The sequence below is a fragment of the Grampus griseus genome (assembly GCF_964374135.1).
Source record: "Grampus griseus genome assembly, chromosome: 7".
Taxonomy (NCBI): domain Eukaryota; kingdom Metazoa; phylum Chordata; class Mammalia; order Artiodactyla; family Delphinidae; genus Grampus; species Grampus griseus.
In genome coordinates this window covers 60,654,686-60,726,774 of record NC_139001.1, presented here as the reverse complement: position 1 = coordinate 60,726,774, position 72,089 = coordinate 60,654,686, and the positions used below count along the sequence as shown (strand labels likewise).

The 72,089-nt window shown below is 40.3% G+C and overlaps 1 protein-coding gene and 1 pseudogene across 3 annotated transcripts in view; one reads left to right on the top strand and one right to left on the bottom strand.

The window, feature by feature from the left end:
* The window catches only part of LOC309824877 (structural maintenance of chromosomes protein 6-like), a 3,742-nt pseudogene extending 1,177 nt beyond the window's left edge, over positions 1-2,565 (bottom strand). Inside the window, exons 1-2 of the transcript in view lie at positions 1,435-2,565; positions 1-799 (exon numbers count right to left, since the gene is read on the bottom strand). The exon at positions 1-799 is cut by the window's left edge and continues 1,177 nt beyond it. The product of the transcript in view is annotated as a structural maintenance of chromosomes protein 6-like (transcript). The remainder of the gene's footprint in view (positions 800-1,434) is intronic.
* A 16,814-nt stretch (positions 2,566-19,379) lies between these two features.
* CYBRD1 (cytochrome b reductase 1) lies at positions 19,380-54,555 on the top strand. 2 transcript variants are annotated; one of them, XM_082657701.1, is made up of 4 exons: positions 19,380-19,837; positions 34,387-34,595; positions 49,972-50,126; positions 50,830-54,555. In XM_082657701.1, exons 1-4 carry the CDS (start codon positions 19,645-19,647, stop codon positions 51,128-51,130), a joined length of 858 nt encoding a protein of 285 aa, XP_082513827.1. In that variant the 5' UTR covers positions 19,380-19,644; the 3' UTR covers positions 51,131-54,555. The 2 variants fall into 2 exon arrangements, with proteins under 2 accessions (XP_082513827.1, XP_082513828.1); XM_082657702.1 differs by lacking the exon at positions 34,387-34,595 and having other exon boundaries at positions 50,830-51,106.
* The last annotated feature ends 17,534 nt before the right edge of the window (positions 54,556-72,089 follow it).

The following is a 72,089-nucleotide window of genomic DNA, read 5'->3' as shown; positions in this document are numbered from 1 at the left end:
ATAGACAAATGTTGCTGAAGATTTAATATCTGGGCTTACTTATTTTCATCCTCCTTCTCCAAGTCAGTTTGAAATAATCCATATCTCTGCTTAGAAACTTAGGTCTTATATTTTCAGATAAATAATAATGTCCCACAAAAACCTGATCACCATCAGCAGTAAAAGCTACAGTTCTTGGCTAGCTTTGGGACTGCACTACTGCACAAGCTACACAATTATTTTTGACTAGTAGCACTGTCTCTATGCCTCTCATGTCAGTTAGGCTGTTTGCAACAACTGCATTTTCTATTTCTAAATCTGTCAGAACTGTTGGAAACTGGATGATAAGCAGCTCTGTGTCTAACATCATACATCTTATTCCAAAACTCAGAAAATATTATCTGTGGCTTGGTGAATAAAACCTTTTCATCAGTGCCTGAAGCATTCTTTCATCAGCATGATTATGGCAACAATAGCTTTGCAGAAGTCCTTTTAAGCAAGGTTCAGTAGCCAGAGCAAGCTCAGGGTCCCAAAGATGAATGCAAGCTCCTGAAGAGCCTATGGGTTTATAGGTAAAATGTCCACATCTATAAGCATCATCTCTGGCTTTGAGAAGAGTTGGACCATGAGGGTCAAATCCTTTTAGTCGATCAGTATTACTTTCAGTTCTTTCAGTTGTTGCTGATTATAGTTCAGCATATACTTCACATCTAATTCTTCTCTCAATTCTGGTATGTTCCTCTTTGTTCTTTTCTATGGCTAAAACTGTTCAATCTCTTGATTGAACTTTCTTGATCCTGTAAGGCCTTTACACTCTCTCCTTTTTAATATATATAATTTTTATTTGATTATAGTTGATTTAAAATGTTGTGTTTCTGCTGTACAGCAAAGTGAATCAGTTATACATATATCCACTCTTTTTTAGATTCTTTTCCCATATAGATCATTACAGAGTACTGAGAAGTGTTCTCTGTGCTATATAGTAGGTCCTTATTAGTTATCTATTTTATGTATCAATCCCAATCTCCCAATTTATCCCTCCTCCCTTCCCCCCAGTAAGCATAAGTTTGTTTTCTACACCTGTGACTATTTCTGTTTCGCAAATAAGTTCACTTGTACCATTTTTTAGATTTCACATATAAGTGATAGCATATGATATTTGTCTTTGTCTGACTTACTACACTCAGTATGACAATCTCTAGGTTACACTAGGTTACACTCTCTTTTTTTTTTTTTTTTTTTTTTTTGCGGTACGCGAGCCTCTTACTGTTGTGGCCTCTCCTGTTGCGGAGCACAGGCTCCGGACGCGCAGGCCCAGAGGCCATGGCTCACTGGCCCAGCCGCTCCGCGGCATGTGGGATCTTCCCGGACTGCGGCACGAACCGGCGTCCCCTGCGTCGGCAGGCGGACTCTCAACCACTGTGCCACCAGGGAAGCCCTACACTCTCTTTTAACTAAGATAATTTTTTTGCCTTTTCAGCTGCTCCAGTTCCAAAGGTTGATTAGTACTTTTTTTTTTTAGTTCTTCAATTCTTTTGCAAAGCTACTCATCATCTTTCTTTAATGTTCAATATGCATTTAGGGAATGGTTATATAAAACTTCAGCTTCATTATAGGCCCTTTTCTTAGGAGTAACATCTCCTTTCAATACCATACGTTTTGGTGTTCAGGCAGTTGTCTCTTGACTAATCTTTTCTATTTTATCTTGAATATCCTTGTATTTTTTCTGCTTCATTAACTCTGACCTGCTGTTTTTCCATTTTCCTGTCAAGTCTAGCAGCACGATCTTCTCCAATTTTTATATTATCTCTGATAGCACTCACTTGTTTTTCAGTTTCATTGACCACTGCCCAAGGCATTTCACAGTTCAAGTACGTTAAATTAGCCTTCATTGTACTTACACTAGCAATACTTTGTAAACGTCTTCTTTCTCTAAACACTGGCACTTTAGTTCAGTAAATTACTCTTCCTTGATTTATCTACTCCTTTGTTCTTTGTTTCCATAATGTATAAATAATCTTCCTTCATCTGTTCAAGTGGGGTTGCTTTCATGAAGAATTTGTATTTGTCTCCCTCAATTTTAGACAGCTATAACTGGTTGCTCATCTCTTGTGTTAAAACAGAAACTGGATTAACAATCCTAGTCACTAGGATGTAAGCTAGGATTAACTGCAATTAGCTCTTCTTTCCTAGTAGAAACCACGTTTCCATTTCACTTTTTAGTTTATAAGATCAACTTCCGTCCATGCTGATGAGACGTCGCACAGCTGTAGAGTCACCATACGCATTTGTTTTATAGGCATCATCTCCACTGTTCCTTAATGTTATTGAGACAGCTGCTGAGTTCCACTGTTGCCAGCAACAAAGTTGATATTAGAACCAAATTTAAAGGGTGTAAGCATGGAATGACACATGAAGTTTCTTAGCTGAATACTCTCAATTATCCCAACTTCTCCTGCAAAGTAGAAGTATCATTAGTGAAAGAAACTGTACATTCATCTTCCTCACTTTATCAGAATCCTCCAGCTCTTGTCTCAGTCTTTTGGCATTTTTAGGAGAGAAGTTTTCTTCCTCTCTTTTGGCCATCAGGTCTCAAACAAGACGAAGTCTCCTCAAGGAACCAATCAGTGGGACTGTCGCGGTGCAACCCTATGCTAAGGCTACTCTGGGAGCGTCCTGGCCTCGCCTGGCCGCCATTGGCCCCCTGGAACCGCGTGCCTGCTGCCCGGTGCTCTGCACCTGCCTCTGCTGTTTTTCTAATTTCATGAGACATATTTTTAGATCATAAGTTTTTCCGTCTTCCTTCTTTCCTAATATGTGCATTTATATGCTGTAAATTTCCCTCTCAGCATGGCTTTTACTGCATCTCCCAACTTGTGACAGGTTGTACTTTCAAGTGTTAATCCGCTTAAAATATTTTCTAATATCCTTAATGATTTCAATGTTTGAACAATGCACTATGTAGAAATGTATTTCTTAATTTACAAATGTGTGAATTTTCTACTTAAAATTTTATTTATTTCTAGCTTAATTCCACTGTGGTCAGAGAATATGCTCAGTATCATTTCAGTTCTTTGAAACTTGTTGAGACTTGCTGTGTGGTTCAGCATTTGGTCAGTTTTGCTTAATTTTCCATTTACACTTGAAAAGTTCTACTTTCCCCTAGAATTTGCCTGTTCATTCCTGGCACTCTCTTGTGGCTTGTTTATCTTAGTAGCGATTTCCTTTACTTCCTTTTTTGAAAGAGTAAACTGTGAAGTATAACATGCATCGTGGAAAAAAACATAATTCAAAAAATAACCACAAAACAACAAAACCCATCCTCCAGGTCAAGATATAGAATATTATTAGCACTCGAGAAACCACATGTGTGTGCCTTTCTGATCACAATTGTATCTCTCCCCAGGATGTAACCATTATCCTGATTAATTTCCTTGCTTTTCTTTATAAATGTACTACCTCTGTGTGCATTTCGAAACAAAAGGGCTTACTTTTGCCTCTTGTTGAACTTTAAGTATATAATCACATTGTATATACTCTTCTGTGTTCTGCTTTTTTACTCAACACTAGGTATATAAGATTCATTTATGTATCTCCAGCTTGTTCCTTTTGTTGCATTTCAGTTGATTTTTATTACTGTATAACGTTCAGGTGTGTCAAAATTTACTTACCCATTCTACTGTTGATGGGCTTTGGGGTGATTTCCAGTTTAGGCCAATTAATAACAATACTACTGCGAACATTCTTGTACATACATCCAGATGCACATCTGCATGTATTTCTCTAAGGTATAGATCTTGGATTTAAATTGTTGGGTCGGGGCTACATATATGTTCAGCTTTATTGGATGCCACATGATATTTTCAGGAAGAGTATACCAGTTAACAATCTCACCAGCATTGTTTGGATGTTCCTGTTGTTCCATTTTTCTCTCCAACACTTAATGTTGTCAGACTTTTAACTTTTTTCCCAATCTGATAGGTGTGTATCCCATTTTAGTTTTAATGTGTACTTCCCTAATTACTAAGGAGGATGTCTGTTTATTGATCATTTGGATATCACCTTTTGTATAGTACCTGTTAAAGTCTTACCCATTTTTCTGTTTGATTTGTGCTATCAGTTTGTAATAGTAATGCTTACTAGGCTTTGCTGCTTATATGTATTGCAAATACCTTCTCTTATTTTTTCTTTTTCCTCTAATACCTAATAATAATGGAGTCTTTTGAGGAACAGAAGTTCTTAATTTTAATGTGGTTAAATTTATCAATCTTTATTTTATAGTTGTTACTGTTTGCATCTTCTTTTATAAATTCTTTACTGTCCTGGGGCTATGAAGATACTCTCCTCGATTCTTTTCTAAGAGCATTATAGTTTTGCCTTTCTTATCTAGGCTTTAATCTATCTGTAACTGATTTTTGTGTAGCCAAAGAAGCCATCATTCTGGGATCACTTCAGGGTCTTGGCTCAGTTCATCCTTCCCAACCTTGTGTTGGTCAAAGCCTCAGTATCCTGATAGCAGTGTTACCACTATCCTCATTTACCTCAGAACAACTCTGGTTTTATTTTGATTTTTGGAGTGAGAGGGCCTTCAGAGACCTCCCCTATCTCTTGAGAGACCAACAATGCCTCAAAGAGACAGGTCCTATCCAAGGTCTAGTTGTTCCTTAGCAGAAGGGCGCCTCTGTGAACCTAATCAGTCACCACACCATTTGGAAATCCTTCACAATATATTTTGCATATTGGTCCAGGTCAGTACATATAGAGCATTTTCATTCTTTTAAAAGGCTGCATAATGATCTATTGTATGAAATTTATTTAACCAGTCCCCAATGGTGGACCTTTATATTCTATCCAATTATTTATTTTTACAATACTGCAGTGTCATTTCACACCTGAGTATATCTGTATTATAAATTCCTAGAGATAGACCTACTAGATCCTGTACCCTCCCTCAACCCCCAGCATAGAGTTTGTATCAATTTAAACTCCAGAAATGTAGGAGCATGCCTATATTTCCACATTCTCATCAAATGCATTGTAAACCTTTTATACTTATCCATCTGATAGTTGAAAATAATATCTCAATTTCAATTTGTATCTTTTACTGTTGGTGAGATTGAGTGCCTTTTTATACATCTAAGAGAAATTTGTGTTTCCTTTTCTTGGAACTATAATGTCCTAGTCTTTGCCTTTTTTTTTTCTGTTGCGTTTTCCAGGTAGTTTTTAAGAATCCAAAAGTTTGCAAGGTCTTGTACTGAAATGTACATAGAATATCTGCTTTATGCAACTTTAAGGAAATATACTACAATGTTCTTTGACAAAGTATATAGATGCAGTGTTGCAATTTAGATATTTTACTGAACTCATTAAAAAGAAAATTTTATGGGGTTTGGAGAAAAAGTAGAACTTTGTAAGTACGCGGGGAATATTAAGCAAAACTGTTCAGTGCTGTACCATAAAGCAAGTCTGAACTGCCCCAAGCGTTATTCTTTACATATGAAAGATTATCTTGTTTTTCTTTCTCTATGGAGAACCAAGCTTTACAAAGATTTATTACTGCTGAAATTTTAATCTACTTAATTAATTTGTGAATTTGTAAATTAATTTAAATAAGTATGCAAATCTGAAGTCCTTTAATAGATTAGACGTCATGGAATTGAAGGTCCACAGCTAAAATGGGCAACAGATTCCGTTATCTTATTTCCTCTGCACTTAAAGCTAATTGCACTTTCAATGACATTTTTATGATATAGTATTAGCCCAGCTTCTTCGGCATTCACAAACTTTAATATAGCTGAAACTTAAAAATATAAACACTAATCATTAACTTAGTACTGTTAATTGAAACTGAACTCTGTTCTTACTTTCGAAGAACTCTGTTCTTCCAAAGTAGTAAATTCCTTTGGAAGCAAACAAGGGAAAAGGATTTTCATGTCATCCAGTTTTTCTGATTTAGGACGCTAGCATATCTAATGCAGAGTATCTTCAAAGTAAAGCAAGTTCACACTCTCACATTACTTCAAAGACTTTTGGTGTCTCTGGCGACTTGATAATTTATGTGTATTTGACCAGTAGAATATATTTTTATACTTCCTATTTTTGAGCCACTGATTAAATTATATTTAATTAAACTGCACAAGCATTTAACAATTCTCCTGTAGAGTATATCCAAACTAAGCATATAGCCTTAACACTATGGTTAAAAAATCTGACAGTTAATCTAAAATTATTGACTTTGCAATATATGTACTCCTTAGCACTTGCCCTTGGAAAACACTAACAGACATTTTAAACATTTGGGCCATGGGTAAATACCATTTTTTAAAGATGAAGTTATTTTAAGATTGGAGGAATTGCAAAGAATACCTGGTTTATTCCCCTACTTCATCCTAGATAAAAAGTGAGGCACAGAAAAACTGTGGCTTGCCCAACAGATAAAAGCAGCTCAAATGTACAAAACTTTCTGATTAAGTCTGCTTCCCGGATATTAGTAGAATTATCATTCTGTTCTAAGTTTCACTTTTGATGTATGAAAGATGCAAGTGATGGAGACCATCCAAAGAAAATAGCCCCTCATTCTTTGGAGCTAGATTTTAGTAATAAAGAGGACATTCTGAATAACTATAATAGTCATTCTACTGCTTACAGAGAAGCATCACTTAAAAGGTTCCCACCAAAAATTTAAGTTTGATGGCAAATATCCTTGCCCTCCAAACCATACCACTCTAGAATCAATGGATAGTGTTCTAAGTTTAATCTTGGAAAACTACTGAGGGACAGAGTAAATGGAGTTATTCTTCTCAGTTTTAATGTCTATGTCAAACTAGAGAGCTAAGGCTGGACTTCCAGATCCTTATATATTTCCATAAAACACCTTCCCATGAGTTTAGCCTGGGTGAATCATGCAAATTAAAAGAAAATTATTAGTACATAATTGCCCCCCCCAATAAAGACTGTTCCCACACAGACAGATATGGGCAAAATTTGAGTCAGAGCAAACATGAGAAACATGAAAAAGAAATACCATACTCATTTCATCGTTGGCAGGTACTGTCTTTGCCAGAAATTGCTGTTATAGTGGAGATTGCCCAAATCAAAGTCCTCAAACCCAGTGGCTTTTATGACTCTGTACATAAGCAAGGAAAGCCTTTATGATGTCACAGGAGGGGAGCCAGGAAATTACTAGAATCTTGTTTTAGCACTTTAGACTTAAGTAATCGTCTTGATGTACCTCAAATGCAAATTTATTACCTAAGAGATGGGTTTGGAGGAGCTTCTAGGAGCTAAGTTTGTTGCAGCTTGGAACACAGCTGGACCTGGAGTGGCCTGGTCCACGATGGTCTGGGATGCACTGATTTTTATAGTTGCTGATTCCTAGAGTTAAATCTGCCTTTCTAGCTGGGGAAACACTGAGGGAACTGACCTGATGACGGCTATGGGTGGATGTCCAGCCAGCAGACAGAACATGTTATCCAAAAGCTATGGCCACAAACTACAGAAAGATCAAGTCAGCAACAGGCAGATGCAACCTGGGATAACGTAAAACTCATGAATATAGCTGTTCAGATCATGCACTGCATAAACCTAGATGATACCATTTGCATCGATAGTATGTCCCAGCAGGTGGACCAAACATAGATATTGGTAATGCAGGAAAAATAAATAAATGGTTGTCCAAATAGGTATATGGAGACAGTTGGAACAGGCAAAGTCTACCAATGGTTAAGGATTCAGAGACAGGACTCCAGCCTAAGAAGATAAACCATAAAGGAAATTGTCATGTCTTCAACGAAAAAGAGAATCTTAAAGGTTTTGTCACCTTGGGGTGTCATCAGGAGGTGATTCAGCAAGTGGGTCTGGCCACCTTCTTCTGAATTTCACCTCCTCTGGATTCTTGCTACTGCCATGGGCACTGTAGCCCACTGGTCCAGTGCTCTGCCATTAAAGTTCTGGTGCAAGTGTGGACAAAAATACCTTATTTTGAGTCTTCCCAATAAAGTAGAAACAAGCTAGAATTTTTCCAAAAAGATTTCACTAAATAAAAAACATGAACCAAAAAAATATTTAAGGAACATAAAAAGAACTATCTCCACCCAGCTTTTGCACTTCTAGGAATTTATCCAAAAGAAATAGTTATGAATGAGTGTCAATTAGGGTTCGATCAGAGAAGCAGAACCACTTATGAGTGACATAGTGAGATCTGTATAGAGATTAGACCTTATACAGTTGTGGAAGCTGGTTGTGCAGTCTGTGCAAGACTGCGGCTCTTCACCTGGTGCCAAGCCTGAAGTCGGCAGGGCAGCAATTAGGACAAGAAGATGCATGTAAAGTAGGAGAGAGTGGGGACAAACTGGAACCCACAGGATGAGCTAAAATCAAAAAGATGGAACCAGAACTTGCACCTGCCTCTCACTGCTTCCAAACATCCAACTTCAGTGATGTGGAAGACTTCTAGAAGATCGAGTGCACTTCACCACAGGGCTGCACATGTGCCTGGGCCAAGATTTGGAGAGGTTGAAAGAGGAGATCTGGTGGGAACTGGATCTGTGAGGCCCAGGTACTATCCCATGAAGAACTAGCTGGAGTTGCCACAGGCCTGGCTGCTGGCCCCTCTAACAAGATGATCCACGATGATGTACATGAGCTCTGACAGTGCCTGACCCTACACCAGTCTTCCAGGTATAAGTATGACTGCTGCTTCATTTCCACCATCTAAATCTCATGCAAAAAAAATTTATGGCTCTCATTAACTCAGAACCATGAAGGGCAGGGGGTTCTGGGAAATGTAAGTCCAGATTACTTGACACAGTATAAAGTCATCATAGAATATGTGCCAAAAATTAACTACATAGATTTTCACTGCAGTGTTATTTATAACGATAAAGAATAGACTATGACCTGTCTAACAGTACAGAAATGGTTAAAATTTTATGGTATATCTACACATTAGAATATATTACAAAGGATGTAAAAGAATATTTATGTCCATAAACCTATGTTCACAACACAATTATCATTGTACCCGGTTGTATAAATACAAAGTTTTGATTAAAACACTATGGTGGGGGTTTCCGTGGTGGCGCAGTGGTTAAGAGTCTACCTGCCGATGCAGGGGATGTGGGTTCGTGCCCCAGTCCGGGAAGATCCCACGTGCCACGGAGCAACGAAGCCTGTGTGCCACAACTACTGAGCCTGCGTGCCACAACTAGTGAGCCCGAGTGCCACAACTACTGAAGCCTGTGCACCTAGAGCCCATGCTCCGCAACAAGAGAAGCCACCGCAATGAGAAGCCCGCACACCACAACAAAGAGTAGCCCCCACTCGCCGCAACTAGAGAAAGCCCGTGCACAGCAATGAAGACCCAATGCAGCCAACAAATAAATAAATTAAATTAAAACTGTGGAAAGAAAGCAAGAAAAAAAAAATCACCTGAGTTTATACAATAATGATCCTACCTGCCTTCTGAGTTCACAAGCCTTGTCCCTATCACATTCTGTGAGAAGGCCTGAGCCCAAAAGGATGGGTATAACTTACTAGCGACCTGGCCCAGATTCCTCACTCTCTGGTCTCAACTCTGTACCCACATGGAGGGTGCTGTCTTGTGACCTGCCAGATGGGAGCTGGACTCCAATATAAAACTCAAGGATCTATATCTTTGAATATGACATTGTCTGCTTGGGACTGCCTTACAGCACTAACCCTGGCTTTCATCCGAGAGACTGACCTCTCTCCAGGTATTTGGCAGGAACCTGGAAATTAACATAACATATTTCACTCTTTAGGCGAAACCTGCACTCCCTCAATCCTAGTCACTAGGATGTAAGCTAGGATGTAAACTTTAAAAGGGCACTGGACTGGTTTTGGTTTTGTTTTGTTTTTGTTTTTTTGGTTCACAGATGTGGTCCCAAGGTCCTGGCACATAATAGACTCTTAGAACATTGAACTAATTTTTTTCTGTATAGCAAATGGCTTAGTCTTTTATTTATTTATTTATTTATTTATTTATTTTTTGCATTATGCGGGCCTCTCACTCCTGTGGCCTCTCCCGTTGCGGAGCACAGGCTCCGGACACGCAGGCCCAGCGGCCACGGCCCACGGGACCAGCCGCTCCACGGCATGCGGGATCCTCCCGGACCGGGGTACAAACCCAGGGTCCCTGCATCGGCAGGCGGACTCCCAACCACTGCGCCACCAGGGAAGCCCTGTCTTAGACTTTTATAGACAATACAGCAATCTATTATTTTTAAATTCTAGACAAGGACGTCTCCTATGCTTTCTCCCTCAATCTCCATCTTTATCTCATCCCCTAGGAGAAGTTGCTGATTGGTTAGTCAGAAACCTGGACAATGACTGGGCTGAGTTTTCTAGGGATAGAGGTTTCATGTGTTTAAAGCTCAGTAAAAGGTCAGTTCTTGAGGAATGACCTTTGCCCGAGTATCTCCCTTCCACATTCTCTCTCACCCTGTGGCTCCATTCCCCTGCTGCTAGAAGCAGGCACTGGATCTACTTTTCCTCATAGCTGAGCTGATTTCAGGTCCAGAATTCAAGTTTAGTATTTGGAGAGGACTGTGAGTTCCATGAGGACAGAGACCTTTGTCAATTTTTGCTCAGTTATATTCTCAGCACCTACCATAGTGTCTGGCATCTCTCTCTTAGATAGATAGATAGATAGATAGATAGATAGATAGATAGATAGATAGATAGATAGATAGGTAGATAATAAATAGATGATAGAGACAGATCGATGTAGATAGGTAGGTATAGACAGATATACAGAGAGAGAATCTCTAAATCTTTCTATAGAGAGAGGTTATTTTGATTGAATGAATGTGGAAAGAGCTCAAAGCATACTTTAGGAAAAAGGAGACTTTCACATGATTCTAGCTCAGCATACCAGATTTCTACTTTGAGGTGTTGGGTCATAATCAGCTTATTGTAAAACGCCATTTTACCTTCTATGTGTTGGTCATCGTCCTGTGCATACATTTTCACTAAGAACCTTAAAGTTTTACCAGGTTCTCCAGTGATGATAAAACCGTTTAAGAACCCCAAATCTCACCCTGTTTTCCAACATGAGTCAATTTTTTTAAAAAAGCCATAGCATTTATACAAGAAATATAGTCAGACTTCTTAAAGGAAGCCTATCAGGATAGCTGCTAGCCTTCCTAAAATCTCACTGATTTGAGATACAGATCCTTAGAGAAACACAGACCCCTGTCCCTGGCATTAGATAAGCATCTGGGAGAGTCACAGCTGGCCAGGCTGTGGTCATTAGGTTGTGATTGTCAGGTGTTAAGCATCTTGAGGTAGTGCTTTTGTCCTAGGATAGTGCTTCTCAAACTTAAATTTCTTACTAACCACCTAAGAAGCTTATTAATACGCAGATTATGATTCAGGAAGACTGCAGTAGAGTCTGAAGTTCTGCATTTCTAACAAGCTGGTCCAAAGACCATATTTTAAGTAGCAAGGACCTAGAACACTGACCTCTCTTCTTTCCACATGCAGGAGGTGCTTTTGTCCCATGATAGTGGAGAAAAAGTAATTTTTGAAAATGGTAAACTATTTAAACATTCTGTGCCTCTGTTTAATCACTTTTTTGATAAAAATAATATTACAGGTAAAATCCTTTTCTTCAGGAGGAAATGAGTCTTCCAAATGTCTCAATAGCTTATCTACATAAGGTACTTTTCTCCACCCTATGTGGTAAACAGAAATCACAAAAGGAAATGGTAGGAATCAGTCTAATATATCAATAATCACAATAAATATAAATAGATTAACTCACCTATTAAGAGATAAAGACTAGCAGAGTGACTTTTTCCCTAACATTTTATTATGAAAATTTTCAAACGTGCAGAAAAGTTGAAAGACTTTTACAGTATACACCCATAGACCCAGCACCTAGATTCTGCAATTAATATTTGCTGTAATTGCTTCATCACTTGTCTCTCCACAAACTGACTTTTTAAAAAAAATCCAGTTATATGCTGCTTACAAAAGACACTCTAAAAACAACAGAAATTTGCAACTATGTGTGGTGATGGATATTAACTAAACTTGTAATCATTTTGTAATTATATACATATATCAAATCATTCTATTATATACTTAAACTAATACAATGTTACATATCAATAGTAAATGAATAAAAGATAAATTATAAATAAATAAATAAAATATAGAACAGAAAAGTTTAAAAAATGGGATTCAAAAGTCATTTGCTGGAAGACTAATGATGCTACCCATCTTGTGAAGTCCTATCCACGTGATCAGCTGGATATACTAATTGATCAAGGAAAAGATGACCAGTTCCTTTCAGATGGACAGTTACTACCTGAAAACTTCATAGCTGCCTGTACAGAAAAGAAAATCCCTGTTGTTTTCAGATTGCAAGAGGGTTATGATCATAGCTACTACTTCATTGCAAAGTAGCTTCATTGCATAGCTACTACTTTATTACCAGTCACATCAGATATCATGCAAAATACGTGAATTCCTGAAAAACTTCAGATAAGAGAATCTCTTCAGGATTACAAAATTGTAATAAACAGAATTGCAAGGAAAAAAGATTTTAAAACATTGGATTTCTTAATGCTAAAAATGCTTTATTCTGTAGTTGATTCACCCTTTGGATAAATATAACAAAGCTGAAAAAAAAGTCATTTGCAATACCATATGATATCGCATATGTGGAAATCTAAAATATGACACAAATGAATCTATCTATGAAACAGAAACAGACTCACAGACATAGAGAACAGACCTGTGGTTGCCAAGCAGGAGGGGAGGTGGGGGAGGGATTGACTGGGAGTTCGGGATTAGCAGATGCAAACTATTATATATAGAATGGATAAACAACAAGTTCCTACCGTGTAGCACAGAGAACTATATTCAATATCCTGGGATAAACCATAATGGAAAAGAATATGAAACAGAATGTATATGTATTTATAACTGAATCACTCTGCTATACAGCAGAAATTAATACAACAATGTAAATCAACTATACTTCAGTTTTTAAAAAGTCATTTGCACATCATTTTATCTTTATCAGGAGTTCTAGTTCTATGTGTTCAAAATAATGGGGAAATACTGAAAAATAAAAAAGTATTAGGTTTATAGTAAATAATTTGAGATTCTTCCTTACAGTATCCATTGTCACTACTGGCCTTCTCAATCTTCTTTAAAACATGGGATTACAAAGAAACCAGCTATACTGAAGAGTTATCAAAATTTTAAAAAAGAACAATTTGTGGTACAATGGTATATGTGCTTCATTCTTGTTGCATTACAAGATCTAGCTGCAGGCTTAATAACTGTTGTTACTCTGAAGAGGTGCTGAGCACAAATGGAAAGTTGAGATACCTGCAACAGCTCTCCATGGGACATGAGAATATCAGTGATTTTATTGGTGACAAAATCACAGCCACTGCGAATAGTAGTGGAGCTTGTCTGCATTCATAATTATAGAAATTGCTAAATTTCAGTTACAAAGTTAATGAAAATAGAGGTGCAGTTTTTCTCCCATTCAGGTTTTATCCATAGACATCCGGTTAAGAACCCCAGACTAGTCTGAAGCCGTCCTGTCACAGATCAGCAAACTGCCTCCCAGTTTTGGGCCCATGTAAATTGTCTGATTACACAGCAGATTGAAATCCTGGAACAATGTATGTTCACTTATTCCAAACTGCTTCGTGTTGACTGGAATCTCAAGGCTCTAGGCTTGGAGCAACATATAAATGACAGAAGCCATGCTAAATTTATTTTGGTACAAAAGTAAAATTTGGACTTATATCATTTGGGTTTTCTCTTTAAAAAAGAGCTTTACCTGCTACCAGAAATTATAATCAAGGTTTCCCAAGATTCTTGAGGTCTAAGAATGTTTGAGGTCTGTCTAAGCTGTTTGCAGATAAAATTTGTTTAGTGAAATATTTGGCCAATTAAGAAAGCCTCTCTGGTCTGCTTTCAGAGTTCTTTTTTGGACACGATCCCTTCATACTTTAATAAAATCCTGACATCTGTGAGCCAAAATTCTGGAAATATATTTCTGAGACACTCCGTCTGTGAACACCCTTTAAAAAAAATGCATCAGTGAGAGAGAAGACTGTAATTAGAGCACTTATTCCTATTATTACACAGCCAAACAAGGAAGCATCCCATAAAAGTTCTCCAAAAGTAAACAATGTTTTTGGCTACTCGTTAATAATAGTATAACCCAGTTCTTCACGTACTATAAAGTCCCATCCAAATAGTCCAATGTGCTTGTAAAATTTGATTTATGTGGAAGAAAGCTTGGTTACAAGAAAAGTGTTCCAGAGCATTCTTTCCTTTGCTAATTCTCTGACTTGATTTTAGGCTCTCTATTCTAACCTTGTCAGTCTGTCAGTCAGTCCAGGAGTGTGTTTTGTTTTTGTTTTTGTTTTTGTTTTTGGTACGCGGGCCTCTCACTGTTGTGGCCTCTCCAGTTGCGGAGCACAGGCTCCGGACGCGCAGGCTCAGCGGCCATGGCTCATGGGCCCAGCCGCTCCGCGGCATGTGGGATCTTCCCAGACCGGGGCACGAACCCGTGTCCCTTGCATCGGCAGGCAGACTCTCAACCACTGCGCCACCAGGGAAGCCCCCCACTTAATTTTTGAAATCGCTTCCACCATCATCCCATTTGAGTTTGGAGAAACAGGAAGCACTTAGGAAAGAGATTCGTATCTCTTCCTAATCACCTTGCATCTCTCTAATCATCTGGCAAGATAAAATTACAATGGCCCTATCTCCTCAGCCCAGACATTAGGAGTGGCATTTAGCTCAGGCATTCATCCAGACAGAAGAGAAATAGGATAAATTCCTCAATTCCCCAATTTTCATCTACCACCTTTATTCCATAGGTTAGCAGGAAATAACCAGGTGAAGAAGAAAGGAAAGGGGCTTGATCCCACCTAGGTTCTCTTTATTCTAGAGCCCTCCTCCCCATGCAAATTTATAAAGCCAAGGTTAAAACATAAACTCCTTCAGGGTGAGGATTTGGTCTTATTTGTTGCTGTTCTTCCAAGGTCTGTGTTCTAAAAATGTGCTGGGATTTGTTTTGAGCAGGTGTAGTAGGACACACAGACACAAAAATGACCGCCACGAAGGAAGAAGTTATTTTCTTGTATTCACAGTGCCCTAGGAGCAAGAGGCACAGCGCACCATACAGGGCCACACAGGGCCACACAGGGAAGCACCACAGCGAGATGAGCAGGCAGAGAAGGGAACTGCGGGCAGTTTTTGTTGTGGTTTTCAAGGGAAAGAATGGGCGAAGCAAGACAAGCAGGTGGAACAAACTTACCGTTGGATAGTTTGAATAATGTCGGCGGGCTCTGCTTGTAGGGGTGTCCTCAGTTGGCTGGCACCTGGCCCTGTAGTGATGGGGCAGGGGATGGTGTCCCTAGTCTGGTAAAGTCTGGAAGAGAGTTACTTCCTGCCTCTTCTCACACTGGGGCTCCTCAGGCTGTGCCAAATACAGATGAAATCTTTCCTTGCTGCCCTCTTAGGGCGGCTGGACTCTGGGACCTTCAGGTGAGGGAAGTGGTAGAGGCGGGTTCCACCGCCAGAGCGGGGGGCCAATCTCCGCAGCAGTTCCCTCGGAGGAGAAACACCTCAGAAAAGCAGACATTTGGTTTTTGCCCTGAAGACAACACAGGAGGAAAGAATATTCCTCCCATTAACGTGGATTTGTGTTCTTTTCAAAACTGTAACCCTTGTTTTCTTTCCCTAAGGAGCCTTTGAGCACTGCCTGGGCTTGGATTACAGCATGAGTCACGGCATGAGCTGTGAGTCACTTTATCTTAGTCATCTGAGAGCGCTTTCTGATCCCCAAATCTCTGGTCTAGTAGAAGAGAAAAGAGGAAGATGTGTGAGCTCACTTCTCCTGCTTGTGATTTTTTTCTTGCTTCATATATTCCTCCTTTCATAGTATGTCCTAAGAAGGCACAGACAAGGCTGGGGAAACAGTAGTATTAGGCAAGAGTATTTTTCCACTTGTCTCTGTCACGGTCCTGCAGGAAACAGCTGGTTTGCACAAAGTCTTTCATTCAAGAGCGTTTAATAAGGGGACTATTTACAGGGGTGCAAACAGACTCTTCTGTTTGGGTTACGAACCCCACAAGGAATGGTGAGGACCAAGGACAAGTACGAGCCGGCAGCCGATACCACGCGCAGGCCTGTAGAAGGGAGTGGGCATGGTGTTACTGGTCCCGGGGGAGCTGTAGCTGGGGAAGAGGGGACACTTAAAAGTCCCCATGTGTTCCTCCAAAAGAGGAATACAACCACTGTAAAATCCATGGTCTGGCAGGGCTTCCCTGGTGGCGCAGTGGTTGAGAGTCCGCCTGCTGATGCAGGGGACATGGGTTCGTGCTCCGGTCCGGGAAAATCCCACATGCCGCGGAGCAGCCGGGCCCGTGAGCCACGGCCGCTGAGCCTGCGCGTCTGGAGCCTGTGCTCCGCAACGGGAGAGGCCACAACAGAGAGAGGCCCGTGTACCGCAAAAAAACAAAACAAAACAAAAACCATGGTGTGGCAAGGGGGCATGGTGGGATAAATAGATCGATGACTCCTCTTTCTTCCTGCTCTCTGACCTTCCAGCACCACACATTGACCAAAGTCAATTGGAAGCCAGAGGACTAGAATCTGTCAGGGCACAGGGCAAGACCAAGAAGGGTGGAGAGTGGAGGGGCAAACAGAGTAACCAACACACAGTCAACATTTGAATGTTTAAAAAATGGTCCACTTACTCCAGACAGCAAACACTAAGTACAACTTATTAGACTTTACATTAGAATACTGGACTTCTGTACGTGCCAAAGAAATGCAACACTGCCTCGTGGAAGATCAGCAGATAAATGGCAAACAGGGCCCCTGGTTCCTGATCTCTTGATGAGTGGGGTTTAGATTTTCTCTCCCTGGCCCTTCACAACTCTCCTCACTCTGCATTTTGTGTCTGTCAGGGACAATAAACATCTGTGCCAATATATACATGTTTCTAGAATCATAGGTTTTTCGGAAGGCTATCTTGTTCAATGCCCTACCCCATCCCCACACATCAGGCAGCCCTTTGATAGCATTGATGTAAAAAGTACTTGAGTAAAGTAACTTTGTAAACTTTACAAAGTACTTCACAAAGTATCTGAGTAAGTACTTTGGTGGCAAATTATTTACCACCCCCTGAGGGAAACTTATATAACAAATCTGTTTTTAAAAGTTGTTAATACCAAGCCACAACAAACTTTATTAAAAAGTTTCCTCTTTCAAGTGACAAGTTTTATTAAAGTTAGGTCCTTAAAGGACAACTTAAAAGTTGAAATTTAAAAAAAAAAAAAAGTTGAAATTTTTCTCAGTTTAGCTGGTAACTTCAGGATGATTCAACATCATCCATACTATTTGGCCATGTTTTCATTCTCCTGAGGTGTTTTGTTAAATGGAGTCTGGAATCCCACAGATTCTTCTTTGCTGCTGCTGCAGAGTAAAATCAACTCGAGAGTGGAGTGAAGGTGTTGGGCTAAGGGGGTGAAGAAGTTACCTGGGGACAAGAACTAGATACTTTTAGAGAGAAGAATAGGGACACAATGATATTGTTGTTAAAGAATTACTAGTTAAAGGTCGAAGAGGAAGAGAAACAGCATAAAATTAAACAGGGAATCTTTGTAGCACTCAGGAACCCAAAAGGTCTGAAAAAATAAAACTGGAAGATTCAGTGATAGTGTTTGTTTATTCCTATGGATCTATTCTCACCCTTCTCCACTCTGCTGTGTCCTGGAGGCTGACCTATATGGGCTACATCATCTTCCCTCTGGGTTTCAGATTAGCTTCAGCCATTTGGGACCAGGCAGGAGATTGGAGGGGAAGAGAGTAAGGCTGGAATATTCATGCTGCCTCCCATTCTTCCTCCCTGTGGGGGTCCCTGCCGGCTGACTGCATCCCTCAACTCAAGGCCATAGCCTCAGTCAGTCTGCCCTTTTTACACTGTTCTCTCTCTCTCTCTCTCTCTCTCTCTCTCTGTCTGTCTCTCTTTCTCTCTCTGGATTTCAGTAACCCTCTCCCATTCAGGCCTGGGCACTGCAAAACCCTTGTGGTTTCCCACACCCTGCCCACAACTTTGTAAGTAGCCCTGTTCGTTATAAAATTGCCCAACTGGAATGAGCCATCTGTTTCCTGCCAGCACCCTGACTGACACACTCAGTCCCATTCTTCTCCCAATATTTACTGAGTAGCTACTATATTTCAAGGAAGAATAAAATGATAAATTAGACAGTTACTAATCTCAAGGAGGCTGTCTGGGGAGTGGAGACAGCCACAGGAACAGATGGTTATATCACATCTTGATAAGTGATGCAGAGAGGCACTGGATGGGGAGGTGGGTAGAAGTGTAAAATAGGGGCATAGGCAGACTCAGGGAAGGTTTCTTGGTGGAGATGGGGTTGGACAGTTTTAGAGGCAGGGACATGGGTAGGGAGTGGTGAGGAGTTGGGAGAGAAGCCATGGACATCAGGGCCAGACCGTAGAAAGCCTTATACTGTGGGTAGGGGTCCTTCTTTTCCACTTGTTTACTCTCTTTCTTTTTCTCCCTTTCTTTTTACCAACAAGGGAAAAATAGTGACATCAGCGAAGTCTGCAGCCCCTTACTCTTAGACCTCAATCTTGCCCCACTACCAGTGCTTGACACTCCTACTTCCTTGCCTAAAACCTGTCTTTCCATTGAAAATCACTCCCATACATCTCCTGCATATTCTAAGGTCTTTCAAAATGGCAAGATGATAATTTGGTAAACTAGTCCTTGGAGGTGAGCTACAGGAGAGAGCTAGAAGTGAACGTTCCCAAGTGCATTCTAGGAGCCCTAACAGCCAGAGCCCCATTTTCTTTAACAGCAGTTGATAACACTGACACTTTTCTTGTCCAATGGAGAAGGGTAAACTTAATGTTGGAAAGAAGGCAGGGAGTGAGTGAGCTTCACTCCACCAAGGTGGGGCTTTAGTTCAAATAGGTTTGAGCAGGTGGCACTTTTAAGATCCATTTTTATCACATACGGACAAGTCCAGGGTCCAGGAGGTATCTGCCTTCTCTCTCTTGAGTGCACACTGCCAGTAGTTTCCTTGCTAGGTAAGGCCAGGTCCACACAGTCCCACAGTTGCCTCCTTGGCATCAAAGACAGCCAGTCCTCTAGAACTGCAGCTCATGAGGCTTCGTTAGTCAAAATCACACACACAAAGCCACCCAACGGACCCCTCTCTTCTGTTAACCGAGAGTGCGCACCACTGCCTCCCCTCATATAAGGAAAGAGACACGGGAAGAGCTAAAAGAAAGTGGTGGGTATGGAACCCTCAGCACTCTCGCTCTCAACAAGTAACCGGATCGGTTGTTCGAGCTCTCCGCAAGCACGGACGCCGGGCCAGGGGCGGCCACCCCGCAGCGAGAGCTCTGGGCGGCCACTAGAGCCCGAGGGTGGGGCTAGTCTCTGAGCACCGGCCAGCTGCCCGCCCCCTGGAGGCCCCGCCTCCCAGACAGGCATGCGAGGAAGCCCCTCCCCCGGGCGCTCCTAGAAGTCGACGACGCGTCCCGCTGCTGTGCCAGTACCTAGAGGCCTCCGCCGCCGCTTCGCGGAGTTCCTGTGGCTACCACCGCGCGGAGTATGGGGCGCTGATGGCCATGGAAGGCTACAGGGGCTTCCTGGGGCTGCTGGTGTCGGCGCTGCTCGTCGGCTTCCTGTCTGTGATCTTCACCCTCATTTGGGTCCTCCACTACCGGGAGGGGCTCGGCTGGGACGGGACCGCGCTCGAGTTTAACTGGCACCCTGTACTCGTGGTCACCGGCTTCGTCTTCATCCAGGGCATCGGTACTGGCACCTCCTGGGAGGAGGCGGGGAGGCAGGGGCCGGGAGTTCCCGACCGAGTTCCAACCGAGTGGGGTTGGGCGAGGGAGGGGGTGAGGCAGCAGCGCGCGGCGGCCCGGGAGCGGAGTCGGCGGGGCGCGGCGCTGGAGGGAGGTGGGCGGACTCCGAGGCCCGGGGGCCGCGGGCCGGGCCGACTTGGGCGAGCGCTGGGGCGGAGCGCGCGGGGCCGGGGTTCGCGGTGAGACGCGTGGCGGGATCGGCTGGGCACTGACGCGGCGCGGAGGGCTGGCCGGGCGCGCTAGCCCGGCTTGGTTAGTAACTCCTTGCTGCGAGTGGTTGCGACGCGATACCAGACGACACCAAACGCGGGAGCGGAGGAGAGATGCGGGAGCGTGGTGCGGCCTGGCAGCCCACGAGCCCCCGAAAATCGCCCCCTTGTGGACCAAGCCTGCGCCATCACAGGCGCGGAGATCTCTTTAGGCGACGCCTTTCGTTGAACTTGCTTCAAGGCTGCGGGTTAGGAGAGGAAGGCAATGGGGGCGGGGGGGTGGCGGTGGGAATGGAGGGGCGAGAATTTGCTGCTTCTTGTCTCATCCTCAGCCCTGAGCGAAGGGGCCCGTCAGCGGGTAGCCGGGGTGAGTGAAGGAAGCATCAGCTCTGGTTTCACTCCTAGAGCGTTAAACGCAGTCGAGCCGAGAAGCTGCCAAGACTCTGAAGGGTGTTTCGCTGCCCTGCCTGGTTATTGGACAGTCTGGAGCCCGACTTGTTTTTGTGGCTGCTGCCCAGAGAAAGTTCCCCTGCGGGGCTTCCTGTTGGGCGCTAGCCCGGAATGCGGGACCAGAGATGCCCGAGGGGGCCTCGCGGCTGCTGGGCTGGGAGAGATGCTTCTGCTTGGAACATCTTTGGGGTTTGCTGCCTCGGCCTGCTGCCTCTGGGATGAGGCTGGCACGGAGGGAGCGCTCAGCGGATGGCAGTTTTTGTTCTTGTTTTTGAGATATAATTGATATATTAGTTTCCATCACCTCACGTAGTTACAATTTTTTCCCCCCTTGGGATGAGAACTTTAAGATCTAGTCTCTTTAGCAATGTTCAGATCTACAGTATAGTATTATTAACTGCCGCCATCATTCTGTGCATTACATCCCCAGAACTTATAACTGGAAGGTTGTACCTTTTGACCACCTTCACCCATTTCCCCCCTTACCTCCTCTCTCCGTCAGTGTCCGGTTTTGTTGTCTTTGTCTAGGGTTGCTCACAATGTCCTGACAGCTTCCTTTCCTTCAGCTGCTGTTGAGCTGGAGGAACCTCTAGCGAGTGGTGCAAGCGCCATTTGTAACCACTTTCCAAAAAGTGAAGTCAAGGCCTTGGCAGAGAAAGTATTTAGAACAAGGCAGAAAGTAGCGGACTGGAGTTATGTCGTAGAAAGTAATGGAGAGGAGTGGAAAGGACTTGGGAAGGAGGTGTCCACCAGCCGAAACCTCTAGCCTTGCCTCTGAGCAAGCTGCCTTTTCTCCACCAGTATTTAACTTTCCACAAACAAAAAAGAGAACAAAAAAGCGCCCACCTCCTTTCTAAAGAAAAGATTTTTGTTTCCATTTAAAACGTGGGCAGCAGCCTTGGCCAGTGTGGCTGGCGTGGCTGGCATCCTCCCACTCTGGGAGGTACTGGAAGCTGTTGCCAAGGCCCAGCTGTGGTTCTGAGGCTTCCCTGGTGTGAGATGGCACCCGGGTGTGAGTACCACTGGCTGGCTAAGTTATTCGTTGCGTATTTTGCCGCTAAACTAAAATGAGAAAAACATACTCAAGTTCCAAAGTCGCTGTTGGCAGAAGCACTCTTTCCTTTGTGGTGGAGCCCTTAAGTTTGGCCGGAGCTGTCAACACCTTTTGTTTGCTCACAGCAGTAGGAACAGTCTCTTCATCTCTTCAAACCAACTCCTCAGAGCAGCTTCTAATACTAAGAAACTTTCCGGAGGGGCTAGAATATCTCCTTACCATGGAGGGTAAGGGAAACACAGGTGATAATACTTGTTTCTTGACTTCTAAAGAGGAGACGCTCTAACATTTACTTAGTGCACTAAGTGCACTATTTCACAGATATATAAGGGTAAACTGGGCTTCCCTGGTGGCGCAGTGGTTGAGAGTCCGCCTGCCGATGCAGGGGACACGGGTTCGTGCCCCGGTCTGGGAAGATCCCACATGCCGCGGAGCGGCTGGGCCCGTGAGCCATGGACGCTGGGCCTGCGCGTCCGGAGCCTGTGCTCCGCAACGGGAGAGGCCACAGTAGTGAGAGGCCCGCGTACCGCAACAAAAAAAAAAAAAAAAAAAGTAAACTGAGGCACAGAGCAGGTGCTACTTCTGTGTAGCACTACTACACAGAAGTAGTGTGTTTTCAGGGGCTTTATTTTCAAGGTTCATTTCTCTGCTTTTATGGCAATACGCTTATTTTCTGTAAGATATTCTGTTTGAGAAGCAAAAAGCTTCATGTAAAATACACTTTGAAACTTTTCCTTCATGTTAGAGTCCATTACAGTTTTCCTAAAATAATTTATAATTTGTCTAAACCTTGGACTTTTCTTAATCTGTTTATATTCACTTTGGAGCAAAAATATGTACATGGACATTTTGGAAATTTTCATCTGCTGCTTTTATTTAAGCTTAACTCCTGTATTTGTATTAGTTTTGGAATGTTTGTCCTGTCAACATTACCCATCCTGTTTACTATTTGGATTCCAGATATGAAAAGCACTTTAATCAGATGACACACTTATTTTTAAAATTTATTTTATTGAAGTATAGTTGATTTACAATGTTGTGTTAATTTCTGCTGTACAGCAAAGTGATTCAGGAATACATGTGTACATTCTTCTTCATATTCTTTTCCATTATGGTTTATCACAGGATATCGAATATAGTTCACAGTAGGACCTTGTTGTTTATCCATTCTATATATAATAGTTTGCGTCTGCTAACCCCAAACTCCCAATCCGTCCCTCCCCCACCTCCCCTCCCCCTTGGCAACCACAAGTCTGTTCTCTATGTAGGTGACACATTTAATTGACATGCACGTAAGCTTTCTCATACATATAGGCACATGCATAGCACTCATGAGTTCTTGCAAGTCTTGGCCCACCTGCATGTCCTCACATCCAGCAGTAGGAAGCCTCCAGTAGGACTAGGAGTAAATAGTTGACTTCATAGGCTGGGGGAAACACACATGTTACAGACTAGACATGTTATAAAAGCTTTTTTACTGTATATAATTGCTTCAGGGAGCAAATTTTCAGGCTATGTTACTTCAGATCTCTAATAGTGAACGTGATGTAATTGAGCTCTGTGATACACAAATGTTCAGCGATGAGGAGGGAAGGCCAAAGTACAGTTTTTACTCTAAGCATAAAATGCTTTACAAATGCAAACAGTAAATGATATTTAAAACTATGTGAGAATAAATATGTGTCCTTTGAAACACCTTTAAGAAGTAAGCTCTGAAGAAAGCAAGGGTAACATAGAAGTTACAAAATAAATATCTATGTGTCTTTTGGAAAATATATGTGTTCTAAAATAAAGTGTAAGAGACTACAGGATAGTTAAAACTGAAATAAAATTTTAAACTAGTAGGAAATCCAGCAAACATGAATGAGGAAGTTTCAAAGAGAACTTTTAGAAGACCTTTGTGCTTCTCTGAAAGGACTGTTTCCCATGAAATAAGTATACTGCCAGGAAATCAGAGAAACAAAACTTGAAAAGGCCACAGAAAAGACTGAAACAAATAAATGCTCTCAAAGTGGCTGTTGATCTTTTAAAAGGTTCAGCAAGGTGGAATGTGTTCTTTAGTAAAAGGTAGAAAATTCAAGTATATAAATTTAGTGAAAAGAAGCCTCAGCAATTATAGACGCCTTACTTTTCCACGTGTAGAACTCTTTTGACTGTATAAACTGAAGGAAGAGAAATTCAATAGTATAATGATCTCAGGTTGGTTTTGTGAGAGAATATAACTTCATTTAAGTCACATTTAAAAGAATAACAAAAAGAAATTAAGGGTAGTTCTTAAAAGGCAAATGGGATATCCTATTAATGTATCTAAAAGTGACCAAATTCAAAGACCACTTAAATATATTTGGAAAGGCTCTTGGGGTAAAACCTGGCAAAGAATAGAATGGAGAAAGTGCTCCAAATACCTACTCCAAAACCAGCCTTTGGGACACCATAGATAATTAAACCTGTCACTCATAAAGAAACGGGGGTTTTTAAAAGCATAAAGACACAATTCAAGACAACAATTCAAGACAACCCCAAGCACATTTCAAGACACAATTCAAGACAACCACAAGCACATTTTTTTTTGTTATAAATAAGTACATGCAGATCTCTTTGTAATACATCTAATAAAAATGTTTTAGACATGATTATTTTGCTCACTATTGCATCCCCAGCATCTAGAATAACACCTGGAACTGGCACAAAGTAGGCCAGTAAATAGTTGTTGAATGAATGAGTGATTATTTCAGTACCATCGCCAATTGTTAGTAACAAAATGCAATTTTACAGCCACTCATTTGTGGTGATAATCGTAGCATCCAAAGAAAAAGTGCCCTCCCTTCCCCTCAGTGATTCTGCTGTTTACAGCCCGTTTGGAAGCACTGCTTTAGTCAGCCTCAGGGGAGAATGGGCATCATGTTATATTGGAAGCGCATCTCTACTCTAAAGGCCTCAAGCTCATTAGAATGTTACTGCCTCATTAGAATTGCCTACCACCTGTGCCTTCTCACTCCATCAATTCTCCTCTTTTCCTTGTGCATCAAGTTTCTCCCCCATTGGATTATTTTCAATGTGTTACAATTTCTGTCATCTTTTTAAAAAGATTAATTAATTAATTTATTTTTGGCTGCGTTGGGTCTTCGTTGCTGCGCACGGGCTTTCTCTAGTTGTGGTGAGCAGGGGCCACTCCTCATTGCGGTGCATGGGATTTTCATTGCAGTGGCTTCTCTTCTTGCAGAGCACGGGCTCTAGGTGTGTGGGCTTCAGTAGTTGAGGCATGTGGGCTCAGTAGTTGTGGCTCATGGGCCCTAGAGCACAGGCTCAGTAGCTGTGACACACAAGCTTAGTTGTGTATCTCTTGCAAATACTCTATGGACCTGGTTTTCTTATTCCTGAAAAAGATATATAGTGAGTTGAACAGTGGCTCCCAAAAGATATGTTCAAGTCCTAATCTCAATGACCTGTGAATAGGGCCTTAGCGTCTTTGCCGATGTAATTAAGGATCTCAAGATGAGATCAGCCTGGATTCAGGATGGGCCCTAAGTCCAAAAACTGGTGTCCTTATAAGAGAAAAGAGAAGGAGATTTGAGGCACAGACACACAGAGGGGAGGCCATGTGAAGATGGAGGCAGAGATTGGAGTGATCTGTCTACAAGTCAAGGAATACCAAGTATTGTTGGCAGCTACCAGAAGCGAGGAGAGAGGTATGGGATGGATTCTCGCTCAGAGCCTCCTGAAGGAACCAGTCTTGCCAATACCTTGATTTTAGACTTCTGGTCTCCAGAATTGTGAGAGAATACATTTCTGTTGTTTTAAGTCACTCAGTTTTGGGTACTTTGTTATGGTAGCCCTAGGAAACCAATACAGGATATAACAGTTACCACTGCTCTCTGGGAAGCCCAAAGTATGGTATTTTCATAAGGTTTTTACAGACTTTTTGTTGTTCTTCCCAGTCTGGACACAGTTTACCAATCAGAGGCCAATTTTATTATAAGCAGTGTTGCGCAATAACATTGGTGAGAAACCTCTCTGTTTACTAGCGCATATGACCAAAGGTCAGATCCTCGTGCAGCAGGGTGTAGGTAGAGAATCGGAGATTGCCTACTCCTGGCAAAATAGGAACCTCTTAGCTCCAGCAGATTGTGGCTATCTGGGGATGCCCACAGTGACCAGAGTTTCTCATTATCCAGGAGAATCTAGATTTTAAAAAACTGGTTCAGTCTAAAAGTAAACAAGCCACAAAACCAAAATATAACCCCCAAATCATGCTGATCAAACAAAACACATCTGTGGACCAAATCCAGTATATATCTTCCAGTGACTTCTAGAGTTTTCTATCTTGACTTGGTGGGGTTTTAAACTTTTCCCTTAAAGAGTAGAACAATCTTCCCTTTTAAGAAAGATAAACCAGAAATATTTGTTATAACTGTTTTTCTTCCTATAGAAACTTTCTTAAAAGATCAAAACAGGCTTTGAAATGACTGCAGACTTCAGCTGTACTTTTCTTTTAATTAATTAATTAATTATTTTTGGCTGTGTTGGGTCTTCGTTGCTGGGCATGGGCTTTCTCTAGTTGCGGTGAGCAGTGGCTACTCTTCGCTGCGGTGCTTCTCTTGTTGTGGAGCATGGGCTCTAGGTGCGTGGGCTTCAGTAGTTGTGGCATGCGGGCTCAGTAGTTGTGGCATGCGGGCTCAGTAGTTGTGGCTCGCAGGCTCAGTAGTTGTGGCACACAGGCTTCGTTGCTCTGCAGCATGTGGGATCTTCCCGGACCAGGGCTTGAACCTGTGTCCCCTGCATTGGCAGGCGGATTCTTAACCACTGCTCCACCAGGGAAGTCCCAGCTGTACTTTTCTAAGTCTGTTCATTCATTTATGCATTTGATTTCTTCATATATTATCCTATTTATTTAATTAGCATTTATTAAGTGCATTTATTAAGCACTTACTGTATGCCAGACAGTGTAAAATAAATGAGTTAAGATGTAGCCCTGTCTACAAGTTGTTCTCATTTGATTTGTTAGAGGCAAGTTATGGTTTTCTTTTAGAAAACCTAAGCCCTAAATATTTAGAGCTGTCTAGGACTTGAAGTTCAACTCCTAATTTTAGAGATCAAATGCCTAACCAGGGTTAGACCACCAATGATATCAGAGCCAATACTAGTTCTAATGTCATAATATTGATATGAGGCATAAGAAAATATAGCTGGTGTTTCTGGGTATTTGTAAACGTCTAGCCAATTAATTGAATTTTTCTCTTTTCATACACTATTTTGTACCAAGTAGGTGCCTTTGTGAGGGTTTTAGTCACTTCAAAGAGATGCTTCTAGTGCCAAGTTGCTAAAACAAATCTTCCAAATCATCCAGATCACTTCTTTCATTTGGATTCTCCAAAGGTTTTCAGTTTCATGGTATTCATGCTGTGAGACAGTCTGAGAGCACAGGCATGTTTCAGAGCTCAGATTCTCTTTGGTAGCCACTGCAGGAATCTTTTCAAGAAGTGTATTTAAAGAGGATTCTCTGCTTTTACATTTAAACTTGAGGTCCTTTGGACTGTGTCAGGTGAATTCTTAGGTGCACAGGGAAATAAGTTGTAAATCTTGCTAATTGTGCTCAGAACATACTACCAAGGAGGTCAAAGTAATACGTTATTCAGTGTTAAGAAAAGTGTAATGGGCACACCATATTTAAGTAGAATTTATAAGTGTCTTAAAATTCCAGTGTACTTCAGTCTCAATAACTTACTCTTATTTTATTTTGGGGTTCACTTAAAGCTTACCTAAAGCTATTAGGTGGGGCCGAGTGCAGAATACTTTTTACTTATTTGAAAGGACCATTTTTTAAAATATAAATTTATTTTTATTTATTTTTGGCTGCGTTGGGTCTTCGTAGCTGCACGCAGGCTTTCTCTAGTTGCTGCAAGTGGGGGGCTCCTCTTCGTTGCAGTGCGCGAGCTTCTATTGTGGTGGCTTCTCTTGTTGAGTAACACAGGCTCTAGGCGCGTGGGCTTCAGTTGTTGTGGTGCATGGGCTCAGTAGTTGTGGCATGCAGGCTCAGTAGTTGTGGCTCACAGGCTCTAGAGCGCAGGCTCAGTAATTGTGGCACACGTGCTTAGTTGCTCTGTGACATGTGGGATCTTCCCGGATCAGGGCTCGAACCCGTGTCCCCTGCATTGGCAGGAGGGATCTTAACCACTGCGCCACCAGGGAAGCCCAACTGTTTGGTTTTATATGAACTAACACTGGGGTCAGCAGTTGAGGTTTTGATTTGTGCGTTTTTATTTGTTTGTTTGTTTGTTTGTTTTGGTACGTGGGCCTCTCACTGTTGTGGCGTCTCCCGTTGCGGAGCACAGGCTCCGGACGCGCAGGCTCAGCGGCCATGGCTCATGGGCCCAGCCGCTCCGCGGCATGTAGGGATCTTCCCGGACCGGGGCACGAACCTGTGTCCCCTGCATTGGCAGGCGGACTCTCAACCACTGCGCCACCAGGGAAGCCCGATTTGTGCGTTTTAAAAGAGGATCTGCTCATTTTCTGGGAAATATTAAATTACTGTACTTTATCAAGATTTGTATATTCAACACATATTTACTGAATTCCTACTATGTGCTAGGCTCTGTGCTAAATGCTGGGATCTGACAGTGAACAAGACTGACGTACTCCTACCTTTGTAAATCACAAGATTTAAACACAGAAGAACTGGAGTCAAATTGTTTTCTATGTCTGGGGATATTTCTCTCCCTCCAAGTGCCCTTCTCCCCACATTCACTTTGACAAATTCTAAATTTGCATTGCCTGCTATGAGACAAATTTGTATATGTGGATAGTTTTGTAATGGTTTATGGATAGAAAGCTGGTGTCAAACCAGAGATTACATCTTGGAGAATATATATTTCACATATTCCTGAGTTGATTATGCTGCTAGGAACTGAGAAAATTTCTAAATAATTCAATTCAATTCAAGTTACTTCATTTTTCCCGTCATTGTTGAAAGAATAATTGTACACAGGTATTGATTTCTTTTCCCCTTCCTTCCTTCCTTCCTTCCTTCCTTCCTTCCTTCCTTCCTTCCTTCCTTCCTCCCTCCCTCCCTCCCTCCCTTCCTTCCTTCCTTTCTAAGTTTATCACAATAGCATGTTCCACCACCAATAATTTTTCTTTTAGAAAGATTTAAAATGTATTTTTCACATTATATGTGTTCACGTTTCCCTTCATTTTCTGGGCGAAAATGGTTTTGCCGACTAGGGCCTCTAACAGAAAAACCCTTGTTTCAGTCACAAGTAGCTGTTTGATAGCATTTTCCCTCTTCATGGGCTTATGAGACCTTTTTCTTCCTTCTCACTGAACCTCAGGAATGGTGTCTAGGTCAGTGCCAAGCCAAAGAAGCAAGAAATGTTTAAATTCCACTCTCCAAGGCAGTTTATACTACTGTTGAGAAGAGCTACTTGTTTAAGAAATGTGGTTGATTTGCTAAGGTTGCCCTTTCTCCTGAAGTCCACCGTATTTTGGTCACTTATGCATTTTAAAAAGCATGTAAACACCTTATGCAAATGCAGCATTTTGCAGTTATCCTCCATCTATCTAGAGAGCATTTTGAAACATAGTCAGCTACCCCACAGAACTTCTCTGTTGCCAGGATAGGTGCTGAAAACTCCATGCCTCACTTCTATGAGAGCCGCTGAGATTTCCACAAGCTGCCTACTTAGCAGTTGAGACTAATTGGCTATTGGGTTTGCAAGCTTACAGAAATATTGTTTTAACTTTAAAACTGTTATGAACTCTTTCAACCATACAGAAAATAATATAACAGATCTCCATGTACTCATCGCCCAGATTTAACAGATGTTAAAATTTTTGCCATCATAAAAGTTTATAAACTTAAATAGAACTTAAAACAGGTAGGAATAATAGATAATGCAGGCTGATGGAGGGGAGAGGTTGGAGGCAGGCACCCTAACCTGAGCAAGAAACTAAAAGAGGAAATAGAAAAATTCTACACTAGACCCAGGGACTAAAAGAGAAACGTTAACTGTCTGGGCCCGTTTGGATCAGAGGCAAGTACCTCTCCTGCTTCGAAAGTTCCTAGGGACTTTCTCTTATAGTAATAGGACAGTGTGTTTTGTTGATAACCTGCAAACTGTCAATAAAAGATTAAATTGTGTTCCACTCATGCTAGTGCTAGAGAAGGAAAGCTAGTGTGCAACCAATCTGAAGAACATTTGAGTAAATGTGAAAAGTTTAAAAGTCAAGTTTTGACACTCAAAGAGGGTAGACTTCAGTTTTTCGGAAAATTTGACACATTTCTCTGTGGTGCCCGTAGTATTGAGAAGAGTGAAAATTCTTCATTGGGAGCATAGTTGTCTATGAATTTTGGGCAACCTTTTTAAGGTACTTTTAATTGAAGAACCACATACATGCAGAAAAGTACCTAAATCGTAAGTGACATGTTTTCATCACATGAACACACTCATGTACCCATCATGAAACAACATTCCAGGCACCCCAGAATCCCCTTGGTTACCCCTGTAACTCTCCTCAGTCATGATAACTATTCTTGATTTCTAACATCCGAGGTTAGTTTTGATTTTGGAAGTTTTTGATATAATATGACCCAGATTGGGGAGGAAAAGCTGTTGTGAGTTATTGCTTATAATTTGCTATTTGAGCAAACATCCTGAGTATTTCCTTTTCGCATGTGGATGTTCAAGTTCCCTCATCTAAGATTCCTTCCCTTGGGGTGGTGCCTGGAGGATATAATGATGGTGACCACAATGATGATAACAACAGTGATATTAATTTAAAAACACTAAATGATATTGAGCAAACTACTTCACATCTCTGTGCCTCTGCTTCCTGCTCTGCATAATGGTAATAATAAACATACCTTCCTCACCCAGTTGAGTCGAGGATTATAATGTAAACCTGTAAAGCACTTAGCATGGTGCCTACTACCTTGCAAGGCCTCAGGTGTTTGTGTGTGTGTGTGTGTGTAATAAATGAGACTAAACCAGGAGAAAGGGAAATGCGTTACTAGGTTTTTGGGGTTTTTTAATAAATTTATTTATTTTATTTATTTTTGGCTGTGTTGGGTCTTCGTTGCTGCGCGTGGGCTTTCTCTAGTTGTGGCGAGCAGGGGCTACTCTTTGTGGCGGTATGCGGGCTTCTCATTGCGGTGGCTTCTCTTGTTGCGGAGCACGGGCTTTAGGCGTGCGGGCTTCAGTAGTTGTGGCTCGCAGGCTTAGTAGTTGTGGCTTGCGGGCTCTAGAGTGCAGGCTCAGTAGTTGTGGCGCACGGGCTTAGTTGTTCTGCGGCATGTGGGATCTTCCAGGGCTCAAACGCATGTCCCCAGCATTGGTAGGCAGATTCTTAACCACCGCACCACCAGGGAAGCCCCACGTTATTAGGTTTTAATATTTTGTAGATTTTTATTTTACTGCTGCCTGATCACAGATTGATTGCAAAAAACTCGATTGTGTAGATAAAAGGTTACTAAGTCTGTGGGTAAAGAGGCATTTGCTTTCCTTAAAAACGAAAGAATCATATAATTACGACAGTGAAATTTATTTTACTTCAACTTTTTGTTGAAGTTAGTAAATATTGGAAATAATCTATATGTCAATTGTATGTCAACATACAATTGATTATTATCTAGAAAATCCAATATGTATGAGAATATTGTACAGTCCTTAAATTCATGTTTTCAAGGATAATTTAATGATATGTGAAATGTTCATGATATAATTTTAAGTATAAAAATAATTTAAAATGCAAAAAACAAACCAAAACCAAAAAACCCATTAGATCATATAGGATGTGCCGCTGAGTCATCAGAGGAGGAAAAGCATGAGGAGAGGAAACCATAGTGTTAGAGTTGACATCAATTTGATTTCTGGACTTTGATCAGTCTGCAGAAAGTGCTTTACATTTATTTATTTAAATAACACTAGGGCTTCCCTGGTGGCGCAGTGGTTGAGAGTCCGCCTGCCGATGCGGGGGACGCAGGTTCGTGCCCCGGTCCGGGAGGGTCCCACGTGCCGCGGAGCGGCTGGGCCCATGAGCCATGGCTGCTGGGCCTGCGCGTCCCAAGCCGGTGCTCCGCAACGGGAGAGGCCGCAGCAGTGAGAGGCCCGCGTACCGCAAAAACAAAAACCAAAAAACAAAAAACTTAAGGGTCATACACACACAAATAAAACTACTGAAATTCGAAAAAGGTTAGTGGATTATATAGACGTCAATTTCCTGGATGTAATACTATACTGTAGTTATGTAAGATGTTACCACTGAGGGAAACTGTGTGAAGAGTACATGGGATCTCTCTGTATTATTTGTTACAACTGTATGTAAATCTACAGTATCTCAAAATAAGTAAAAAAAAAATACTAACGGAGCTGCATACATATTTTGAGCCCAGGGCTGTCCTAGGCTCTGGGGATACAAGGAGAAACAGCAAGACACATTTTTGCCTTCAAAGAGGATGAAGTAGGGATGAGAAGGGGCCTTGAACTGGCTTTTATTTTTAATTAATTAATTATTTTGGCCATGCGGCAGGGCTTACAGGATCTCAGTTCCCGGACCAGTGATTGAACCCAGGCCATGGCAGTGGACCTGCTGAGTCCTAACCACTGGACCGCCAGGGAATTCCCTGAACTAGCTTTTAAAAGTGTACCTTTTGGGATTTCCCTGGTGGTCCAGTGGTTGGGACTCAGGCACTTTCACTGTCAGGACCCAGGTTTCGATCCCTGGTCAAGGAACTAGGATCCCGCAAGCTGTGCGGCATGGCCAAAAAAACAAAGTGTACCTTTTAAGGTGTTGTGTTAAATGGTTTGAAAAAATTTGTTGAATATATAAATGATTGTCTACAAAGTTTCCATATCCTTAAGGAAATATAATCAATCATTTATAAGATAGACATATATGCACTAAAATTAGTACGTGGTTGTCCTTCAGAATTTGTATTACATAAAAGGAATACTGTCCTAATGGTGAGGCCTGTCAAGTGTTGGAATGGAACCAAATAATAGGAAGATTGACATCTTGTGCTGAAAGCTCTAAAGAGGCTGAATTCGCGTCTATCTTTGTAGGTTTTTTGTGTTTCTGCCTGAAAATGGACAAGATAATCTTACATTTTTATGATCCAATTAAGTTTCATATATTCAAATTATAAATGTCTTTGACGGGAAAAGGCAGCAGCAGTATCTGCTTCTTCTTTTCTGGAATTAAGAAATATACATGATTCACTGCTGATATAATAGAATCCATTTTCCAAGGAAGTATTCTTTGAACATTTTCAATCCGCCATATATTTCCAGATATCTAAATTTTTCCTGACATGGACTGAAGGAGTGGAATGAGGGTGGGTTGGGGCAGGATATTGTCTTCAGAACAAAAATTAATTGCATGCTGGGTGAGGTGGGTATATAACCTATTGCTTAAGCCAGGACACTAAAAAAAAAACTTTTTAAGTATCTTTTTGTTAAAGTTTAATCTACATGCAGAAAAGTATACATATAAATATATAGCTTAATGAATCTTCCCTCGGTGATTACTTATGTAACCAACACCTAGTTTGAAAATCAGATTATTAGCAGGAGCCCAGAAATCCCTCGTACATTCCTTTCCAGTTGCTATACCCCTTCCTCACAAGGGCAACCAATATCTTGACTTTTCTTATTGCAGAGATGAGTGTTGCCTGTTGTTATACTTCATATCAATTGAATCATACAGTATATACTTGTTTATGTCTGGTTTCTTGGCATTGACATTATAGGTTGGTCCATATCATTGGGTGAAGTTCTAGTTTTAGTTCATTCATCCTCTTTGCTGTATATTATTCCATGGTGTGAATATATCACAGTTTATTTTAATGATGGACATTGGGAAGTTCCCAGGTTTTGGCTACAATGAATAGTGCTGTAATAATATTCTCATACTTGTCTTTTGGTGAACTTACATACAAACTTCTTTGGGGCATATACTCAGGAGTAGAATTACTAGATCATAAGGTATGCATATATTTTGCTTAAGTAGCTGCTGCTAGTTTTCCAAAGTGTTTGTTCTCATTTAAACTCTTATCAGCAGAACATGAGCGTTCTGATTGTTTCACAACCTCTCCAATACTCAGTATTTTCCATTTAGCCATTCAGATATGTGAATGGCTAAATGAAATTCTCATTTCTCTGTTGACCAATGAAGTTGATATCTTTATTATGTTTATTAGTCACTTGGATATACTCTTTTGTGAAATACTTAGATATACTCTTGGATATACTTTGTCTATTTAAATCTTTGCACATATTTTTCTATTGTTTAGTCTGTCTTTTTCTTGTCAAATTAAGACACTTATATGAAGAAACCAGATCATAAGATTAAGAATTTCATTTTGGACATGTTGAGTTTAAAATATTTGAGAGGCATCTATGTGGAGATGTCAAGAAGCCATTGGATTATGTGGGTATGGAGTTCAGAAGACAGTTCTGGGCTGGAGATGAGAATTTTGGAGTCCCTACCATGTAGGTAGCATTTTAATGAAAAAGTGAATGAAATCACGCAGAGAGGGAGCAGAGAGAGGAAAAAAATCCTAGGACTGAGCCTGAGAGGCAGCAAGCTTCGTTCATAAGTTGGGAGTAAAGAAGATGCCAGCAAAGAGCCCAAGAAGGAACCACTGAGAGGCAGGGAAGAGGGGGGAAGCAGAAGCCATGAGAAAAGGGTTTCACAAAAGGGAGTGTTCACTGTGTCGAACTGTTCATCTTGTGTTGATTAAAAAAACAGCACCACTACATTCTGTCCACTTTTGTCTCTTTTTAGCCATCATCGTATACAGACTGCCATGGACCTGGAAATGCAGCAAGCTCCTGATGAAATCCATCCATGCAGGGTTAAACACTGTTGCTGCCATTCTTGCAATTATTTCTCTGGTGGCTGTTTTTGATTTCCACAATGCCAGGAACATCCCCAATATGTATAGTCTGCACAGCTGGGTTGGACTGACAGCTGTCATTCTCTACATCTTACAGGTCAGTATCTCAGTGTTTCTTTTTAATTTTTTTTAAAAGTAATTAATTAATTATTAATTAATTTTTGGCTGTGTTGGGTCTTTGTTTCTGTGCGAGGGCTTTCTCTAGTTGCGGCAAGGGGGGGCCGCTCTTCATCGCGGTGCGCGGGCCTCTCACTATCGCGGCCTCTTGTTGCGGAGCACAGGCTCCAGACGCGCAGGCTCAGTAATTGTGGCTCACGGGCCTAGTTGCTCCGCGGCATGTGGGATCTTCCCAGACCAGGGCTCGAACCCATGTCCCCTGCATTGGCAGGCAGACTCTCAACCACTGCGCCACCAGGGAAGCCCTCTCAGTGTATTTCTGAACAAGATATAAAAAGTAAAACAATTCAGATACTTTCGATGTTTTCCATTCATTCATAGTTTCTTAGAAATCATCTCATTCCCACTAGTCACTGTTCCATTTGTTTCCATTATAAGTATTTCCCCCTGAGGGGGCACCAGAACTGCAGAATTCAGTTATGAGCTTGAATGTAAGGGTTTAAATATGGACATATGTATGTAGAGAAATTGCCATCTCATAATATCTAGGCTGCCATTGTTTGGACTTTAAATTCCATGTGCTGGATCAACTAGCATAGGCAAGAGCTATAGATTTCTTTCTCACGTTCTCTGTCACTTCTATTTTCTAGGTTTAACTTTAAGAGTAAAGAGGTGAATTTTTACGTCTTTGTTAGATTTTGAAGGCTCAGTGATTATTTTATTTTCATTTCATTTATTAAATGTCTTCATTTACTAAAAACACATACTCTTTTTTAAGTATTTATTTATTTGGCTGTACCAGGTCTTTGTTGCCGCATGGGGTCTCTTAGTTGTGGCATGGGGGATCTAGTTCCCTGACCAGGGATCGAACCCAGGCCCCCTGCATTGGGAGCACGAGTCTTAACCACTGGACCACCAGGGAAGTCCCCAAAAAACACATACACTTAAGAGCACTATATTTAAATGTAAGTTAATGGAGTGAGATAGGAATTTGGCTGTTCTAGATCACAAAAGTAAAGGTTAATTTTTAATGTTTTTGGTGTTAACCATTTTGTTGAAAAATCTTTGCCAATTTTTTTGACAAACTATGTCAATTCACTTCCCTTGCTTAGTACATATATCCAACTCCTGATTGGGACATCATTGTGAACTTACTTTTCTGTGGATATAGGAGAAGAAACTAGAGTGAGTTCATAAAACCTCAAGGCATATTTTAGAATATATGAATATATGACCTCTTTAAAAAAGGATCTCTTAGCAGACATGTATTTGTCATTTTTCTGCTTCTTAAAGTAAGGTTTTTAAAGCCTTAAGCCTTTTTGAATTTTAAGTAAGTAAAAGTTGATATCTATATGGACACTATTAATAATTTCAGTTTGCATTAGCATGCCTGGAGGTAGGGATTGGCGGATTGAAAGGTGCCAGACAGAAGGGGAGCATAGGGAGAACCCTGTATCAAACATGATCTTACTGATCAAGAAGGAACAAGGAGAATATCTCAAATTGGGTGGCTGAGCCTAGCCCAGATCTCCTGCCCTCAAAGTTGATTTTCCCTCAGTGTTCTCATCTGGGAGACAGCGTCCTCCTCTGCTGCCAGCTGGTGGACCCTCTCCCTTCAGAGAGTAGGATGGCAAGAGCAGGGGCCATTGAGATGCTGCCAGTTGCTTTGGGGACCCCCTTGGTCTACTAGCATCTCTTCAGGACTTTCCTAGCTTTCTGTTCTGCTTTCAGCGGTTTGTTCCCCTCCCTTTGCCTCACCTCCTTTGTGCCACACCAGAATGCAGGATATTAGAGCCAGAGCGCAGTGTGAGGCATTCTGCTTACCTCACGTAGTCCTTCAAGTGAGATAGTCTTTACAGATGCTGAGGACGCACAGGTTACACAGCAGGAGGCAGAGCTGGGACTCAGGCGCTGGTCTTTCCAATCCTGAGCTCTCCCCACATGGTCCTGCTGTTTCCACAACATGCCCACCATCACTCAGCCCGTGTTTGATCATCCTCCGTGGACGGCCATATTTCTGAGGAACAGAATGGAGACTACCCAAAACTTTATGTAGCTTGCCTGTGAGAGGGTTTATGGTTCTGAGTACAGTAGTTAAAATGCCTTTAGTGCGTTAGTTATATGCCAAGGAATTCTCTGAACATCTGGAAAGATATGCATCAGAATGTTAACAGAAATGATCTCTAGGTGGCTGGATTCCAGTTGATTATTTTTCTTTTCACTTTTTGTGTCTTCTAAATACACATGCATTTCTGTATAACAATAAAAGCTTTTAAAGCTAAAAAAAAAAGTTTCCTATACTAGATATACCTTTTAATCTGGAATTTCTAAAAACCAATTTATACTGTGCTCTATATCTTAATATATAAGATTAAGAAATATCTAGGAATTAGCAAAAGAGAATATTTATTGGAAAATATATGGGTCTTAGATAAAATGGTTCTCAGAGGAATATAGGCTTAAATGCCTTTATTTATTGAAAGAAAAACTTAAAATATGTAAATGGAGTATTCACTTAAGAAACTGAAGTTCAATTATATCTCGATAAAACCAGGAGAAAAAAAAAGAAACTAAAAGAGAACAGCAAAATATACAAGGAAAAGTAAACACCAAAAAAAAAAAAAAAATCCGTGAACAGTTGTATTAGTTTTCTATTGTTGCCATAACAATTTACCACAAACGTAGTGGCTTAAAACAACCCAAATATATTACCTCACAGTTTCTCTACATCAGAAGTCCAGATTGGCTTGGCTGGTTTCTCTGCTCACGGTCTCACAAGGTCAAAATCAAGGTATTAGCTGGCCTGGGCTCTTATGGAAAGACTCTGGGGTAGAATCACCTCCCAAGCTAATTTAGGTTGTTGGCAAAAGCTAGTTCCTTGCGGTTGTAAGACTGAGGTCCCCATACTCTCACTGACTGTGGGCTGAGGGTTGTCCTTAGCTCCTCTCTCTGTTCCTTGCACATGGCCCCCTCTGTCTCACTGGCTTGGAATCTCTCTGACTTCTCCTTCTTTCTCCTCTTCATCTCTTCTTCCTCCAGCCAAAGTTCTCTGTTTTTGAAAGGGTTCATGTAATTAGATTGGGCTGCCCAGATAATCCAGGGTTTTCTCCCAATCAGAAAATCCATAACCTTAATTACATCAGTGAGGCATCTTTTGCCATGTAACATAACGTATTCATAGCTTGCAGGGATTAAGTTGTGGACATCTTTGGGAGGCGGCATGATTTAGCCTATCACAACCATAAATTAAAAATAAAAGAAATTACAAATAAAATGAAAAGCTGGTTCTTTAAAACAAGTAGAATAAAATAGATAAACCACTGCAAATCTGATTGAAAAAAGCACAATATACAACATTAAGAATAAGAAAGAAATATAGTCATAGATATAAATAATATTTTAAAATTAGCACAGTTTATTAAATTTATTAAATTATTAATATATGGTAATATTCTTAAAAATCTTAAAGAAAGAAAAAAGGATTGTTTTCTTGACAAATATAAACTACCAAATTTGACCCAAGAGGAACTAGAAAACCTAAACAGACCAATAACATTATAAGCAACTGGTAAGATCATTTGAAATCTATCACTAAAAAAGACATCAGGTCCAGATTGTTTTATACCTTTGACCTACAAGGAACAGATACTTTAAACTGATCTAGTACACTGGGAGAAAACAAACTCCTCTTAGATGTTGCCCCATTGTGCACTCCATACTTCACATCTAAGGTGGCAGCTCTGATGATAAACACCTTTACCAATATCAAACAGCAAACATCAGCTTAAACTGTGAAATACTGAAGACACTTCCATTAAATAAATAAGACATTGATGCTTGGTACCTTTGTCATTCAATTTTGTTTTAGAGGTTTTAGCTAATGCATGAGATAATGAAAAAAATCTGTATAAATAATAGAAAATTTGTGACTTTTTTCCTGTTTGCAGATCATATAATACATGTTTAGAAACACAAGAGATAGCTAAAATAATGAGAGAATTTGGAAAGGTATCTGGGTATAAGATAGCCATGCAGAATCCAATAACTTTTGCCCATTCTAGAAATAACCATTTAGAATAAGAAGTAGAATCCTGTAAATCTTATAGTAGAATACTATAAAAACTTATTGAAAAACAGAAAACATGGTATGAATAGAAGGATACCATGTTACTGAAAGGGAAAAATTAATATAGAAATATCCTTCCCTCTTCAACTAATATTTATAGTTAATATAATTCTAATTTTAAACCCAATGGGAGTTTTAAACTTTATGCGGAAAAACAAGTATCCAAGGATAACCAAGAAAATTTTGAAGAAGAGAAGGGAGACCTGCTTTATTCAAAACAAGGTACTCACACAGGAATAAACAAAATATATCCATGGCAAGAACAAAGAGGACAGAAACAGCGCAAGTGTGTATAAGAACTTTTTCTATGACACTATGGTATTTCAATTTACCAGGGAAAGAATGCTTATTTAATCAATGTTACCTTCATAATTGGCTATCCATTTGGAAAAAACCAAACAAACAAAAAGACTCTGTACATCACACAAAAGAAAAAAAAAATTCCAGATACAGTAGATTAAAGGTATGAGTATAAAAAATCCAAAATCAGTGAAAAGAGAAAAAGAAAATTAAGAAGCATATAATCTGTATAATATTGAGGTAGGGGAGGCCATAAGGTTGACAAGAAATCTAAAAACCATAAAGGAAAAGAAAGACATTTATGACTACATAAAATTTTGTTTTAATTATAGTCATTTCTCAGTATCTTTGGGGGATTGTTTCCAGGACCCCCTCGGACACCAGAATCCAAGGATCCTCAAGTTTCTTGTATAAAATGGTGTAGTATTTGCATGTAACCTGCACAGATCCTCCCATATACTTTAAATCATCTCTAGATTACTTACAATACCTAATACAATGTAAATGCTCTGTAAATATAATGTAAATCCTATATAAATAGTTGCTGGTCTGCGGCCAATTCAAATTTTGCTTTTTGGAACTTTCCGGAATTTGTTTTTTTGGAATATTTTTGATCTGTGGTTGGTGGAATTTATGTATGCTGAGCCCGTGGCTATGGAGGGCTGACTGTATATGTGACAAAAGATATTCAAGTCAGCAGGAACTGCACAAGGAGATATGGGGAATAATCATGTCATGTGTTAAGGATTAATGTGTTTAATATACAAAACAACTCCTAAAAATTAATAATAAAAAGTCAACCTAATAGAGCAATGAACAAAAGAGTTGAACAGGCAGTTCAAAGAAGAATTAAATCACCAATGAGCATATGATAAAATGTCCAACCTCACTAAGAAGTTAGGGAAATGTAAGTTAAAACAACAATAAAGTAACGTTTTCTCCCATGAGACTGACAGAACAACAATAGTGATATCCATTGCTATCATAGATGTGAGGTAAGGATGAACTTCTGCCCTGCTGGTGGGAAAGTGAATTGCCACCAAATTAGGGAAGTAGTTTGTTAATATCTATTATTTTTTAAAAAAATATACTTACTCTTACACAACATTGTAAATCAACCATACTCCAGTAAAAATTTAAAGTATATATATATATATATATATATACTTACTCTTTAACATAGTGATCCCACATTTGGGGAGAGTGGAAATAAAATACTGTCACAAAAGGAACTCTAAGAAGGATTTTTAGTGCGGCAATGTTTGCAGGAAACGGGAAGCAACCTAAATGTCCATCAACAAGGGAATGGCTAAATAATTTGTGGTAAATCCATGTTGAATATTATACAGCTGTTACAAAGAACGTAACTATGTCTACTGATCAATAGTGAAATCAGGGACTTTCCTGGTGGCGCAGTTGTTAAGAATCTGCCTGCCAATGCAGGGGACACGGGTTCCATCCCTAGTCCAGGAAGATCGCACATGCCGGGGAGCAACTAAGCCTGTGCACCACAACTACTGAGGCTGCGCTCTAGAGCCTACACTACTGAGCCCACGTGCCACAATTACTGAGGCCCGCAACGCCTAGAGCCTGTGCTCCGCAACAAGAGAAGCCACCGCAATGAGAAGCTCACTCACCACAACGAAGAGTAGCCCCTGCTCACCACAACTAGAGAAAGACCGTGTGCAGCAACAAAGACCCAACACAGCCAAAAATAAATAGATAAATATTTTTTTAAAAAGGAGGAAAGAAAGGGGGCTAGCAACAAAGCAATACAACCAATACAAGCTGAAAAGTCTTCACCCTTCCTCGTGTTTGTCTATGAATTGCAAAGCATTTTAAGTTGTAGGTATTTTTTCTACTTGTGAGATCTAGCCTCTGGGAGATTTCTAAAATAATAACAAACCATTGTGTGTATGTAGAAGTTATGAATCATAATAAAGTTAACTCATGATTCCACCATCCAACTTAATTTAGAAAACATAGAACACCTCCTCACCCCCAACTTGATCCCACATCTTTCTACCTATCCCAACCCCTGGAGGTAACCATTCTCCAGAAGTTTTTTTCTCATTCCTGTTTTCCTTTATAATTTTACCACATACTGTAAATTCCCAAACAATACGTTTAGTTTTTATTTTTTACTTTTTAAAAAGCAGTATCAAATGTATTCAATTACAACTTTTTTTTCTTTCTACTGATTCAACTATATTGATTCCTCTAGGTGTAGTTTATTCATTTTTACTTGTTTTTTTTCTCAAAGAATTTTTTTTTTAAATTAATTTATTTTTGGCTGCTCTGGTTCTTCGTTGCTGTGCACGGCGAGTAGGGGTTACTCTTTGTCGCAGTGCACAGGCTTCTCATTGCAGTGGCTTCTCCTGTTGTGGAGCACGGGCTCTAGGCGCGCAGGCTTCAGTAGTTGCGGCACCTGGGATCAGTAGTGGTGGCACACGGGCTTAGTTGCTCTGTGGCATGTGGGATCTTCCTGGACCAGGGCTTGAACCCATGTCCCCTGCATTGGCAGGCGGATTCTTAACCACTGTGCCACCAGGGAAGCCCTTCATTTTTACTTTTGTATTCCACTGTATAAATAAGCCATACATTTACTTATCTATTCTCCTGCTATTAGACATTTGGGCAATTTTCAATTGTTTTCTGTTACAAACAATGCTGCACTGAACATTCATATACACATCTCTTGGTCCTCATATGCAAAGGTTTCTCTGGCGGTATACTTAGGACTGCAGTTATATACTCAGTCTAAAAGAGTAACATCAACTTGTTCGCCAAAGTGGATGACCCAAGTGTGTTCCTGCCAGCAGCAAATAAGAGTTCCCATATGGCACATCCTTGCCAGCATGCATCCTCTGCAAACTTAAAATATTGCCAAACTAGTGGGTATAAAAGGGTGTCTTCTTGTGGTTTTATTGTTTATTTCACTGATTGCTTATGGTTCACCTCTAAAAAAATACCTGTTCATGTCTTTTGTCCATTTCAAAAATGAGTTTGTTTTCCTTTTTCTTAAAGATTTATAGGTGTTCTGTGTCAAATTCCTTTTCATTTATATGTATTGCATATATCTTCAAGCTTTTGAAACTTGTATTTTCTCTTTTGTTAGTACTTTTTGACAAATAGGAATTCTCAATTTTTTTCTTTCTTTCTTTTTTTTTTTTTTTTGCGCGGGCCTCTCACTGTTGTGGCCTCTCCCGTTGCGGAGCACAGGCTCCGGACGCACAGGCTCAGTGGCCATGGCTCACAGGCCCAGCCGCTCCGCGGCATGCGGGATCCACCCGGACCGGGGCACGAACCCGTGTCCCCTGCATCGGCAGGCGGACTCTCAACCACTGCGCCACCAGGGAAGCCCAGGAATTCTCAATTTTAATGAAATGAATTAATCATCTTTTCCTTTAAGGTTATTATTTTTTGTTTTGATGCCTTGTGTATGAAATCCTTCCCTACCCTGAGGTCAAAACAAACAAGATTCTCAGGTTCTACTCCAGACCTCCTGGATCAGAAAGTCTGGGTTGGTTGGGGGCGGGGGCGAGCCCAGTAGTATGTGCTTTCATAGGCCCTACAGGTGATTCAGAGGCACACTGATATTTGAGAGCAATTGGTCTAAGAGAAAAGCCTACAAATAGCCAAGAGGTTACATTACAGTAATATTATTGGAAACTTTAATTTCTCTTATATTTTCTAAGAATATTAAAGTTTTGTCTTTAAGTATTTAATTCATTTAGAAGTAACTTAGTTCATGAAGTGATATTGTTATCTAGCTTCATTTTTTTCCATAATGATAAACTCTTTCCCTGGCATCATTTACTGAATCGTCCCTGTCTTTGCCACTTATCTGCACTGCCAGTTTTGTCGTATGTCTTTTCCTCTGCATCTTAGCCAGTGGAATTGAAGAGTATAGAAGTATTGAAGTATATAGAAGTATTTACGAGGTATAGAATAGAGGTAGAGATAAAAATCTTTGAATTGTTCTTATTTTAAAGAGAATACTTCTAATATTTCACTATTCAGTGCAGATGTTTCACATTTCCTCTTATTCCAGTTTGTGAAACCATTTTATTTTTCTTTCGAAATCATGAATGGATGTAGAATTTTTTGTGTATGTTGAGATGAATATGGTTTTTCCTCTTTAATTTGTTTATGTAATCAATCACATCATTAGATTTTCTAATATTAAGCTTGGGTGAATTGAAAACATTTTTAATTGTTTCAAGATTCTCTTTTGCCCTCTGAAATATTCAGATTCTTATCTCCGGTTGTTTTATTTGTGTGCTAACTAGGCTTCTCAGAAATGTCATGTCACAACTTTCTGACTTTTGTTTAGCAGGAGAAAATGTGGTCCCTGGCTTCTTCCTTGCTCAGATCCAGAGAGCTGGTAGTATTTAAGAACACAGGACTTGGACTCAGGAAGACCTCAGTTTGAATCAGTTTCATTCATTTGTAATTTGTGACCTTGGACATGTTATTGAACTTTTTCGGATTTAGTTTGCTCACCTAGAAATTAAGATTTTCATACATCCTTCACAACATCATAAGAACCAAAGACAAATAATGCATGGAAAGGCTCAGCCTAGGGCTTAGCGTACTGGAATGACACAAGTAAGCTGTTGTTATTAGAAGTGTAAGTCTTGTGGTAGGCTCCTTTATGACCTGAAGATGGCATTTTTCATTTCAACTATAGATCATAGACACTTTCATGGTTGAGAATATGCATTTTATGTCATTGAAGTTTTATTCCTAAATCCATCCATTTATTCAACAGAGTTAAATACCTGCTATGCGTCAGATACCTGTCTAAGTTATGGGGCATACATTGTTCCACAAGACACGCATGGGCCCAAAGAGACATGCTCTCTGCCCTCATGAAGCTTACAGGGGAAGACAGGTCATTGAGTATTTGGTAGATTGGGTGGGTATGGAGTGTTCTAGGAGAGCTCTCATATGGTATAGAGAATAAAGGAAGTCAGATCAAGAACTGGAGTCATGAGGTCTGTGGTCAAAGCGGAAAGAGTATTCTATGAATGGAATAGTATATGGGTAAAAATTTGCTTTATTTGAGAAACCAGAAGGAGTTTGAGCTGCCTGGAGTGGGGTATGGAAGATGAATTGGAGGCTGGACAGGGATAAATTTAGGGAGACTAGGTTGAAGATGTTTACAAAGGTTCTGATGAGAAATGATGGTGGCCTGGAGGAGTAGCAATAGCAGTTAGCAAAGTGTATAGTTCCTAAAGATATTTAGGAGGTAGGATTAATGAGATTTGGAAAGTCAGTGATACAGGGGATGAGAGAGAGTCACTTTCAGGCTTGAAAAAGTGGGGGTGGGATGAGAAAGGGAACATTAGAGGGGGAGGAGAGGGCTTTAGGAGTGCCAGATGCTACTGAGAAGTCAAGGAAAATAAGGTCTAAAAACTCTCCATTGGATTTAGTGATCTGGAAGTCACTGATGACCCTGGAGAGCAGTTTCCTTGGTGGGCAGAAGCCAGATTTCAGTAAATTGAACAGGAAATAGAAGGTGATGTTGACTGAAAGAAAATGCACAACATAAGAGCTATGAGTTTAAGTTTTATTCAGGGTCTTACTGAGGACTATAGTGTGGGAGACAATCACTCAGTAGCTCTGAGTAAACTGCTCCAAAGAGGCAGGAGAGAAGCCAGTAAGTATATATGTGATTTGGGGCTTGGGAATACATGCAGTCAAGTAACATCTTGGTAAAAGATTACTGCTAGTCCCAAAGAACAGATATCTCAAGTTTATGACTTTAGTGTTTTTCTAATGTATGGGAAGATGCAAGAGTCTGAGCTCATTAGAATTCTTCCTGAGATGTACATCTAACTATCTAAGGGGCCTATTTGTCCAAAGAACAGAGCATCCTGTTTATGTCTTCCTTTCCTCTGTCTGTTGGTCAGTGACTGCAGCAGGTTAATCCTTGTAGAATTGGGTATTGAGCAAAATTCTCTTTTTTCCTCCTTTGTTTACAGTGAGAAAATAGAGACAACTCAATAAAGAGGTTTGGGTAAGAAGGGGAAGCGAAAGAGAGGTTGGTAACTGGTCAGAGACAAGAGTCAAGTCAGGTGCTTGGGTGCTTTCTTTTTTACTTCATTTTGTTGGGAGAAGCTTGGGCATGTTAAAATGCTCACTAGATAGCACCATAGAGAAGGAAAGGTAGTGAATACTGGAGAGATGCAATAATTTATAGCTATGTCTTCAAGAAGTAGGTTGTGGAGACTGCTGGAAAATTGGAGGACACCAACTCCATTGCAACTGAAGAAGGAAAGGAATTGTTCGCTTGGGATGGTTTTTTGGTTTGTTTCGTTTGGTGGCAGAAAAATGAGGCTCTTCTCTGAAGTTGCCTCTGTTTTCCCATGAGGTGGTAGTAGGATCATCTGCCAATAGTGGGGAGGCACACAAGAGAGCCAGAGGTTTGTGTCTGGGAGAAACATGGAGGACCAGTTGATAAATCATACAGTAGGAGGATTGTTGAGCAGCACGGAAGTGCTTATAGCCATGAGCATCATAACCATGAATTTATAGTGATGCTAGTCCCCGTGACTGCATGATTTACTCCAGTGGGACCTAGCATACCAGGGGTAGTCCTGAAGATGTCTGAGCCAGGTTGAGGTATTGCCAGGTGGACTTGATGAAAGACAGTGTAGCAAGAAAATGTAGGATATTGACAGGAGACTTCCATTTGAATGTCTGTCATTTCTTTTTACAAAAAACTATGGATATATTCTAGTTGGTTCTGATTAGGTGTTTTTACCCCTAGAAAATATGCTGTTATGTTTGAAAAACACAACTTGCAAATAACCTAAGACAGAGCTTCTCAAAGAGTGGTCCCTAGGACAGCAGCATTAGCATTACCAGGGGAGTTAGAAATAGATTCTTAGGCTCCACTCCAGACCTACTGAGTCAGAAACTCTAGGGATGTGGCCCAGAAATATGTGCTTTAAATGAAGGAATGAGTGAATATAGTTATCCTTCAGTAACCGCGAGGGATTGGTTCCAGGACCCCCATGGATACCAAAATCTGTGGATGCTCAAGTCCCTTATATAAAATGGTGTAGGGACTTCCCTGGTGGCACAGTGGTTGAGAATCCGCCTGCCAGTGCAGGGGACACGGGTTCAAGCCCTGGTCCAGGAAGATCCCACATGCTGTGGAACAACTAAGCCCATGCGCCACAACTGCTGAGCCTGCACTCTAGAGACCGTGTGCCACAACTACTGAAGCCCACGCACCTAGAGCCTGTGCTCTGTAGCAAGAGAAGCCACCACAATGAGACGCCTGCATACCGCAACGAAGAGTAGCCCCCGCTCGCCACAACTAGAGAAAGCCCGTGCGCAGCAACGAAGACCCAATGCAGCCAAAAATAAATAAATAAATTTATATTAAAAAAAAAATGGTGTAGTATTTGCATATAACCCATGCATATCCTCCTGTATACTTTAAATCATCTGTAGGTTACTTGTAATACCTAATACAATGTAAATGCTATGTAAAAAATTGACTGGCAAATTCAAATTTTGCTTTTTGGAACTTTCTGGAAATTAAAAAAAATATTTTCCATCAGGGCTTCCCTGGTGGCGCAGTGGTTGAGAGTCTGCCTGCCGATGCGGGGGACACGGGTTCGTGCCCCGGTGCGGGAGGATCCCACATGCCGCGGAGCGGCTGGGCCAGTGAGCCATGGCCGCTGGGCCTTTGCGTCTGGAGCCTGTGCTCCGCGATGGGAGAGGCCGCGGCAGTGAGAAGCCCGCCTACCAAAAAAAAAAAAAAAAATTTTCCATCAGCAGTTGGTTGAATCTCTGCTGGCTATATATACAATAGCAGAAAAATGAAGAGGAGCTGGGAGGAGCCTCCATATAATAATCTGTAAATCACTTGATTCACATTAAATCCACCTGTACCCTTAAAGAAAAGCAAATCAAACCTAATACAAAAGCTAGCTAAGCAGATGTTTCCTCGTCTCATTAATGACTTTTGCAAATAAAAGCTTTTATTATGTCTAAAAGTTTACACATATCTTTTTTTAAAAAACTCATCTGTTTCATAAAGTGAGATAAAACTGGCATAGTAAAATACATTTGTATCTTTAAAGGACAATAATAATCAACTGAGAAAAGCCCAGATATCTAACACAGGAACTTTAAAAGTAAACTTTCATTGTATATTTCTAATTATAAAAGTAATATACATTTATTTAAAATTTTATAAAATCAGAAAAATCCTCAAATCACTGATAATGCCATAATCTAGAGATATCATTATATTTTGGTTTATTTCCTTTAGGCTCTTATTATGCCCATGAATATATAGTTAAGAAAAAAATTTAAGCATAATTAGAATCATACTACATCTTCACTTTCATATCTAAATAATAACTTTTTAAATGAGATTTTACTCTTCTTTAGCTCTCCTAAGAACTCCATAGTGGTGAAGAGCAGTTTTCTGTAGGTGATGGTTCCTAAACTCTGGAGCACTTCGTTTGCACTTAATAAGTGTTTGTAGACTGAAGGTAGCAGTCTACTGCCTTCACTTTTAGGGATTTTCCAGAATGCACTTAACCCATATCTCTGAAATAACTTGAGCGAATCAAAAGCAGTGGTCTTCAGACTGCAACATGTAGCAAGAATCACCCTGGCATTCCATCAAAATGCAGATTCCTAAACACTACTTCCAGAAATTCTGATTTAGCAGATTTGGTTGTGGCACAGGGATCTCTTTAAATAAACACCTTAAGAGTTTCTGATACAGGTCTTCTATGAACAACATTTCAAGAAACACTGACTTAAAGGAACTTAAGGATTTTGTAATATTCAGTCCACTAGGATTTAAGTTGACCTATTACTTGTAAGATAGTAAGGCTAAGATGGTTAAAAGGAAATAGAGAATGATTAATATAAATTTTAACTTTTTATAAGCTATTATACATTTGCATAATTTGGAACCCTTTTAATCAAAGTTAAGTGTTGTGTAATTTTTTCCTTTCCTTTTAAAAGTAATTTTCTGTTGTTGAAAAAAAATGTTTTCATGGGGAAAGTAAGATTTAGGAGAGTTAAATCGTCCTGGGGTCCTGTATGCAAATTTCTGGTGTCCCATCTACTTAGATCATTAAGCTTTATGGGATTACAAGAGACACACATGATAAATCCTGAAAGAAATAAGAGAAAACAGTAAGAATCATTCAAAACAATAAGAATCTTAGGAATAGAAAGGCAGGATAACAGGAATATGGAAAAATATATATATTTACATGGATAAGTCACAGAAAAGATATGGTGACTTACTCGTAGAAATGTATTTGTGCTAAATCCTTGACAGTCACTCACCTGAGCCCCATTTTTGTATAGAAAGCACAACCTGTACATCAGGATGCTTACCCTTTGATACTAAAAGAATCACTAAAGATCACTGAAGGAGAATTAGGAACACTGAACCACCAAGGGGGACTCTCTGAACCATTTCTAATATACTCAGGCATCTGTGGTATTAATGGACAATAAAATATGCAAACCAGCCTATTGCATGCATTTTCAGTTACTTTCCATTCATTACTGTTGCCTTTACTCTGATTCTAAATGTGTTTTAGGGCATCACACCCCTTCTGCCTTCATTCCTCTCTGTCCCCCGTTAGTCCTTTGATATCAATCAGGAAAAATGAACAGTGACGCTAGTGTTTCTCCTCATTCTCATAGTTGTTTTGTTAGAGTGGTAGATACCAAAGAGATACCTGAAAAAGAAGTCTCTTTAAACTCAGTAACTCAATGGTCACTGAGTCATCTTTATTTTCTGGAGGAGAAGAGATTACTTAATGGGCAGGGGTCTGGGGCAACAAAACAAAACTGTGAAAGCATTAACAGACTTTAGTTTATGTAATAATCTTGTTGTCTTCTCTGCAGAGAAGTATCCCACTAGGGATTTAATTATCAAGGAAATGGAGAGAATTTTCTGCAGAACTCATTTCTTCCTCATAAAACAAAATTGCCAGGTTTTTTCCACATAGTTTTTTAGGTTGAACTGAATAAATGTGTTCTATTGTATTTGGATTTAGTGACTTAAAAATCTTTTACTTCCCTTCCTACTTGGCAACCTTAAGGAAATTGATAAAAAGCAAATAAGTATCAGAATGTTCACTGTAGCCTTGTTAATGATAGCAAAAAACTAGAAACAGAAATGTCCATTAATAGGGAACTGAATAATTTGTTACAGTCTTAGAATGTCAGCCATTAAAAAGAATAAACTAGATACATGCATCGATATGAAAAGATCTCCAAGATACACTATTCAGGGAAAAAAGCAATATGCAGAACAAATATGTATAGTAAAATCCCACTTGTACTTTAAAAAACTGTCCCCCTCTCTCTCTTTTTTAAAAAATTTTATTGAAATATAGTTGATTTACAATGTGTTAGTTTCAGGTGTACAGCAAGGTGATTCCGTTTTTATATATATATATATGTATGTATATATACACACACACTGTATATATATACACATACACACACATATATATATTCTTTTTTAGATTCTTTTCCATTATAGGTTATTACAAGGTATTGAGTATAGTTCCCTGTGCTATACAGTAGGTCCTTGTTGTTTATCTGTGCTGTTTATACAGTAGTGTGTATATTTTAGTCCCAACCTCCTATTTCATCCCTTTGGTAACCATAAGTTTGTTTTCTATGTCTGACTTACTCTCTTTTTAAACACACATGTGTGCACACACACACGCTTGTTTAGTCATAGAAATTTTCTGGAAGGATACTCGAGAGAGTGAGTGGAACTGGAATGGGGAAACTTCATTTTATGCCCTTGGTTCTATATGAAATGTTTTCTCATTTTGTACATATTGCTTCTATAATAATTTTAAAATTAGTTAAAACTTACAATTAATTGATAACTTTTGTACTTTTTGATGTTTAGCTTCTCCTAGGTTTTTTTGTCTTTCTGCTTCCTTGGGCTCCACTTTCTCTCCGAGCACTTCTCATGCCCATACATGTTTATTCTGGACTTCTCGTCTTTGGAACAGTGATTGCAACAGTACTTATGGGAGTGACGGAGAAACTGATTTTTGCCCTGTAAGTTGCATAGTTTTCCTAATTGCAATTCTTAAGCTACAAAATGTTAAATACTTGTTCATTGGACAAATATAAATGTAACAAAAATTTTTAAATGTTGAAAATAGAAAATTTAAATATTTTAGAAATGTATTATATTATACATGTGATATAACATTAATAATGCTTGGAAGAAAAGCCAAACAGTCCAACAAATTGTACTACTCTTACAAAACAACTATTGAAGTTATGCATGCCCTTTCAATCGTTTTGATGTGTATGTTTTTATATTAACTGTAATTATGATATACCTACATTTTTGTATCATTTTTTAAATTTTAAGTGATGCAGGTGTTTTAGATGCTATATTATTTTCATACTTATGATTTTTAACAATTTCATACTAATCCATTGAGTGAATTATAGCATATCTTAAATTTCTTCTTAATGTCAAGCTTTAAGGGAATTTACATTGAAGCTGTACCAGTGTGCATTTTGAGCAGATAAATTCAAGACTGTTTGGCATGTTGCTGTATCACCCTAATTTTTTTAAATTTAATTTTATTTTTTTATACAGCAGTTTCTTATTAGTTACGTATTTTATACATATTAGTGTATATATGTCAATCCCAATCTCCCAATTCATCCTCCCCCTCCCTCCCAGCTTTCCCCCCTTGGTGTATCACCCTATTTGTAATTGGACACACTCTCTCCTTTTTTGCAGGAAAAATCCTGCATACAGTACATTCCCACCAGAAGGTGTCTTCACAAATACCCTCGGCCTTCTGATTCTGGTGTTTGGGGCGCTCATTTTTTGGATAGTCACCAGACCACAATGGAAACGTCCTAAAGAACCAAATTCTGTCCTTCTTCAGCCAAACGGAGGCGCTCCAGAGGGAATGGAAGGTTCCATGGCAATGAACTTTGGCAATATGGACAAATCAGATTCAGAGTTAAACAGTGAAGCAGCAGCAAGGAAAAGAAACATCACCCTTGATGAGGCTGGACAGAGATCCACCATGTAAAATGGGCTAGAGATGTAGCCATATAACTTCCATTAGTTCTACAGTTTAGCTTCTCTTATTTAGCCGTAAGATGATTGAGCTCCACAGACTCAATATTTATTCTAATCGTAAAGTAGGATTTCTTGAAAGCATTTGTATTGGTTGAGGCCTATGAACTTACCTGAATTGGAAGGGAGATGATCAATGTAAATAACAGCAGGTGTAAACTGTGGTTAATTACCTTGTTCTTGAGGACCAAAGCATTTAGCACAGTGCCTTGCATAGAACAGATGATCAAAATGTATCTGTTGGTTGGTAAATTTGATAAACTGGCAGCTTCCCTGGCCTCTTGTCATGCAGTCATTTTCTGTTAATTCTGGGAGTCCAGTTGTAAAGTTTTGGAATCAGATCATGCATATGTGGGACAGGGTTAATGCTACACAGATGTCATGACTAGAGCACAGAAAAAAATTTAGGAAAGTTACTGGTTCCCTTTTCACTGTGCCTACCCTTTGCTCCCTCCCCAGCTGGTTTATCCTTAGATTGGCCCTGGAGACCAGGGTTTATATTAGGGCATTTTGGAGCAGTGATAGGGCTGTAGGTAGCTGAAGATCTTGCCGGTCGGACCTGGAAGTTTTTCCAAAACTGACTTAATCCCAAGGCTTCCTTGGGTTTGGTATACTTTATGATCCAGATTCTAAACTTAATTAGGATGAGAATATGCCTGAATGCTTAAGCAATATAAACTACTCCACAAACCTTAAAGAGCACTTTTCCCCAAGTTTCTGGGTTTTTTAAACATGGAACTTACTAAGTGTCAGACACTATTCTAAGCACTTTATAAATCTTAGCTAATTCAACCCCCAGACAAAACTTTTGCGGTAGGCACCATTAAAAGCTCCATTTTACAGATGAGAGATCTGAGGCTTGGAGAGGTTAGTAACTTGCCCAAGGTCACACATCTCATAAGTGGTGAAACTGAGATTCAAAACCTTGGCACCTCAGTTCAGTCCATGATCCTAACCACCTCACTATGCTGTTTTTTCTGTTACATGCTAATTTATACCTGTTTTGACCCACCCGTGGATAAACCTCATTTGGTGGAATGCAGTAGAGTTGTTAAAATTTACCTTCTGGCTCTGTTTCCAAGGCAGATTTCCCAAATAACCAAGGAGAAAGGCCTACCCTTACCTGGAAATTCATCATGGGCACCCTGCCACGGCCAACAAGCCATGGCTTACCTTGATGCCCCTTTGATCTTAAATCTGTCTTGGTAGCAAAGAAAGGTTTAGGCAACAATATCGCTGCTGAACAGCTTTGGGTTTGGAGATAGGAGAGATGGACTTCATGGTCTGCCCTTCCCCAGGGGCAAAAGCTAGGGTCCCTCCTGATTTGGGTGGAATTTTAGGGGACATCTTGTGCTTTGGTTCTCAGTAGCGAATTAAGACTCAGAGATGACAGTTTTCATGCATGAGGCCTCTGTCTAGGCTCTGGGCTGACTTAAATTAAAACCTAGAGTGGCGCCTATGCTGAAATGTTGCTTTTCGTTTGGGATTGATTTTTGGTTTCCCTGCAATTTTAAACCATACAGTTTACACCAAATAAACTTAACATTTTTGGTGCTTAGTGAATTTCCTTTTAGGGTAACTGGTAATTACTTCCATAGACTGAGTACAAACTATATTCCGTCACATCCCTGAAGCTTCACAATATCCATTCAAGAGTCCCTCACCAAAACACTGTTTTCTTAATTCTGTTTCCAAAATTGGCAATAGTGTCATAAGAATCCCTAGTGCCCAGCCCAATGCCTGGCATGTAGTAGACACATAAATTCAGTATAAGTAGAGCATGCTACAGTTAGGGTGCTAAGTGGAAGGAATAATTGCATTGTCACACACAAACATATTTTGGTGAATGGATATTTCATTACATAGAGGTGCACAAAATTCCAGGGCTTTTTAGGGGGAAGGGGATAGTGGCAGCCCCAAGAATTGAAGCTGCCATTCCATTTCATATAGGCCAAGAAAGAGGTTATTAGTTAAAAGTTAATTATGGATTTGGCACTAGACTATTCTGCTCCATTGAGAAGTATCTGAACACCCCTCATCTCAGCCCTTTATTTTATCCCTCTTGTGGGCTAATGTGAGGGTAATCTTACAGATATTATAGGAACTTCTTCTCTTTCTTTCTCAACCTTTATGAAAACAATGCATAGTCAAATATATCTAGAAAACCTTTCTGTTTGAGACTCTTCTTTTAATGGGCTTTTTATTCTAATGATAATTGTACCTTTATCTTTCAAAAGCTGGTTTGTCCTGCCTAAAGCATCTCCCCCCAAAATTTCTCTTTAAAAAGCCCACAAAAAGAACAGGGGAGAAGAAAGCCTTAGGTATCAGTTCTAAAACAGTGATTGAAATCTTCCCAAATAATTATGGCTTATGTCACCTGCAGAGATAGTCTGGCTTGGCTTACCCCATAATCTAATTTCAGAAAAAAAACGCTTTAACATTCATCTAAATCAACACTAAAGCCTTTTGTCTCAAAGGGTTTATTGAGAAACTCAGATGAATATACTTTTTGAATTAATGTTATCAAAAGTGTACAGCTTCCTGTGCACCTTGTGTCAAACTGAATCCACCCTCCAAATCACCTTCTTCCCTTTCCTCTCGTGGTTTCATTTAAGCTGTGTGGGTTGGAAACAGCATCTCAGAGCTTACGATCAAATGACAAAAAAGGTAATTGTACTTTTTAAGGAATACTGACAAGTGGTTTCTGTTTTCTAAAGCAGGGGTCCCCAACCCCTGGGCCGAGGACCAGTACCAGTCCACAGCCTGTTAGGAACTGGGCTGCACGGCAGGAGGTGAGCGGCAGGCGAGTGAGCGAGCGAAGCGTAATCTGCCACTCCCCATCGCTCACATTACTGCCTGAATCATCACCCCCCCACTTCCATGTAAAAATTGTCTTCCACAAAATCGGTCCCTGGTGCCAAAAAGGTTGGGGACTGCTTTTCTAAAGGACAAAAATTAAGAGGATGCCTTGTTTTTAATTAGGGTCTTTTCCCTGCTGAGTTGGAAATTCCAGTGCAATACCGGTTGACTACAACTGCCAAATCTGAAAGCCCAAAGTAAAGTTTTTTGCTAATTTTATTGCAACATGATGGAATTTTTATCTTTGTATGTCCTTTTTTAGGTAACTCTGACAGAAAGCTGTAACTGCTATGTCTTAGAGCTACACATAGGAAAGTAGAAGAAAAACTATTCTTTATCCCCTACAAGGTACCTGAAAACTTTATGTGGAAAAGATTTCTATGTTTAAATTTGCCTTTTTATCTCAACACATTTATGGAAAAATATTAAATAGCCTGAATATTTTATAATTTTGTAGAAAAAAATGCATCTATTTTTTCTTGACTTTGTTTTTATATAGTAATAAAAGTTATTTTGGAAGCTATTTGTGTATGTTACAATTTGTCCAGACAAGAAGTTGAAGAAGTTGTAGTCATTGTTCTTTTTTTTTTTTTTGTCCACACCACATGGCATGTGGGATCTTAGTTCCCTGACCAGGGATTGAACCCATGCCCCCTGCATTGGAAGCACGGAGTCTTACCACTGGACTGCCAGGGAAGTCCCTGTAGGCGTTGCTCTGAAAGTCTCTTTCCCAGGTTTTTTTGTTTGTTTTTCAATGGGGAAAATTTTTTTTAAAAGTTTGCTTATTGAAAACGCTGTCAGATTTCTCTATAAATTGTACTCTGAGTACCATACCTTTTACATTGCTAAAAGGATCAGAGGACTGTTTCAAAACTGTCATGGTGTCCTCCATATAGGATCTGAGCTGGAACTATACTCTGTAGTGTGGAAGGGAGCCAAGATGTAAGCAATCAAAGCAGACGCAGTTTAAGTTGGGAAAAAACCTATTAAAAGTGCTGGTTATTACAGAATTCTGTGTTCATAGTAATGTATCCTTGAGAAAATACATAATTCATAATGGATGAATTGTTGGATTTTTTTTCCAAATAAAAAAGGATAATTAGCATCTAAGTAGTGCCAATACTCATTGAATCTTAATTTAACTGTTCATTTAGTCTTTTTAAAATAATTAATTAATTTATTTATTTGGCTGCATTGGGTCTTAGTTGTGGCATGCGGGATCTTTCATTGCGGTGTGGGTGTCTCTCTAGTTGTGGCTTGCAGGCACTAGAGTGTGAGAGCTCAGTAGTTGCGGCACGCGGGCTTAGTTGCCCCGTTGCAGGTGGGATCTTAGTTCCCAGACCAGGGATGGAACCTGCATCCCCTGCATTAGAAGGCGGATTCTTAACCACTGGACCACCAGGGATGTCCCTCATTTAGTCTTTTTTTCACCTACTTTTTGCCACCTGGGAAATGTTAATGGTATTTTATAATGTGTAGGTATAATCACACCATAATAGTATATGTCCTGTTATGCAATAGAGCCATGATATTGTGTGAATTGAATTTGTATAAGTTACATCATGTTTTGTCACTGATTTATATTATTAATTTCAGGGGTACTATTTCATTTCAGATTGATCTTAATTGGCAAGTACTTTTGACACTTTTTAAATGTATGGCTCAAGCACATTGTCATGTAATTTTACATATATCAGCTCATTCATTTCAATTTGCAGTTGTGCTAGACATGTAATAGTGCCCACCATGCCCTGATCCCTCCAGGCAGCTCCATTTTACTGACTACATATTACCTGCATTTCCTCAGTCACAGCTAATTGGATGAGGCGGGGACAGAACACGTTGCCCACATGCAGCCTCTCCGTAGCTGGCCAACACACTATGGAGTGGCCTGTCATGAAATGGGAATGTCCTCTTTCATTTCATTCCAGATTGAGGAATAAGCATTTCAGAGGATTTTGGTTTTCTCTCTTCTAGGAACTTGAACAGGGAAATATTTCAAGAATAAGTCAGTGAGAATGGAAGCTAAATGAATGCCTAGAGACAGGAGCCATAAGGGATCAGGAAAAAGTCTCTAAAGAGCCAGATGGATTTTGTGGACCACACAGTTTCTGTTGCAACTACTCAACTGTGCCATTGTAGCCAGTAGAGACCACAGACAATAGTGAATGAATATGACTGTGATCCAGTAAAGCTTTATTTACTTATTTACTTATTACTTATTTTGTATTTACTTACAAAAAAGATTTATTTATTTATGCAGGTCATATTGGACCCATAGGCCCAAAGTTTGCCAATCCCTGGTCTAGATCATGAGGTAGGGCCACGATATTTCGTGGCAGGCTGAAATGATGAGAAATCAAGAACAATGTGGTAAAGAGACAATGCCAATGGTAGAGAGGAAGAATTGATAGTAGATGACAGGAAACACAAGTGGACAGTGGAGGAGTCTTAGGGAGGTGGCCAACTCAGATTAATGGTAGGTACTAGAGTGAAGATCCACAAACTCTTACTGAACTCACAACTTCTGTTTTCTTTTCTCGGAGTTGAGCCATTATGCTATTGAGGAAGGTTAGACTAGACCACCTGAAGGCTACCCAAAGAGAGACCTTGGAGGGTGAGAAGTCACCTTGGATGTTCAAGCTTCAGATGAGCTCAGATGCATGAGAGATTCCAGGTGAGATCAACAGAACTACCCAGGTGAGCTCCAGTCAACCCACAAAATCATGAGAAACAACAAATTGTCCTCGTTTTAAGCCACTATGTTTTGGGGTGGTTTGTTACAGATCAATGGATGTGAAACACCATTCTTATTTTAAAAATCTAAATGGGTGTAAACTAAATTTAAATAGGAAGTGTTTTCCAGAGTACGTTCTGCAGGGCTTATTACATTCTCCTTAGGGGTTTTGTTTATTTTGTTTTGTTGAAAAAAGAAGTTTGGGAAACAGAGTTAAACAAACAAACATATTTCTCTAATGTAAGACTTTGCAGATTTTCCCTCAACATTTATTATGAACATTTTTTTGCGGGGGCAGGCAAGCCAAAATTTATTGTGTTTTTTTGTTGTTGTTGTTGTTGTTTTTTGCAGTATGCGGGCCTCTCACTGTTGTGGCCTCTCCCGTTGCGGAGCACAGGCTCCGGACACGCAGACTCAGCGGCCATGGCTCACGGGCCCAGCCGCTCCATGGCATGTGGGATCCACCCGGACCGGGGCACGAACCCGTGTCCCCTGCATCGGCAGGCGGACTCTCAACCACTGCGCCACCAGGGAAGCCCTGTTGTTGTTGTTTTTAATTGAAGTATAGTTTATTTACAATGTTGTGTTAGTATCTGGTGTACAGCAGTGATTCAGTTATTCATATATATATCACGGGATGTTGAATATAGTTCCATGTGCTATAAAATAGGACCTTGTTGTTCAACATTTTCAAACATACAGAGAAGTTGAAGAATTACAGAGTGAACAACATTCACATACCTACCACCTAGAGTCTATAATTAACAATTGCTATATTAGCTTTATCATATTTCTATGTATCCATCCCTTTATTCATCAAATACTCGATCTTAAATTTTTATACATTTCAAAATGTTGCAAACATCAGTAAATTGGTGTGGGGGACATTCTTAGTTTGTTCACTGTCATAAAGGGAAAGTATTCAGTATTTTATCGTTAAATATATCATGTATGACCTTCATCCAGTTGATGAACTTTAATTTGCTGAATTTTTTTGGAAGTCATGAGTGAAATTGTTAAATTGTGTCAAATGATTCTTCTGCATCAACTGAAATAATCATATTACTTTTCTCCTTAATTCTGTTAACATGGTGAAATACATTGATGAATTTATGAATATTGAACCAACTTTGCATTCTCGTCATCTGTATTACAACTAGATATATTATAAACCCACAATATAGTGTTACAAGTTTTGCTTTATATAATCATAAGTATTTTAAAGAAATGAAGACATACTACACTCATGTTGTTCAGACCATATTTCAAATTAAAAATCTTCTTACAAAAAAAAAAAGAAAGAAATGCAGAAGTAAAAAAATAACCTTTTAAAACTTACCCACATATTTTCTTTTCCAGTGTTCTTCATCCCTTCCTGAAGTCTGTTTCCATCTGGCATCATTTATCCTCATCCTGAAGAACTTCCTTTGGTAATTCTTTTTTTTTTTTTTCCTTTGGTAATTCTTTAGTGCAGGTCTGTTGATGATAAATTCTTCTTTGGTTTCATTTTTCTAAAAATCTATATAATTTTCATTTTTGAAGGATGTATTCACTAGACGTAGAATTCTGGGTTGACAGATTTTTCATTTTGGCACCCTAAAGATGTCATTCTACTGTGTTTTGGCCTCAATAATTTATAATGTTAAGACAGTAGTCAGGGGAATTTCCTGGCGGTCCAGTGGTCAGGACTCGGCACTCTCACTGCTGGGGCCCGGGTTTGATCTCTGGTGGGGGAACTAAGATCCCACAAGCCAGGAGGCCTGGCCAAAAACAAACAAACAAACAAATGAAGACAATAATCAGTTGTATTATTGTTTCCTTGTAGGTAATGTGTCTTTTGTTCCTGGCCACTTAGAGTCTGTCATACAGAGTGAAGTAAGTCAGAAAGAGAAAAACAAATACTGTATGCTAACACATATATATGGAATCTAAAAAAAAAAAAAAAAAAAAGGTTCTGACGAAACTAGGGGCAGGACAGGAATAAAGACACAGATGTAGAGAATGGACTTGAGGACGTGGAGAGGGGGAAGGGTAAGCTGGGACGAAGTGAGAGAGTGGCATGGACTTATATATACTATCAAATGTAAAATAGATAGCTAGTGGGAAGCAGCCACATAACACAGAGAGATCAGTTCAGTGCTTCAAGATTTTCTTTTTATCTTTGCTTTTCAGTAGTTTAATTGTGATATACCTGGGTGTACATTTTTTTTTTAAATTATGCTTTGCGTTTACTGAGCCTCTTGAATCTATAAATTTACGTCTTTTATCAAATTTGGGAAATTTTTAGCCATTGTGTCTTAAAATATTTTTCTGCCCCATTCTCTCTTCTCATTCTAGAACTCCATTTACAATGTGTTTGAGCTTTTGATATTGCTCTCAGGTCACTGAGGCTCTGTTCATTTTTTAAAATTATATACATTTTTAGTAAATAAGAGTTTAAGTCATTTTACATTTCTATATTTTATATCCCCTCTTCTACTAAAAAAAAAAAAACCGAAATTTTAATTTTGAAATAATTATAGACTCACAGGAAGTTTCAAATGTAGTACAGGGGTATTTGACCCAGTTTGCCCCAATGATTATATCTTATGTAATTATAGTATAATATAAAATTGGCATTGGAACAATGTGAGTATATAGTTCTATGCCACTTTATCATGTGTAGATTCATGATATCACCACCACAATCAAGATCCAGAACTATTACAACACCACAAAGATCTCTCGTGGTACTCTTTTATATTCTCAGCCACTTCCTCTCCCCCCACACCATTTATATTCTCTACATTCCCTCCCCACCCATTTTTATTATGGTCATTTTAAATATTTCCTCTACTGATTGAGAATCACATCAGACAGTATTATAATTTTTTTAAATACATTTATTTATTTATTTTATTTTTAGCTGCATTGGGTCTTCGTCGCTGTGCGCGGTCTTTCTCTAGTTGTGGTGAGCGGGGTCTACTCTTCATTGTGGCGTGCAGGCTTCTCATTGCGGTGGCTTCTCTTGTTGCAGAGCATGGGCTCTAGGCGCATGGGCTTCGGTAGTCATGGCACGCGGGCTCAGTAGTTGTGGCTCGCCGGCTCTAGAGCACAGGCTCAGTAGTTGTGGTGCACGGGCTTAGTTGCTCCACGGCATGTGGGATCTTCCTGGACCAGGGCTCGAACTTGTGATCCCTGCATTCACAGGCGGATTCTTAACCACTGTGCCACCAGGGAAGCCCTCAGTATTATAATTTTTGATTCAACCATCAAACAAAGTTTAGAAGACCCAAGATTAGGAGGAAATCTATTGTATTTACCCTATATATTTACTCTCTCCACTGTTAGTCTTTCCTTCCTGATGTTCCAAGATTACTTTCTTTTTAGAAAACACTCTTTAACCTTTCTTTTAGGGTACGTCTGCTGGCAACACATTCTCTTAGTTTTCCTTTGTCTGAGAATGACTTTATTTCCTCTTCATTCTTGAAGGATATTCCCAGTGAATATTGAATTCTGGGTGGACAGTTTTTTCTTTCAGCACTTGGAAAATGTTACCCCATTCCTTTCTGGCCTCTAAGGTTTCTGATGAGAAATCTGTGGTCGTTTAAATTGTTTTTCCCTTATAGGTCAGGTTGTTTTCTCTCTTGTTGCTTTCAAGATTTTTCCTTTGTCTTTTGTTTTTGGAAGTTTGATTGTGATGTGTATTGGCATGAATTTCTTTGTCCATTTATTACAAGCATGTTTCCATTTCTATCCCTGAGCATAACTACAATAGCCACTTTATAATCTTTGTTTACTAATACCAATGTCTTGATAATTTTGAAATGAGTTCCCATTGATTGCCTTTTCTCTTGAATTTGGACACATTTAGGTATTTCTTTGTATGTCTACCAATTTTTATTGTATCCTAGACATTGTGAATGGTTGAAGAGACTCTGTGTTCTGTTATATTCCTCTAAAGAATATTGACCTTTTGTTTTAATAGGCAGTTAACTTGGTCAGACTGACACTATACACTATTTATCTTGCAGCAAGCAGCAGCTGAAGTTTCTGCTCAATTCTTTTAGCTTAGATGAGTTGCTTGGAATCTACCCATGCATATATAGTTCAAGGGCAGCCAAAGATGTGAGTAGAGTTTATGTGTAGAATTTAAGGCTCTCCCTTATAGGCTGTATTCTTCCCAGGATCCTCCCCCTTCTTTCAAGCTCCTGTGGTCACACTGAATTTTGTCCTCTGGTTCTTCAACCAAGTAAAACAGAGTTTTCTGTTGAGTTTCAGCCTCCTTGCTTTACAGAGACCAGGGCCTTCCCTCAGCAAAAAAGCTAAAAATGGAAACTTATCTAGTGCCATTCCCTTTTTACAAACAAAGGCTGTACTCCAATTTCTGTCTGGTTTTCATTGCTTTGCAGTGTCTTCAGGTAGTTTTTTTTGTTTTGTTTTGTTTTGTTTTTGTTTTGTTTTTTTTTTTTGCAGTACGCGGGCCTCTCACTGTTGTGGCTTCTCCCATTGCAGAGCACAGGCTCCGGATGCGTAGGCTCAGTGGCCATGGCTCACGGGCCCAGCCACTCTGCGGCATGTGGGATCTTCCCAGACCGGGGCACGAACCCGTGTCCCCTGCTTCGGCAGGTGGACTCTCAACCACTGCGCCACCAGGGAAGCCCTTTCAGGTAGTTTTTAAAAAATATTTTTTCCAGAACCTTTAGTTTTTATCTGTGGAAGCGTTTATCCAATAGAAGCTACTCCTCCATTACTAGAAACTAGAACTTTGCAACACTTTTAATTGCTAATATATAATATGAATCTCCAAGACAGACAATATAATGTGCAGTATTTTGCTAACTGATTTTGACCAGAAAGGTCTTGTTTGTTTGTTTGTTTGTTTTAATGGAACAGCTGCAAAATGACTGCTTTGCTTTGGGAAAAGCTGATCAGAGGACCGCCTTATTCAAGGTGCCCTTACAACTTCTTGCCAAATCCAGACCTTGCTTATCATCCACTTAGATTTAATGCTCACTTAATTAAATGCTGTAGAAAACATACCTGCTTTAAACACCTTGCAATTAAGACGAGTTTGACCTTCGTTATAAGGTAAGAATTGTAAGGTAATATTAAGTGATTGTGTTCACCACTTAAAATGTCTGAACATCTAGGTTTGTGCCACTGGACAAGAGAAAAATTCTGAATATGAGATTGTATTCTGGCAGCTTGACACTTAGAGATGGGAATACAGACAAAACAAATATGTACAGAGATAGGTTCATGAGGTGATATGCACCATGTGAAGGCAAAGGCATTTTTTACATGGACTCTGAAAGGAATCTACTACTGACCAATTCAGTACTTTGTTCCAAGTGAGTAACCCATTTGTATTTTCCCAACTTTTTATTTTTTAATTTTAAACTGTAGAATAATTGAAAAATAGTATAATAAACACATATATCCTCTATAATGATTTACATTTTGCATTTCCCACATTTGCTTTCTCTCTCTTTCTCTGTGTCTCTCCCAGTCTCCTTCCCCACCATAGTTTTTAAAGTAAGTTGCAACCATAAGACTTTACCCATAGATACTTCAGCTTGCATCTCCTAAAAATAAATTAATTGCATAATATCATCTAATATCCATTTGAGAAAAGCATATAGATCTTGTCCCAGGTGATGTTTTTGGATAAGTTAATTTCCCTCCTTAGTACAGAAATCATATCTCTTTTCAGAAAAAAACAGATTGTGAAGTAGAAGAGGGAAGCAGAGGTGAAAAAGGGTGGAAAAGATCTTGTGAAGCTCATACTGGTTACTAGTGTGTGAAGTACACACAGTACCTAAGGTCCTATTGTATAGCATAATAGTCTCTGCAGTTCTATTCTGGTTTACAATACTACGTTGATACGGCAAATTAACTGCTTTAAGTAGTGGTTGCCTGCGAGCCTTAGGACCAAGCACCTCCCTGAAATAGCTTACAAGATGGTCGGGAGCTGGCAAAACAGGCCAAACATTGCCCCACCTTCTGTGCCTTGCTAAACTCAGCATCTCGTCTAAAACTCGAATCAGGCATCACCTAGGAAAACCCCTCTCTGGCTCCCTCTCCTCTCCTGTGCTCCTGGTCCCACTACCCCTTGGTCCGGGTGGAGCATTTCTCCTCAGAGCATTCAAAGAACCCTGCTCCTGCCACGAGCCCTTCTTATCAGACTGTACCTGTTGCTCTTTGGCTCTCCCTTCCTGATTTCTGTAAGTGTAGAGAGTTTGAATTTGCACCCCCAGGCTTATGGTAGGGCCAGATAGATGGATAGATGTTGAATGTTTATGAAGGGTTAATCACCAAGAGAAGCAGATAGCAAGAGAGATGGCCGGTGGTGGGAAAGAGAAGCTGGGGCGGGGCCGCAGAATTGCTGAGAGCTGCTTCCCTCTGTGCCTGGACAGTGGGATTGTGGGGCTGGTCCTAGGCTGAATTAAACTTCCCTTCCTGGCTCACTGGCCTTTTTTTGTTTGTTTGTTTTGTTTTTTTTTTGGCTGCGTTGGGTCTTCGTTGTTGGGTCTTCGTTGCTGCGGGCGGTCTTTCTCTAGTTGCAGTGAGCCAGGGCTTCTCTTCGTTGCGGTACGTGGGCTTCTCATTGCGGTGGCTTCTCTTGTTTCGGAGCACGAGCTTTAGGCACATGGGCTTTAGTAGTTGTGGCACATGGGCTTAGTAGTTGTGGCTCACGGGCTCTAGGGCTCAGGCTCAGTAGTTGTGGCTCACGGGCTTAGTTGCTTCGTGGCATGTGGGATCTTCCCGGACCAGAGATCGAACCTGTGTCCCCTGCATTGGCAGGCGGATTCTTACCACTGCGCCACCAGAGAAGTCCTCACTGACCTTTTTTCTTAGTGTCTTCCCTCCCTAGTTTCTCAGTGCCCTAACCCTTCTGTTTTTCTCTCATCAAAAGCCATTCACACTAACACGTGGCAAGATAGGGAGGAGGAAGGAAAGTAAAAGAGGGCTGAGGCAAGGGGAGTAGTGACAACTTTTAAGTGTGACTTTATTCATCCCAGGGAGAGCAAAAGTACAAACACAACTCAAGTGTGTGCAAGAGTGTGGAGTGGTGATTAAGATTCAGTTCCCACGAGATAGAAAATCATTCTTTCCTTACCTAGCCTTCCACTCCCATTTTCTGTCTCTGTCTGTCTGTCTGTCTCTGTCTGTCTCTCTCATACACACACACACAAACACACACACACACACACACACACACACACACACACACACGTCTCCCTAACCTGCAGTTTGTCAGTTTAAATCAGCATGCAAAACTGCATACATGTGGGCTTCCCTGGTGGCGCAATGGTTAAGAATCTGCCCGCCAATGCAGGGGACACGGATTCAAGCCCTGGTCCAGGGAGGATCCCACATGCCGCGGAGCAACTAAGCCCATGCGCCACAACTACAGAGCCTGTGCTCTAGAGCCCGCGAGCCACAACTACTGAAGCCCGCACGCCTAGAGCCTGTGCTCTCCAACAAGAGAAGCCACCGCAATGAGAAGCCTGCGCACCACAACGAAGAGTAGCCCCGCTCACCGCAACTAGAGAAAGCCCGTGCACAGCAATGAAGACCCAACACAGCCAAAAATAAAAAACAAACAAACAACAACAAAAAAACCCTGCATACATGTTTCTTTGCTTCATTAAAAAGACTTTAAAAATTCTATTTCCACCCTCCATAATTATATTAAATGTATAAAGTTGTTCTCCCCACTCCCTGTTCATTTCTTGGGTTCATGATCTTCCCAAGTACAAATACTTGATTGATTTCAAGAAGGGAGCCCACAAGAGCTGTAGGTTGTGAAAATCTCTGGTGCTCCTTCAAGGAGGACGAGAAGAGGAGCCCAGAGCATCGGTGGTCGAGAGCCGTTTTCCTCTGGCCATCTGCTGGATCCTTGCTCCCAGAGGCAACCCAGTGCATGGCCGCTGCGTTCTCGTATTTCCAGAGCACTGGATTGGAAGCAGGTGCAAATGGAGACCGAGAATCATTCTTGTCATGACTATCTGTATGGCAAATCTTCTTTAAAGATTTCTTGTCTTTGGAAACAGTGTCCAATAGAATGGACAAATACAATGTTATGCTATAAAAACATTATGTCAAAAATTGTGTTGTAGGTGAATACTTAACAATATGGAAAAATATTGTTAAGTAAAATAATATATGAAACAATTTGTAAATGTGAATATGCATATATATGTGTGTGTGTATATATATGCATATATACATAACTGAAAGCATAATATACCCAATAGTTAATTCGTTAATAATGGTTCTCTTTGGGTCAGAGTAGGATAATGGGCATTTAAAATTTACCTCTTTTTGTTTTATGTGTATTTCCTATAATTAACATGCATTACTTTTGTACTAAGATAAACATTTACAAGTACTTAAAATTATGTTTTATTAGAAATCCATCTGCCTGGTTGACATCATCCAAATCTTGGTTTAGTCTAATTTAACAAGGAATCAAAGAAAATATTTTTAAAATCAAAATAAATGCTTTGTTAACATCAGGAAAGAGGCACCAAAGCATCTGCTAAAAACCCAACTTGATCAGACACCAGAATGGCCCAAGGATCCTCGTGCTTTGCAGCACTGTTGATCTCCCAGATCCCCAGAGGCATAAATGTTGAAAGTTTCTGAAGGTAATGCAAATTACTGGAATCTGGGCAGTGTAGAAGCGTGAGAACTGGACAAAACAGGAAGATCTGGATTCTGGTAAGAACGCTATCATCGTCCAGGAGTGTAGCCTAGAAAAAGTTCCTTGATCTCTATCCTCTCCAAAAACAGACCCTTCTTATTGACTCAGTAATTATTTATTGGGGCTTCCCTGGTGGCGCGTGGTTAAGAATCCGCCTGCCAATGCGGGAGACATGGGTTTGAGCCCTGGTCCAGGAAGATCCACATGCCGCGGAGCAACTCAGCCCGTGCACCACAACTACTGAACCTGCGCTCTAGAGCCTGTGGGCTACAACTACTGAGCCTGCATGCCACAACTACTGAAGCCCACGTGCCACAGCTACTGAAGCCCGCACACCTAGGGCCTGTGCTCTGCAACGAGAGAAGCCACCGCAGTGAGAAGCCCACGCACCCCAAAAAAGAGTAGACCCTGCTCGCCGCAACTAGAGGAAGCCCACGCACAGCAAAGAAGACTCAACACAGCCAGAAATAAATAAATAAAGTTATTTAAAAAAATTATTTACTGAGGCTCTCCTGTGTGCGCAGGCACTGACCTAGGCTCATGCTGGAATGCTGTGAGTCTATGTTATTTTACAGACTTGCACTCAATTTAATTTACACCACCATTTCCATTTTTCTGCAACAGAATTATCTAGAATTCTCAAGGTTTAAGGGTGGAGTAAAACTTTGTAATCTAGATATGGAGGACTCTAGAAAGGAGAGGAAGTGGGTGGCTCCTTGTAACAAAAAGGCAAGACCATGGTAAGGGATAAATGGAGGAAAGGGTTGGAGATGGACCCAAACCAAACCCACGTGGCTCAGAACAGCCTGGGGGAAGGGAGCAAAAGGGAGAAACCCTGAGCCAAAGCAACGGGGAAACTTGCAGATCATGGTGGTAAATTCCTAAGCATGATTGTCTAAATGCCTTGTTTTCCTTGAAGTACAATACATTATTCTTTTCAGGCAACCACAGTCTGAACCAAACAATGTTGATTGTGTGCAATTACTGCAGGAGAGGGAGAGATTAAGCTAAACATCTTTGTCCTTGGAGATTAAAGACTGTACCTAATGGGTAAGATCATAGATTTTGACCAATATAGGGAACATGTGCCCAAATCAGTAGGAACTGGTGTTTTGTTTCAGAAAAACTACACAGACTAACCATAATCATAAAGGACATAATAGGTCAGGGAAAGTTGTTTTTATACTTCTCAGAAGATACTTAGTTACATTGCTAGACACAGCACTTTATACTGGTTGTAATATATCTTCATTTGATTGTTTTTCCTCATTGCACAATAAGGTGCTTGCCAAGAAAATTCAAAGCCTGTCAGTTATTAACAACTGAGAAACAAACTAGTTGGAATACGCTCACATAAGGACATGCACTCACGTTCAAACGCAAACACACACAGACATGAATAAAGGCCATGTGAGAAAAAGAAATACGAGGCATTCAGCAAGGAAGACTGACCACTAATCAGACTTTCACTTTGAGACCAAAAATAACTTTGGGCAAAAGTTGGTGAGCATATTCCCTCTTTATGAGAATCCAAACAGCCCAATGTCATGTTATGTTACAGGGCTCCCCTGTGCTCAGTTATCTTAGCTGAATATGGAGCCGGTGTACTGTACGTCAGACTAGACGGTGGTTGGTAGAAATGTAGAACCTAGTTAGGTGCTCTGACGTCAGGACTGGAGATGTTTCTGGCCATTAGGACAGTTTGATTCATTAAAAGAACACTAACAGCAAAATAAATTCCTGTTTCATTACACACAAGAAATAATCAAGTTCCTTGATTAATAACCCATATGGCTGATGGGTTCTCGTCCTTGTGTTAAGAAACTAGAAACAGCTCAACTGAGATCATCTTAATGTTCACTCAATTAATAATTGAGAGCATATGAATCCAGAAATGTGCCATTTGATGATTTTTGCAGATGTTACATGCACGGACTAGTGCTCTGTGTATTTTCTAACATTATTGGAGTATTTTATGTGTGCAAAGGCCTTCTAGAAAGCTTCTGGACCTTGCCTCCCTCTCCTTCAGACATCTACAGCTCTGCTTCCCTAAGTAAAATGTTGTAGCATTATAATGCTTTACCAATTGTACATTACATATTATGTAACTACATATGGAAAGTACACTCTATGGTTCCAAGCTTTATCACTTACTAATTGTAAGACCTTCAGCAAGTCAGTCTCTCTGAATTAGAGCTTCTGAATCTGTAAAATGGAGCTAAGAATACGTTTTTATTGGTGGTTTTAAAACAAGTCCTCAAATTCTTTGACACTGTTCCCATGAAAAGGTGGAGTCCAATTCCCCTCCCCTTATACATGGGCCAGACTCAGTGACTCACGCCTAAAGAATGGAATGTGGCAGAAATAATACTATGTGACTTCTGAGGAGACAAACTTCCCTCCGGCTCTCTCTTGGAATGCTTGCTCTTGGAGCCTAATCCCTTCACCATTTAGTGACAAAGCCAAGCTGTTGCAGGGAAAGTTCACGTGTAGGTCACATGTAGGTCAAGTGTAGGTATTCCAAAAACAGTTAGAGATGAGCTCCCAGCGGACAGCCAAACATTAGCCACCAGACATGTGAATGAGCGAGTGAGTTTTCAGGTTATTCTAGCCCCCGGTCCTGTAGCCAGCCCAGCTGACACTGAGTACAGCAGAAACTGTCTTCTCTAAGTTCTTCCAAAATTGTAGGTTAATGAGCAAATAAATGTCATTACTGTTTTAAGCCATGAAGGTTTGGGGTGGTTTGTTATGTAGCAACAGATAACTGGAACAGATTTTGGTATCACGATGAGAATTGAAAACATACAGCAATGACTTCAGGACTGGACAGCAGGCAGAATTTGGGAGGGTCTTCAAGAGACTGTTAAAGAAAACCTCATGGTTCTTGAAGATGTTATTGGTTAGGGGTGACAGGAAAATGAGGAAATGTTATTGGGAGCTGTCATGTAGTGGTAGAAAGTTAGCAACAGTGTCATCTATGGTAGCATGGAAGATAAAAAATATACCAATACTCTGGTTCCTCTTCAGAACGCATAAGTCTTTCGCCTTTTACTAAAAATATACCAAATTACGCAAATGACCTATCTAAGGAGATTTTCAGGAAGAGCCTTGCATGTGCTGCCTGGTTATTCTTACTGACTACAGTAGAATGCAAGAAGAGAGAGAAACTAAAGAAAGAACTGTTAAATATATAACAGGCAGGAATTGCTAGGTTTGAAGTAACCGTTTCTCCTTCCTCACCTCTTCATATGGCAAAATAAATGGCTTCCAAGTGAAGATCAAATCCAGAGTCCTGTCATGAAACACGGCCCAAAGGTGAAGTCAGGGGTGTGACTATAAAACTCTTTGTTAAGACCTCAGGAAGCTTTAAGGTGTTGCTTCCTTGACCTTTCAAGCATACAAAAGACCTGCAAAGCATCAGGATGTTCTCAGACAGCAGCTTTGGAGACACTGAGGTAGAGAAAGGCTAAATGAGATTTGTGGGTATGGCTTTTGCCAAATAGAGTTGGTTATAAATTGATTCATGAGAAGCCTACAAAAAAAAAATTTTTTTTTTAAGAATTATCATCAGCTTAGACCAAGAGGGACATTCAGGCCTTTGAATTCCCAAAGGGCACGAAGCAGTCTAAGAGAACTACCTGGCTGCAAAGATGGACTACTTTTAGTGGAAAAGGAAAAATGACTCAAAGGGTGGAATCGAGTCCAGCTATGGTGAACAACTTCCAGGAAGGAAGACCGGGTCCTCATCAGGGAACTGGCAACACACACTCAGGTGGATTTCAGAACAGCTGTGAACCAGGGACTGCCATGTGCTTCCCATTTTTCTCCTTTTTGAACAAAAGTGTCTATAGCTTGACATGCCATCGTGTATTGGGTGTGGTGGGCAGACGGCTTGTCTCTTGATTCACAGGTCTTCAGATTGGGAGAAGCTGCACACAGGGGACAGGACCCAAGGAGCCTCAGCCACCCCTGGCCCTGATGTACGTGTCCAGATCATGGACCTCAAGCCTGATGCTACCGTAGGTACAAAGTTTTAGGGATCTAGAGAGAGGTGAGTAAGTATATCTTACATGTAGGGGGAAATGTAAATAATTCATGTTCAATGGGCAGATTGTGAGGTCTTAAAACATGTCCACAAATTCTTTGATATTCTTGACAACAAAAGATGCAGCCTAATTCCCCTTCCCTTGGAAGTGGCTGGCCTCAGTGACTTGCTTCTAACAAGTAGGACGTGGCAGAAGCAATCCTGTATGACTTCTCAGATGATCACAAAAGAAGAGGCAGCTTTTGCCTTGTTTCTTTTCTCTTGGCATGTTTGCCTTTGGAATCCAGCCACCACTGTGGTAGGTGGCCAAGCAGCCACAGGGAAGGGCCCTGTGGAGGTGTTCTGGCCACAGCCCAGCTGCTGTCCTGGCTCCCAGCCAGCATCACCTGGCAACCTGTGAGTAAGCGAGTTTGCAGATGGTCCCAGCCACCAGTCTCAAGCCACCCCAGATATGCCCTGGGAAGCAAAGACAAATTGTCCCTGCCAAGCCCTGCCCAAATTACAAATTCATGAGAAAAATAAATGCAGTCATTGTTTTAAGGCATTAAGTTTTGGGGTGGTTTGTCACGTGGCAAGAGATAATGGGATGTTGATGGGTAAATGGTTACTAGAAATATCCACATATGTAAATACAACCTTGTAACAGTTACAAGATTTTAGGCATTATAAACTACAATTTCTTTATGGTCCTCAGCTCTATCACCTACTAATTGTGAGACCTTTAGTAAGTCAGTCTCCTGAGCATCAGTTTCTGCAACTGTAAAATGGAGATGAAAATACTTGTCTTAAAAAATCATTTATGAAGATTATATAGCAACAAAGTAAATGATATGTTATTATAGGTTATAAAACTAGATTCAAATGATTGCAACTGTAAAAATGTGCAGATGAGAAATAGATGGATTCGGTTAGTAGGCTTAAAAGTCATTTTTCCTTCCATTTTCCAAATTTCCATAAGATTATTTACTTCAGTAATAATAATTTTAAAAAAAAGTATTTTCAAAAATCCCACTGTGCACTCTCAGCCCAAACCAGGGAGTCAGTCAGTGGTTATTTCTTCTCAACCTCCCTGACAGTTAAATCAGGTAAATGGTTAGGAAGAGGAACGGACAAAATGGCTTCTCGTCTCTTAGAGTTTGGGGGTCAATAGAGGATTGACTCCAGAACCCAGATTTCTTACCTCCCCAGTTAGCGTGCCATTTCTTCCACCTGTAACCTCAGTACTACTTTAATCTATGTGGGCTAAGCATTAGAACCAATGCCACATGAGATGCCCTGTATTTAACCGGCAGTCCCAGCCATCTGAGCTTAGAGGCATGTAATCCAATGATCAGGGGAGCCTGTCAAAATGAATATGGTGGGGGCTTCCCTGGTGGTGCAGTGGTTAAGAATCCACCTGCCAATGCATGGGACACGGGTTCGATCCCTGGTCTGGGAAGATCCCATATGCCGCGGGGCAAGTAAGCCTGTGCACCACAACTACTGAGCCTGTGCTCTAGACCCCGCAGGCCACAACTACTGAAGCCCCTGGGCTTAGAACCCGGGCTCTGCAACAAGAGAAGCCACCACAGTGAGAAGCTCGTGTACCGCAATGAAAACCCAACACAGCCAAAAATAAATTAATTAAATTTAAAAAACAACAACAACAAAAAAAACCAGATGAGTTAATTGGGTAGGAAACACTTGTAAAAAAAAAAAAATGCATATGGTGGAGTCTGCCTCCACCATATAATACCTGGGGTCTTTGCATATTAAGTAATGATTCTGAGGGAAAATCATCCTGAATTACAAGGGTGCACCCTAAATCCAATGACACAGACAGAGAGCACAAGGACATGTGACGGTGGGTTTAAACAGAGGCTGGAGTTATGTAGCCATAAACCAAGAAACTTCTGGAGCCACTAGACGCTGGAAGAGGCAGGGAACGGATTCTCCCTTAGACCCCAGAGGGAGGACAACCCTGAGGACACCTTGATTACAGCTTCTAGCTCTCAGAACTGTGAGAGAATAAATTTCTGTTATTTTAAGACACCAAGTTTGTGGTAATTTGTTATGGTAGCCCTAGGAAAGTAATGCAATAGATGAATCTCACAAATCATAACATTGAAGGAAAAAAGATTCAAGTTACAGGAGAAAAACCATTGAAATGAAGTTTTTAAAACACGAAAACTGATGCTTTATAATACTTACAGATACATATATATTGACAAAACCATAAAGAAGCAAATGGGAATGACAAACACCAAATTTAGGGGAGTGGAAAGTGTGAAGTGATGGGAAGGAAGGGAACACAATGGAGTTTCACAGAGGGCTTCACCTGTACCGATAACATTGTGTTTCTTAAGCTGAGTATTGTGGTCAGGCATGATCAATTTCATATTTTTATGTTGTTGTGTACGACTGAACTATTTAATAATAATTAAATTTTAAATAAAATTTAAAAGGAAAAACGACAAGAAGGAAAGTCGGTGATGGCACCTTGAAGGCGGGAGCTTCCTTCTTGGATAACACATGACCCTTCCAATGTCAGCCAGGACATGATTTGGTGCATATGTACCTTCAGATACTTAATAAATGGA

Excerpts from the sequence above, each read along its gene's own strand:
- CYBRD1 (XM_082657701.1), top strand. The coding sequence starts at position 19,645 with ATGGCCATGGAAGGCTACAGGGGCTTCCTGGGGCTGCTGGTGTCGGCG. Across the intron at positions 19,838-34,386 it reads CGTCTTCATCCAGGGCATCG|CCATCATCGTATACAGACTG; the intron begins GTACTGGCACCT and ends GTCTCTTTTTAG. Across the intron at positions 50,127-50,829 it reads GAGAAACTGATTTTTGCCCT|GAAAAATCCTGCATACAGTA; the intron begins GTAAGTTGCATA and ends CCTTTTTTGCAG.